Source organism: Zootoca vivipara, chromosome 4, assembly GCF_963506605.1.
Source record: "Zootoca vivipara chromosome 4, rZooViv1.1, whole genome shotgun sequence".
Lineage (NCBI taxonomy): Eukaryota > Metazoa > Chordata > Lepidosauria > Squamata > Lacertidae > Zootoca > Zootoca vivipara.
Genome location: NC_083279.1, coordinates 28,740,255 through 28,801,202, shown reverse-complemented (window position 1 = coordinate 28,801,202; position 60,948 = coordinate 28,740,255). Strand labels below are relative to the sequence as shown.

The 60,948-nt window shown below is 43.1% G+C and overlaps 3 protein-coding genes across 5 annotated transcripts; 1 reads left to right on the top strand and 2 right to left on the bottom strand.

Annotated features, from left to right (window-relative positions):
* Nucleotides 1–2,874: 2,874 nt before the first annotated feature.
* LOC118085519 (histone H2A, sperm-like) lies at nt 2,875–8,469 on the bottom strand. Of its 2 annotated transcripts, XM_035116261.1 has the most exons (2): nt 8,099–8,469; nt 2,875–2,884 (listed from the first exon to the last, which is right to left on the bottom strand). In XM_035116261.1, exons 1-2 carry the CDS (start codon nt 8,467–8,469, stop codon nt 2,875–2,877), a joined length of 381 nt encoding a protein of 126 aa, XP_034972152.1. The 2 variants fall into 2 exon arrangements, with proteins under 2 accessions (XP_034972152.1, XP_034972151.1); XM_035116260.1 differs by lacking the exon at nt 2,875–2,884 and having other exon boundaries at nt 8,056–8,469.
* A 5,791-nt stretch (nt 8,470–14,260) lies between these two features.
* LOC118085741 (histone H2A, sperm-like) lies at nt 14,261–14,683 on the bottom strand. The gene has a single exon (XM_035116700.1). It carries the CDS (start codon nt 14,681–14,683, stop codon nt 14,261–14,263), a length of 423 nt encoding a protein of 140 aa, XP_034972591.1.
* Nucleotides 14,684–18,282: 3,599 nt separating this feature from the next.
* On the top strand, nt 18,283–31,110 carry PDCL3 (phosducin like 3). 2 transcript variants are annotated; one of them, XM_035115404.1, is made up of 7 exons: nt 18,283–18,528; nt 21,102–21,234; nt 23,204–23,294; nt 26,126–26,269; nt 27,447–27,655; nt 29,022–29,208; nt 29,311–31,110. In XM_035115404.1, the coding sequence occupies exons 1-6, from the start codon at nt 18,523–18,525 to the stop codon at nt 29,165–29,167; spliced, it is 729 nt and encodes a 242-aa protein (XP_034971295.1). In that variant the 5' UTR covers nt 18,283–18,522; the 3' UTR covers nt 29,168–29,208; nt 29,311–31,110. The 2 variants fall into 2 exon arrangements, with proteins under 2 accessions (XP_034971295.1, XP_034971294.1); XM_035115403.1 differs by having other exon boundaries at nt 29,022–31,110.
* Nucleotides 31,111–60,948: the final 29,838 nt, after the last annotated feature.

Sequence of the window (60,948 nt, the reverse complement as noted above, 5' to 3'; positions counted from 1 at the left end):
TATGCTTAATGGGGGTCACAGTGTCATCTCTGTCTTCTCTTCTCCTTGTTCCTTTTTCTCTGTTGGTGGTTGCTATACTAAGGCTGCAGTCCTAACTTATCCACCACCACCCAGCTGGTGGGGCTTTTTTGGAATGGCAGGGCCACCACCAATGCATCGGAAGCCCTGCTGTGGAAGATGGAGTGCCAACTTGATTAAATTATTTGGGGGCGGGGCAAGTAAACCCTGCCCCGCATAATTGACCACACACAGGGCACAATTTGAATGGCAACACCCATCAACTTTGGGGAGCCTGGCCCCCTCAAATGTTTTATTGGGGGAGGGGAAAGGGACCTTGGCCTCCTAGGAGTTGGCTCCTATGTGCGGAAAGCAGAGGAGAGAATGAGATGCCCAGATCCATGCTCCAGGCTAGCGCACGAACTGGACCTGACCCTGTCACACAACAGCAGTGAGATCAGAGCTCAGGATCCAATGGATCGTGGACCAGCTCAACCCTGCCTCTTCCTTGCCCCAGCTCAACCCTGCCTCTTCCTTGCCCCAGAACACCTTGTTGTGGTGTTTTCCTGGCTACCACCCATCCAGAAATTCAGCAGGTGGAAGCGGGAGGCTAGAGCCGAGGGAATTATTCTTGTGTCACTTCCATTGGTAATGGGTGGCCGGCTTAGTCAGGAGAGCTGGGTGGAGGGATAAATCTACTCATTCCAACTGCCCTCCCCAGTCTAATTTAAATGGGGGGAGTTGGATTGCTTTGACCAGCTGCCTTCCTATGCATATTTACCCGGGAGCGACCCCCATTTTGAGTAGACATGCGTAAGATTGCACTTGAACCCCCTATATTGCTGGGAGGAAACTTCTGGCTTTGCTGGCTGCAGGATCTCCTGTGCATTTCACTGCCTCCATTGGGCCCTACTACACTGCAGTATTTCAGAACTCCAGACCTATGTCAAAGTGCACAATAGGTTTAGAAACATTTTGCCAAGTCTGCTTTATTTCTTTCCTTTTACAGGATGGCTTGGATACCTTGGGCCGACCCTTTTTCCTCTTCAGGGTATCTAATTTTATTTGTTCGCTATCAGAAAAAATAATAATTAAACCATACATAGTTTCCCTTCTTGGTATAAAAAATGAAAACGAAAACACCATTTATAAGGCCTGCAGCCCCAAACACACACCATTATGTCAGAGCTTTCCAAACTGTGTGTCGCAACACGTTAGTGTGTCAGCTGCCGTTTGTAGGTGTGTTGTGTGAACGCTGTCTGCCTTCCCCAGGGATGGAAAGGGGTTGGTTTAACCTTCGGTTTGCTAGTAAAACTGAATTCTGTGTTATGAAATGATGCACGTCTGAAAAGTGTGTCAGCAACATGAAAAGTTTGGAACGCTTGCATTATATGATACTAGCATGTTTTAAAATCTACAGTTCACCCTACACTGTAGATTGTATCAGGCTCCCTTGCCTCAATACAGGGCCGGCTCTACATAGACCCCCCGGTGGCGCAGTGCACCACGGGGGGGGGGGCTGGTAAGCTGGGCGCCGGCCTGGCAAGGAGGGCGGCGCGCGGCAAAGCTGCGCGGAAACCAATTACGCCCTGCAAGGGCGGGGCGGGCGGCGGAGCGATCTCCGCCCCTCAGCACCAGGGCGCGCGATCTGCTCAAGACGGACCTGCCTCAATACAATATATTTAGTGGTGTTATCAAGGCAGTGCCCCACTCAAAAGAATGAGCTGCAACTATCCCTCACTCCACAAATGCAACAGGACTGGGGAATAATATGTATTGTCTATATACAGAGTCATTCCCCATTGTAAGATCCAAAATCTAAAATTACTTAAGTGTACCACTGCATCTATTTCTTATCCCAAATAAACTAAATGCCCATAGAACATAAATAATTAAAAAGCCAGAGGAGCTACACAAACAAATACATTATTGTGATTGCTTTTTAGAATGTTTCAATTGTTTTAGACTGTTGTTGCTTCTGTGCAAGGACTTTCACTTGTACAGCAGGGCTTCTCCTCCCCTTGCATCCCCTCAAATTGGCTTATAAGGGTTTGAAGAACCCACAAAACAGCACACAGCGGGAGGAAATTGTTCCGCCTGGAAAGCTGGAACACTTGCGCAAATGGGACTTTCATAATAATGCAAATGCTTAATTCCACCCCAAATGTTTGGCACAGAATTGTCCTCCACCCACCCTTGCTGTGGCTTCAGTGGAACTTATACACTGCTTATATGGAGGAGTGCAAGCAGTAGAGGGCACCTGCCCATAGACCAGCATATATGAATGGGAGGCATGGAAAGATAACCACATGCCTGCATGCTGACAAAACATACTGGGAGCGCAGTTGTTCTAGTCAGCAAAGTGATGCTCTTTTGCAAATTCTCACATTTGAATGACCTTGAGCTGGAGATGAAGCACCTGGTGTGCCGACAAAGTCAAATCGTATTTTTCTGCTGTTCACTTTGTGGCAAAGCTGGCAATTATTTTCCTCAATGTCATTTCATGAATGACACTGCAGTGCGTTTAATTTATTTTTCTTTGCGTGTTAAATTTTCAGCCAAGGAATGGAAGGACAGTGGATAATAGAGGTGGATAGCCCAGTCAAAAGGTTGTGTATTTATTTACAACATTAATATTTGTTTGTGGCGGTAATGATGATATCTCAGTGGGGTGGATGTATCCTCTCCTATATTAATGAGCATGGAATGACATGGATATAGCCGGTGGTGGGGAGAATTTTTTTTATAAGCATGTTGACACCAGTGAAACAGATCACATGTATAGTGCTACTTCACACACTCTGACACAATTGCTCCCCAATACATGGTCTGTGTCACTGGCATTAGCAGCGCCACTAAGGCAGATGATGCTGGGTTTCACCCTGTTCTTCAGTCATGTGATCACCATCATCAAAAGTTGACTGGCGCTGCACATGGGTCTCATGCTACATGATCTGGAACACCATGTGCAGCTATAGCACACAGATTTATGCTCACAGCACCCCTGTGGAGCACATCTGCCAGGAGAGGGAGTCAGGAACAGGATGGCAATAGTTCACGTGGCATCACCAAATTTTATTATTTATTCAAGGGAACATGGCTGGCTCAGGAGACCAGGCCTAGTGAGCACAGCAACTCGTCCCAGTAGATCTTGCCTCTATGAGGCAGTTGTGGGGACTGAAGGTCCCCACCCTCCCACAGTTCCCTAAGTCTTCTCCTCCCCCAGGTGATTCCCAAGCCATCTGAGACTATACCGCCACAGCTATCTTTACTCCACCCTCTTCATGCTTCTTTTGGTTCTGGGAGACCAGGAGGAAGGGGAATTGGTCACAGCAGGGAGGGAAGACATCCTGGCTTCTTCACTAACCAGACTCATCTCTTCCTCTTGGCCCCCCTCATCTCCAGTCTCTGCTTCTGGACTGTTCTCTACCACAGACTCCCCCTGCTCACTAAACCCTGTTAGTGTCTCAGCTTCCAACACTTTTTCCCAGTGTGCTCATCTTACCACCACCAATCCCATGGCTCTGAGCCTTCTTCCCTTGGGAGTTCTCCAGCTGGTGCCTCCCACCATTCCTCTGCATCCAGCCAGTCCATGACACCATTTCATAATCCATTACCTTTTGCATGAATCAAGGCACCTTTGTAGAAACAGAATAGAACTTCTTGTGTCCAAATGGCTGGGAAGAGTCGGGATTAAAGGACTGTTTTTGCCATGAAGGTGTTTGGACAAATAGCTTTATGTTTTTAAATGGTTCCAATATATGAGATTGCTAATAAGATCCCTGCTGTGTTTTAAAATAATTTGGTGTTACTGCCAACAAGCAGTTTCCATGTAGGAACAAGAAAGGAGCTCTAGCTTTTAGAAGCAGACTCATTATGCCACATGTGATTAACAATCCAACTATAAGCCATTGTTCATACTGCTATGTATGCCAACTTCCTCAGAAGAAGTGCACTGACTAGGACTTCTACGCATCTGTGCTCTGCCTAGCAATGTCCTGTTGTGTTTCTTGGTCATCGGCAGAAAATTACAATCTTCTCTCTACCAAAAAGCTTATTGCTAACTACATGTTTTAGCCTTTTCGAATCCAAGTGAATCTTTTTTATTTTAACTACCAGCCAGTTCAGCTGAAGTACTGGAACTCATAGCTGCTACATACAGATCATATTATTTTGTAGCACTGGTTAGGCTTAAAGCTTTCAGAGTTGACACAACTGCCCTAAAAATGAAGTGTCCAATCCAGTAGAATCATAGAATTGTAGAGTTGGAAGGGACCACAAGGGTCATCTTGTCCAAGACCCTGCAATCTTTTGCCCAAAGTGGGGCTAAAACCCACGACCCTGAGATTAAGAGCCCTGCTCTACCGACTGAGCTACCCCAGTACCAAGCCTTTCTGGATCAGACCAAAGGCTCGACTAGTCCAGCATTCTCTATTCACAGTGGCCAACCAGATGCCCATGGCATGCCCGCAAGGAGGCTTGACTGCAACAGTGTTCTTGCAACTTGTATTGCCCAGCAACTGATATAAAGAGGCATACAGCCTTCTTGCAAGATCATCTTTGCATGGAGGACATCATCTGCATTAGGTGATGGAGAGGGAAGTCTTCAACAGTTGATTGGAGAATGCCTTAAGTACTTAAGATTCCTTCAAAGACTAACTGTAGTATTTTTCTTTCAGACTTCAAGGGAAGAGAAAACCCTAGGATCACTTGACTTCCTCACTCTATCGCTTTAAACTCTGAAAAGAAACACTTGGACTACTAGTCCTCTGCTAAGAGACATGCTCTTGAAGCCTGTGAAGTTACATGTAATAAATTTGCAGCCATAAATTATACCTGTATGGTTTCTCTGTGTGTTCATGCCCTCCCTTTATACCCCCAATCCCTTTATGTACCCAGCCGAATATTCATTTAGGTTTGCCATGTTCTCGTTTAGCAGAAACCCAAATGTGTTCTTTGTTAAAAAGAAATAATTATGATTCAGTGAATAGTTACTCAGATGTGTCTGCTTTATTTGTGGCATAAGTCATGATAAAGCGACAAGTTGTTGGGATGTGAATAGATGCTGGGGAAAGATATATTTATTAGATATTATCCTTCCTTCCTTACGTTTGTGAGTTCAGCAGAGTGACATCCCTTTGCAGCTTAAAAGGGAAGCTGTCCCCATCAGTACAAAATAGAGGCAGCCATTTTGTTGTACACGCAATGGCCCTCAGCACATAGAAGTACACATGAAGTAGCATGGTTCCTGAACCATTTTAAAAAGCATTTTTACCAGGCATGGCAGAAGTGCTGTGCTTTCAAGCTGCTCCAGGCCTCAGCTTTAAACTGCTAAAAGCAGCAGAAGTGGAGATGCAGAACTGCCCTTGGTACAACTCATAACTACTCATCACTTATTATTTTTTTAATTACTGTTTTTATCTCCAGATTTTTTTATTTTATTTTCCTGGAATCATCTTAAAAATCTCCCTGGGATATAATTTAAGATGTATGTGAACAAAGTCAGAACAGGAAGGACTAGTATGGATTCTGTCTGCCTCTGGGATAGATTTTGTCCATCAAGTGATTGACAGATTAATGGCCCCACAAACCTGTTAGAAATGACCCAAAAAGAGTGGGCCAGTTCTGGATTTGGCCCACCATTACACAATAATCCAAGAGTAGAGTAGGGTAAATCATTTTTATATAGGTCAAAAAGTCTTTAAAACTGTAAGAAAATTCAAACTATCTATCTGGACACCTAAAAGTAAACAGGTGTGGCACATTATTCCTACATAATTGTTTTAGAATTACCCACATTGTAGAAGATGGAAGCACTTCCTGTACCACGGGAAATGGTAGAAGTGACTATACAATTCTAGGGATTGGAAAGTGTCAGACCCTTGGTTCCAGAAGGAACATAATAAATATGTTGTTGCATGTCACTACAATCTCCAAGCAGTACAAGATTCCAGGTGCTTCCAGGGTTGGGTTTCCTCAGAATGAGGGACAGAGGAAACTGATATATGGTTTATTTATACACATACATGTATATGAATATTTCTTTTTTAAAAATTGAGTTTGAGTGGATCTAAGAATTAGAACAGGGTTCCGGCATATAGCCTATGCCCACTTAAACTTAACAGTATTTTCAACACACAGTAGACTTTAGTTGCAGAAGCCTCTTGCACACACAAGGTACTCATTAAAATGACAGCTTTCAAGTCCAAATTCAACTTCAGCTATGGGCAAATCCTCCTGTTCATTCCTGGGGAAGTGAATCACAGTCCAATTGCTAAAGGGAACAGAACAGAGGATGACAACACTTAAAAGGGGGGGGGGAAAGCTCTCTAATGGTCAAGCCCTGTTCCTTAATTGTCAAGGATTGGTGGAAGCCATCCTGTGGTTTTTCAGTTAACTTGGCGAGCAAAACACAATTTCATTTCCATCACGGGGCCACATGAAGCTGAACTAGTAATGTATATTAAAACCTAGCAGGAGGTTCCAAAACACCATCTTGGTTTTATCTCATAGGGATCTAGAAGATTTTTGAAGTTGTACATTTCAAACTCACATGCAGAAAACCTGAGACGTAAACACTTCGGTATGTTAATTTCAACATATCTTTCTTCTAATGAAAGCATTTTACATCAAATTAGAGGGTTGAATGCATGGGTGGTGGAGCTGCAAACTGAAACATATCACCTCCATCTGCCTCAGCCATAACCGTGCGAACTGTACACATTAAGGTTGTGGTCCTAAGTGTGCTTATTTGAAAGCAAATTCAACTGTTGTCAGCAAGAATGACTTGCAAGCAAATCTGGCTAGTTTTGCATTATGCAAGAAGCCGACTCACGTTGGCGCACACTCCTAACCGTGACATTACTTGGCTGCCTCCAAAGCTAGCTCAAGACATTTCTGCTAAAATGATTGGAAAGCTTGTTACAATCAAGCAGCAGATAATTTTGGTCAACTAAAACAAATTTTGAAACCTGAAGTGAAAGACAAGATGCTGTCCGGCCTGCTCCATTCTACATACTGAAGTCTAGTAGGCTGGCATTTTAATCTTACCTGATGAGATACTAGTACTCTCCACCTTGCCTGAGGGCAGCCAGCTAGCTTAGGGGGCACAGAGTAGGCTGCATGGAAAACACAAATAGCTCTGTACCCCAAAGTGGCTGTCTTTGTCTGATGCTAGGGGCCACCACCTCTAGCTACTCCACCATTATCAAGCATAAAAGGTAAAGGGGCCCCTGACCATCAGGTCCAGTCATGTCCGACTCTGCGGTTGCGGCGCTCATCTCACTCTATAGGCTGAGGGAGCCGGCGTTTGTCCGCAGACAGCTTCCGGGTCATGTGGCCAGCATGACAAAGCTGCTTCTGGCGAACCAGAGCAGTGCACAGAAAAGCTGTTTACCTTCCCGCCGGAGCGGTCCCTATTTATCTACTTGCACATTGATGTGCTTTCGAACTGCTAGGTGGGCAGGAGCTGGGACTGAGCAACGGGAGCTCACCCCGTTGCAGGGATTCGAACCGCCGACCTTCTGATCAGCAAGCCCTAGACTCTGTGGTTTAACCCACAGCATATCTGGGGCTTATTAGATAGATAACAGAGCACACAATACCTGCTGGGTGAGATCAGTCACAGCCCAAGGTCATTACAAGAATTGCACTACTGCAGGGTCAAGAAGGTGGTGAAGCAAGCAATCAAGCTGGCCAATGTGTAAGTTCATAGGTCAGTGGCTGGAAACCCATAGGTTTTAAAAATAACAGCTCAATTGCTTCACACAACAACTTGTATGGATCTGTAACGGAAGGTCATACAAGTAGGAAATATATTGTAGCTAGTTCACAGGTCATTAGACACAACCGGTAAGGCTAATTAAAAGCATACAACATTTCTCTGTACATTGTATAATTTGCCTTTATTTTAACATTTGGAAAACATTTAGTTTTGGGGTTGTTTTTTTACAACAGACCATGCTAATGATGAATGCCCCAAAGAGCTAAAGCTAAGTTTCTGACATACAACCTTTCTGGCACAGTCTGTTCTTACAAGATACTGAAATGCTGAAGGTTTTAGAATTCCTGGGACTGGGGGTGTCCTGTGGCTTCCTTATGCTGCAGAGTCTTCTTGGGAATAAGCTGGGTATGGATGTTGGGGAGAACTCCACCTTCAGCAATGGTCACATGTGCAAACAGCTTGTTAAACTCATCATCGCTTCTGATCGCCAACTGGATGTGGCGTGGCCCGATTCGTTGCTTCTTGTTTTCATGAGCGGCATTTCCTGCCAGCTCCAGTATCTCTGCAGTCAGATATTCCAACACGGCAGCCATGTACACCGAAGCTCCAACACCCACTCTTTCTGCATACCGGCCCCGTCTCAAAAGGCGTCCAATGCGGCCTACTGGGAAGTCCAAGCCAGCTCTTGCACTCCTGCTTTTAACAACCTTGATTGCAGGCTTTGCTGGCTTCTTGCCACGCCCAGACATTCTGGATCCTACAAATAAGAGAGAGCAGCAAATGGCTTTGTGAGGTGTCCAAAACCTAGTTTACCTCCCTGCAATCTGGGAGGAAGAGTATTTGGAGAACCAAACACCTAAGAATTTTCTGTAATAATGACCTAGGATGTGGCCTTAAGATTTACATTCTTCTAAGCAAGACTTGATTTCTGCTAAATCAAGTTCAGCCATTTGAGGACCAGGCCAGCCAAAGAGGAGCTCTACACCAGTTGCTGGACTCCAGTTCCCATCAGCCACAGCAACTATGACCCAGGCTGAAGGATTGTAGGTCAACAACATCTGCATACCATCCAACATTTCTCTGATGAACATAAGGACGTCTCAGTCCGTAATGATAATTTTACTATTTATACCCCACACATCTTACTGGGTTGCTCCGGGCACTCTGGGCAGCTTCCAATAGATATAAAAACATAATAATACCTTCCCTATACAGTACAGGATTAACTTCAGGTGGCTCGGGGGTTGGATAGCTCAATACCTTCCAACATTTCTCCAATGAAAATAAAGGTAAAGGTACCCCTGACTGTGGACGATTCTGGGGTTGTGCGCTCATCCCGCTCTGTAGGCCGAGGGAGCCGGTGTTTGTCTGCAGACAGCTTCCTGGTCATGTGGCCAGCATGACTAAGCTGCTTCTGGTGAACCAGAGCAGCGCACGGAAACGCCGTTTACCTTCCCGCCGGAGCGGTACCTATTTATCTACTTGCACTTTGACGTGCTTTCAAACTGCTAGGTTGGCAGGAGCTGGTCCCAGAGCAACGGGAGCTCACCCCGTCACAGGGATTCGAACCGCCGACCTTCCAATCAGCAAGCTCTAGCCTAGGCTCAGTGATTTAGACCACAGCCCCGCCCACATCCCATTCCCATGAAAATAGGGACATCCTAAGGAAAAATGGGACATTCCAGGATCAAGTCAGAAACTGGGATGGCTTCTCTAAACCAGGAACGTCCCTGGAACACAATAGAAACACTTTTATAGGGCCTGCATCTGAAAGGGCACCATGTTTGCTATCCCTTTTTAAAACAATGCCACCACTCCATATGGTGGCTAGAAAGCTAGAAAGAAGGAAGCTTGCTCTGCCACTGATAGCACAAAGTTTGTTCAGTCAGTAGCAAAAAGTGCTAGGATGAAAAGCTGCCAGAGAATTCTGCTTCATCAAAACAGATGGCAGTGTCATATACCCACTTAGTAATTCATATATATACCGGTGTATGTATGTGTGTGTGTGTGTGTGTGTAATTTTTATTCTCTAAAATACAGCTACATGGTGTTAAGTCAATGCACGAGCTATGCCTCTTTGTTGTTGTTGTTTAGTCGTTTAGTCGTGTCCGACTCTTCGTGACCCCGTGGACCACAGCACGCCAGGCACTCCTACGCCTCTTTATGGAATGCTATTGTACACGTCCAATAGTGGCTTGCTCCTCAGACCTTAGAAGGCCTTATGTCTCGCCATACAATTAAAAGTTTCATCTGCTATATTTCTTAAAAAACATGATTAGCCTACCATTAAAGGACAAGCGGGTATTCCCCCTCCTAAAAAGCTTTTAAAAATTAAAAAGGAAAGGAAAATCTAACAGCAATCAGTAGTACACATAATATACATGTGCTAATATATATTATTGTTAAGTATAATGTATTTATTATTCATAACAGATATTATCTTTAAGCATAAGATAGGTAATACTTACATGTATTACTCTTATATTATAAACTAATTAAACCACTTGTATTTTTTTCATTTCAAAAAACCCACTCACCTTCTTATTACAGCAGACAAAGACAAGAGTTTTCTCCTCCTTTGACATAACCCTCTTTTTAAACCAATCTGTTCAGAACAGCTGCATCCAATTTGTCAGTATTTCTGACTTTAAAGGATACCAATCTTTTTAATTTAAAGAAGTCCCATTGCGATCAATAGGGTTTGAGAGGGTATTTTACGACAATTATCACACTTTCAGAAAGCTAATTTTAATTCTCAAGGGAAGTAATAGAACCGCTCTATTCTGCCTTGGTTAGGCCACACCTGGAGTACTTTATCTGGTTGCGTGGCCATTTGGATGCTTCAGTTGAGATTCATGCATTACAGGGGGTTGGGGTAGATGACCCAACTATATACAATTCTATGATACTCTGAGGGAAGAAGCAGCACGTCTAACATTCAATATATTTTCCACCTACTAACAGCTGGATAACAGCTGGGTTTTATATGTTAAACAATGGAGTATAAACTATGACAGCCTGAAACCTGCACAGAACCTGGTGGAGCCTAATTTGAACATCTGCTATTTCCTCTCACGGCCCATTTTAAGATTATGGGCTCCTCCATACTTATATTGAGCATTTACTATGATTGGTTTGAATGTTAATGACAGCCATATAATATCAAAGCAGAGCAAACAGAAATGGACCTTGGTTTTAGAAGTTATCTTAAGAGCCCTACACACTTTCCTAGACTTTTTTGGGTTCGCTCCCCAACTGTAACAAGCTGATTAGCAATTTCCTTTCAGCTAAAGTTACTGAGGTAACTTGAGCCAATCTCCCTCCCTAGGGTACAGCAATTAGCAAAAATAGGCACATTCTGAAGGAGTCTCGGAATTCCCTAGCAAACAGCTTTGTATTGTAATAAATTAGTTAACTGCTGCTTAGTGAAATTTTAATGAAATGTTCCAGCCTGTCTGTTTAAACTGATTTGCTGGTATCTTGCAGAAGGCTCTGCATTCAAATAAAATATACATTTCTATTCTGAGATCATTTGGGTGGTGAGTCCTGGGGGACTCCTGGTAGGCCTCTACCACCTGGCCTGGGACGGCAGGGCCTTGAATGACTGACTGACTGCAGATTTGAAAGCTCAGGTGGCTAAATAGACCTTTGGGTTGGGGTATGCTGGTTTTGGATTTGTCATTATGGCCCCAATTGTTTACAATAATTTTAAACTGTTTTAAACTTACCATAGAACCACAGAATTGGAAATGACACCAAAGGTCATCTAATCCAAACCCCTTCAATACAGGAATCTCATGGCCGATGGCCATCCAACCTCTGCTTAAAAACCTCCAAGGAAGGAGTGTCTCCCAAGGGACTCCTTTCCACAGCTCTTACTGTCAGAAAGTTCTTCCTGATGTTTAGTCAGAATCTCCTCTCCAGTAACTTGAAGCCATTGGCTCGAGTCCTACCCTCCAGAGCAGAAGAAAACAAGCTTGCTCCATCTTTGAAGTGACTGTCCTTTAGATATTTGAAGATCTATCTTCTTCAATCTATCATATCTCTTTTCACTCTCCTCTTTTCCAGGCTAAACATACCCAGCTTCCTCAACTGTCGCTCATAAATAAAGCTTGCTTTGTACACTCTTGATCACCATGGTTGCCTTCCTCTACACACCTTCCAGCTTATCAATATCCTTCTCAAATTGTGGTGGAACTAGACACTGTATTCCAGGTGTGATCTGACCAAGGCACAGCTGGAATACAGTGTCTAGTTCTGGGCACCACAATTTAAGAAGGATATTGACTCTTACGTTTCTTATGTTGCAAACCGCCCTGAGATCTATGGATGAAGAGTGGCAAACAAATTTAATAAAGAAATATAAATAATGATGTTCTATGCACAAGATGCACCTCTTTATTCTGGCCTTTTAGAATTTATATGTATATTTTTGGACCCCACACTATTATTGTGATTTCAATTCGTTTTGAACTGCTTTTAATATTGCACCTTAGGGTAAAGGGCACATAGTAAATCAAATCAATCGCAACAAAAATAGCCTCATGGCTACAACGAAAATGCTTTCAGTACAGGGGCACAAAGGTGCAGGATATTTCGGTGTGCCCTGATGGGTCAGATCTAAGGCTCATCTAACCAGCATCCTGTTCTCATAGGGACCAAGCACATGCCTAGTGTCTTAAAACTCCAGTACTACTTTTAAAAGCATTGTGGGGCAGCCTTAGATGAAATCTGCAGAGACTCTCAGACACTTCCCCTGACTAGCCTGGTAGCCTCATTTCTCCAGTGGTACCTCTACTTACAAATGGAGCTCCGTCCGCCATCTTGGATGCGGTTTAGATAGGATAGGATTTAGATAGGATTTTTTCTACTTACGAATTTTTAGATAGGGTTGCTTCGACTTACGAATTTTTTCTCCCAATGCATTCCTATGGATTCGACTTACACATTTTTTTGACTTACAAATGTGTGTTCGGAACGCATTAAATTCGTAAGTAGAGGTACCACTGTATGCATGATTAAAAGCAAGCCAGAATAATCAGAGTCAATACTACCGGATAAATGGAAATGCACCTCTGCGTTCAGCAAGTATTCTCTTGTGAAGTGTTTTACATTCACTACTCCCTGTCCTGTTACTTAATGAATCCACCTGAGTCAGCTCTCCTTTAGCTTATATTAGGGTTGCCATACGTCTGGAATTTCCTCGACATAGCTGGAATGCTGCCAAAAGCGCAACAACTTTTGTGTCCGGGTTTATGAAATATGGCAGCCTTATGGCCAAATAATATATTTTATCCCCAGTTAATGCTGTCAGGGAGATGATGGGTTTGGGGGAAATCATAGAATTGCAACTATTAGAAGGGCAATGTAACACTATTGCATGGCTTGTGTACTTTTAAGGAGTAAGGAAGAAGATACTTTTCCAGAGCCCCAAGATCCAGTCCAAGGAACTACGCTACACTTATTTCTCTAACTTAGTCTTACTTCCCAGATTATGACTGTGTACACACATATCCTTTGCAAAGCAGAGAGATCTTCTTTTTCACACTCTACTGTTGTGCATGGGAGATGTACACGCCTTAATGAGATGATGTCATATAAAGCAGCAGCTACCATCCCTGTTGCCTCTACACACAGGTGGATATGTTTCAAAATTTCTGTATGCCATGTTCTGTACCATTCTCCTCTAAATGTTTCCATATATCTATTTTTCTTTTTCAAAAAAGCAGTCTTTGAAAAAGGCAGCCTAGAAACTGGTGTACTGAGGATATATATCAGCATACCCAGATGGCCAAGTTCCTGTGCCGATTTCTTTTTTGCCTATTTGATCAATAGGCATGTTAAACATGGCGAGGGGGGAGTGTGCAGGCCTGCAACATCAGTAGATCTGCCCCGGTCAGAGGTGACCTGAGAAAGTGCTCTCTGTGTACAAATGTATGCAGCAAGCACTCGAGAAGTGCACTCTTGGGAGAATGTGTGTTAAATTAACAGTGTGGGAAAGGGTGAACATGGGGGTGACCAAAATAGTGCCAGCATCAAGCACTGAATGCACATCATCGCACATCAATTGCACACCTTAGGTATGTGGAAAAAAATCACTTGACACTTGCTGTTCAGAGGCAGTTGTCACAAGCTTGTCGCTAATGTCCTCCCAGGAAGGTCAATTAAGATGACAATAGACCATAACCAGAGTTTATTCCCAGCATCATGTAGCCCGATTATGGCATCTAATTCCACTATCAGGCCTTGAATAATCAATCAGTGAAGAGTACAGCTTTATTGCACATACCATACCAAGAGGATGATCACGCCTGCAAAAGGCCTCTAGTTGCACAACGAGCTCCCATCCCAGTTTTTCTTTTAAAAAAAGTTTTGAATCCGTTCTTCGCTCACAAAGAAACCATGCCCAAGCTTTTTATTGCACAATTTATTGTCGTATTACAAAAATATTATTAAAACACATTAATATAGAGTTATTCCTAGCGAAAGTGCTACATGAAAAGGACAAGGAGCTTTTTCAGACAGTAAGAGACAGAAAAGTCACACGAGGTCAGGTCCCTTTGCTTCCTCCCGGGGAACAGGAAACTGTCCTTGTGCTGTTCTCTTTGGAAGAAGCAGAGCATTGATGTGGGGGAGAACTCCACCTTCAGCAATGGTCACATGTGCAAACAGCTTGTTCAACTCATCATCGCTTCTGATCGCCAACTGGATGTGGCGTGGCCCGATTCGTTGCCTCTTGTTTTCATGAGCAGCATTTCCTGCCAGCTCCAGTAGCTCTGCAGTCAGATATTCCAACACGGCAGCCATGTACACCGACGCTCCAACACCCACTCTTTCTGCATACCGACCGTGTCTCAAAAGGCGTCCAATGCGGCCCACTGGGAACTGCAAGCCAGCTCTTGCACTCTTGTTTTTTTGTTCCCTGGTTGCAGGCTTTGCCAGCTTCTTGCCACGCCCAGACATTCTGGATCCTACAAATAAGAGAGGAGAGCCCACCTTCGTTACACAATGCAAATAGTTTTGTCAGATGTCAAAAGCCCTAGTGGATTTCTCTAACAATATGGAAGGAAGGGAAATTGGAAAACCAAGCGCCTAAGATTTGCTGTAATAATGACCTGGGATGTGGCCTTAAGATTCTTATAAACAGACTGATTTTCTGCTAGTTCAGTCATTTTAGAACCAGGTCAGCCAAAGGGAAGCCCCACAGCAGTTACTGGACTCCAATTCCCATCAGCCACAGCAACTATGACCAGGCTGAAGGATGAAGTGGGCTGCAGGCCGAAAATATCCAAAGGGCACCAGTTTGGCTACCCCTGTTTCAAAATAACCCCACTACTCCATGGTAAGTGATAAAAAGCTAGGGAAATCGAAGAGTTTTGCCACCCTAATGACTCACCATACAATGAAAAGCTTCATCTACTGCATTTCTAAAACACATACTACTGATTAATCTACTGTTGGCAGGCCAGTATGAGTATTTTTGGCTTTATACATCACATTTTTCTAAAAGGCTTATGCAGGTCAAGGGAGGGATGGAATTCCAGTAGCCCTCAGCAGCATAACATAATATTTCTTATGAATCTTGTCTTATAATTAAACCACTAGCATGTTTTTAAAAATAAAAGCACTCACCTCCTTCAGTGAAACACTTGAGTTATGACTCTTCTCCAGACAATGAAAGAATTTTCTCCTTTTTGAACATGGCTCTCATTTTAAACTCCTCTGTTGATGCTAATGTGGGAGTTTGATCAGCTGTGTTTGACTGAAAGTTCCCTCAGCTGTGTCCACTTTCCCAGTAGTTCTGACTTTAACTGCATTGGTTTCAACTTGGCTATTTTGGTGGTAGATTTCAATTCTCTTACTTTAGAGAAGTTCCCTTGTGATCAGTAGGATGTTCAATAAAATGATGATCACACTTTCAGAAAGCTAATTTCAATTCTGAAGGAGGGTACAGCATGATTAACATTAAATATATTTTCCAGCTACCAAGGAAACTTTGATTTTTACTTAAAGATGGAAACAAACATGTCTAAGTCATTTTTTCATATTTTTAAATAAATGGAGGATGAACTATTCCTCCTGATTTACTTGTGTGTTTACATGTCTTGTTAATTATTCATTCCTCTCACACTTTTCAATTCATTTTCTGTCACTTTCCAAACTGCCAAAAGTCCATGCGTGGATTTGTTGTGTTATGGCAGCAGAGCATTTTAATCCACTTAAATTGCACAAACCAAAATTTCTGTTATGCGTTTGAGGGCCTCCTGTAATTTAGCAGCACCTTGTGACTAAATGCAGACTCTACAGCTGCAACAACAGCCAGTTGTGTGTGTTTTACTGTCCCTTGCCTTATTTACTACCAAGCCCCATTGATTTAAATGAGGCTTATTCCCAGGATTTAGGCTGTTAACAAATGCTGTCAGGACCATTCCAAAATCCACCATTGGGCACTACCTTTACTGGCACCAACCAAAATGTCACAGAGTAGCAACTATTTTTTGAGTTCTCCAGAACTCTTCATATGGCAAGATGTTCCACAAAGCACGTGGGTAGAAGGAAGAGGGTCAAAACAAAACAAAACTATATAAATTAGGTTGATGTCTACAAGCTGATCTCATAGCTCTTCATTTATTTCTTTGATCCAAACTTTACCGTATGTTTCCAAGGAGAGTTACAATAATGTAAAAATGCAAGATTAATATCATTTAATTATTTGCACTTTTTCTTCATACACAATGTTGCACAAAACAGGGGATGAGGGAAATGTGAGGGGGGGAATTGAAAATATAGATTGATGTCTACAAGCTCATCTCATGGTTACAACTTTTTTTTTTTGTACTCTCCGCCCCGCCCCCGCAACATGAAGAGCTATAGAAATAGAGAACTCAAATGCCAGTAGCCACACTTCTATGTCACTTTATTGGTCCTGCTGTTTAGTACATTGAATAAATTACCATTTGCTGCCATTTTATGACACCCAAAAATGAGCTGCCTGAGGTCGCAGCCTCACTCTATCCAATGGGAGGTCTGGTTTTGCTTAGGGAAAGCTTCTGGGAGTTTTGTGGCTTCTGGGAGTTTTGTATGCATGCGCCGTACGTAGCGCCGCTGCACATGTGCTGTATAGCAGTTTGCCTCTGGAGCTGCTCCAGTGCCGTACGGATGGTGCCGGAATCCTCTGCTCGCGGCTGCAGCTGCGAACCTAGGATCCTCCACATGCGGCTGCGGCAGCGTGAGCTTCTTGTCACCCCCGCAGACATGGAAACCGGGGAGCACTGCCCCCCCCGGTTGTGTCGCCACTGGCTGTGCAAGCTCTTATATAGACTTTTGGAATTGCCTCCCCTGTAGCTCAAGACCACCCCCTAAAACATCATACATACACCACAGGGGGGCAGTCTACAGCAGAAAACCTGTCTGTCAGGATACCCAATAATATAAGGTTACCAGACGTTCCCGTTTCGCGGGGACAGTCCCCGGATTTACAAATCAGTCCCTTGACAAAATCCATTGAAGTTGAAAAGTGTCCCCGGATTCATTGAAAAAAATCTGGTAAGCTTACAATAATGGAAATGGTCAATCATTGCTCAACCTGGGCAGCCTGACCATTTTTTGTGATGGTAAATACTTTAGTTCCTGAATCTCTTACATATATTGATAGTTTGCTCAGCTTAGCAGATACTTGCCAGACTAATTTTGTAAAGGGAGGTGTAAGCCCCTGCAGTCCAAAGACAACTGGAAAGCCTTTCCCATTTCCTTCCTCCTTGCAGAGAAATATTTGAGGTCACTTTGGGAGTGTCAAAGTCAGGGGTCAGCAACGTGCGGCCCATGGGCCAAATGCGGCCCACGAAGACCATTTTACCTGCCCACAAGCTGCCCCTGAACCAAGCTGCCCGCTCGGCAAGTCCCCCCCCCCCCGCTGCGCTAAAACGGCACAGCACAGTGCGGGGACTTGCCGAGCGGCACAGAATGCACAGATACTGGAAATTGCACCTGCGCGTGTCCAGATGCTGAAAAGTGCTTCTGCAATCTGCACAGGCGCGATTTTCGGCGTCTGGGCATGCGCAGATGCAATTTCTGGCACCACAGACATGAGCAGACACGATTTCCGGCAGCGTGCTGCGCCAGTCCAGCCCACGATCTTCGTGGGAGTGATCCGGCCCATGGCTGGTAAACCTTGCCGACCCCTGGTCAAAATGGCTCCAGGATTGCTCTCCTGCACTGTACTGTTTCAGACACTATACTTATGCATGTGTGTTTGCCTTGTACATTTATGAACATTTTTTCGCTATATATACGTATATAAGACCTTAGAATTCCTATAACCCTATTCAAATGTCCATGGTGATACTATTATAACAGATCTCCTTTTAAAAAAGCATATTATTATTATTATTATTATTATTATTATTATTATTATTATTATTATTATTATTATTACAAGCGCAACCAGCAAATGTGGTGACAACAAAAAAACACGCGCTGAGTTTCCAGAGCCCAAGGAAACGTGGGCGTTCCCTTGCTACTGATTTCCTTCCCGTCACCCATCATTCTCGGCACCCCGCCTCCTCCGAGAGCCTTTCGCTGCTCCTTCCTCCGACCAGCAGGAGAAAGTGCCCGGATCAGTCCTAATACGGGCAACTCGGGAAGGGGGCAGACGCGTCAGCTGGGCGTGTAACACGAGCTTGTGCGCTTTTGGAGGCGGCCGACTCAGCGACCCCCGGGATCCACGTGGAGCGCCTAAGGAGGACCTGCCTCAATTAGCAACAGCACCAGCAGCAAAAGTTGGGACACCCCGCTCCCCAGACATGCAGGTGAGCTACTCTGAGCTGTATCCTCCCTTCGGTAGGGGAAGGGAACGCACACAGGCGCGCACCTGCCGGGAGACCCCACTGCGTAATATGGGATCGCTTTATCTGGAGAAGGGGAAACGGGGCTGGGGACGCGAGTGGTCTGGGCAGGTCCAGGAAAGATCCCTGCCCACGGTAGCTGAAACCCGGAAGATCAGCTCGCTTTCTGCTTCCCATGTGTTCGGTTGCAAAGATGACACGCAGTGGTTCTTCCTGTCGGGGAAGGAAAGGCCTCCGTGTCCGGTCCGCCCCCCCTCCCCGATCCCTTCGGCTTTCTTCTTTTCGCGAGCATGCGCTCCAGGCTGCCTTGCATTTGCTGGTTGCAGGAGAAGAAACGGAGGGGGGCGGGGCGGGTGTTCTTTCAAACACAGGAGGTGGGGAAGCTGGAATTGCTTCTGAGTTCTTAAAAAATAAAAAATTCTCCGCAAATGACTAACTGCACTTAGCACTGAAAAAATAAACTGTCATGTTGTATGGGATAGGGGAGAGTAAAGTTGGCAGGCTGCTAGCCACTGTGACTGCTAATTGAGCGTGAGCGATGTGTAGCAGCCCTGCTTTCCAGTGGTAGGATAACCGTGACATCACTTACACGTTCTTTGTGAATGGCCACTGTTAATATAATGGTCACAGTTGGTACATTTCATTTCCCTCTGCCCTCACTGTTTACAACACACACCAATCCCATGTCTATTTATACAAGCAACTCCGGATATTGCTTCATGTGCCTGATGATGTCGATTTTAGTCCACAAACTGCTTATGCCATAATAGGTTTTTTTTAATGGCATAATGCTCTTTGTTCTTTTCCGTTTTTGTTTCAACAGACTAATCCCTCTGGACACTAGTTTTTTTTTGTAGTCCTGCATACGTGTATGAAATCCAAAACTTTACTTGCTTTTTCCAGTATGTATTTGTTTTATTTAAGGAGCTCGGGCCTTTTTTTTCTACTGGAAAGTAGAACTGAGATGAATCATAAATGTTTACTCAGAAAAAAAGGCCACTGATTTCAGTGATACTTCTTCCCACATATATACACATTGGATTGAAGCCTGCAAACTTATGTAGAATACGTTTTGTATACTGTTTGTTGGAATCCTAAAAGAAAGCCAGTGACCAGCATGGCCCCAGATGTTGTGGACCAGGGGTTCCCAACAAAATTTTCTCGAGGACCCCTCATCGAGCCGCTATTGTGACAAGGACCCCCATTAATTCCTAATCCTAAAATTAAAAAGTGAGAGCCAAATTAAGAGTCTTTTTATATTTTATATTTATACATTTTTTACAGTTACAACAGAGTACTCCATCAGTATACAGTTAGTTTTAATTTTCAGTTCTTAATGAGATAAGTTAAATCTGTCCTTTGAGTCCATTATTTCTGAAATATTAGGTTCCAAACTTGAAACTTTCACTCTGAAATCCGACCGCATGTCGAGCCGATTCCTATATTTGTTTTTCATGAAACACATGGAAGAAAATGCTTGCTTTGTTTACAAACACTACTGTTTTGCAAAGAGGCAGCGCACGCCAGGGAGGAGGGAGGGGAATGGAGAAGACAGGGTACCTGCGCAGTAGCGCACAAATGAAGCCGACGCGCGCAAAGCATCTTGGGGAGGTGAGCGTTAGTAGAATGCGCGCGCTGCCTCTTTGCAAAACAGTAGTGTTTGTAAAGCGCCACCTAACGGCATGCAGCAGAACTACTGCCTCTATCTAATTCTAGTTTTGCGCTAGACTCTGCTCATGCAGGAAGCGGCCAAAACAAAAAATCTGTTATCATACGAAATATATTTAATATATTTTTTATTCTAATAGCATCTTGCGGACCCCTCTGGCATAGCTCGCGGACCCCTGGGGGTCCCCGGACCACCTGTTGGGAACCACTGTTGTGGACTATAACTCCCTAACCATTGGCCGTGCTGGCTAGGACTGGTGAGAGTTGCAGTCCAGAACAACTGAAGGGTTAAGTTTGTTCAGTGCCAAACTTAGGTTTCGATAGTCAAGGTGTTTGAGGTATGAATGACAGTTGTAAGCAGTGCTTTTGGGGGGTAAAGAATGAGGGGCTGGCATTCATATCTTGATAAAACAATTGTGGATACCAACACAAGATGGCTGCAACGGGCAGCAAAAAAAAAAAGATGTGACAGTACTCCAAACAGGTTGGTAGGCCTGGCCAATATCTAGTTTTCAACATTGCAATAGATTACCAGCTAAACATTGTGATATACTGATATGTCACAATGTCTGAAATAAGGATGGCTGTGTAAAGGCTGGCTGCTTCACACGTTGGCTTTGCCACATTGTGATTTTCTCATAGCTCGCATGCGCGCGCACACTCCACGATTCAAATTATATTGCCAGGTCTAAAACTATGAAACCAATATCACAATATGGACTTCAAACCAGTTTGGGGCAATATATTAATATATTGCTCAGCCCTACTGGTGGGCTGCTACTCACATGAGTTTACAACAACTGGTGGGTGCCAGCACAAAAAACCCCACTGGTTGTAAGTTTGGGCTCTGACAATTTTATGTGCTTTAGGATCCTAATGCGGACACAGAGTGGAATGACATCTTGCGTAAAAAAGGCATCCTTCCTCCGAAAGAAAAGCTGAAAGAGCAAGAACAAGCTGAAGAGGAAAGGGAGCTGCAGATAATCCAGCAAAAATCTGTTGGTAAGCCCTTTAGTTGATTTAATGTGATGCTTCTGTAATCCACCTTGCCTTGTCACCAGAATGTATCAACCTATACAGAGCAGACAAAGGCCTCATTGTGCATTCATTGCATTTTGAGGTATGGGTAGCCTTCGAGAAAGTAGTTTGGTGCTTCCTCGCCCCCTCTGTGACCTTGAAAAATATTGAGATTAGTCCTTACAAGAGCATCATATTGAGCTATGAGGACACTCAAAGAGACATATAGAACCTCCAGGGCTTCTGGGAAATCATAAAGGTTGCTTTGGGGGACTCCCAGGTGAAATCCTTACAACCCCGGTGGGCATTAGGTTTTTAATCCCACAGGGAAGGACAATTGAAACAGTGTCTGGATCCAGATTTCTTGTTCATTGATCGACTACGACCCTAGCAGAGGTAGAAAGTGAATTGTTCGTGCGCTTTTTGTTGCACTTTTGTATCATTGTAAATCAGTTTAAATTATTGTAAATTACAGCTTTTTTATTTTTTCAGCACAGTCAGAAGTATATTTTTCTGCAGGACCCACCAATGATCACTGTGGGATGCAACGTGTGCAAACTGGGATAGAATCTTGAATAGAGACTTAAAAATATAGATGGATAAATTTCTCTTGACAACTCTAATGGGGTGATCTAAAACTGGACCTGCATTGCAATGCTTCACATCAGGGGCACAGAACCTAAGACCTAGGGGGCAGATGTAAACCTTCATATCTCTCTGCCCAGCCTTTCAGAATCTCCTTCAAGCCCTGCCTTCTCAGGCCATGCTCTCTCTTCCAGGGCCGGCTCTTCGTAGACCCCCGGTGGCGCAGTGCACCATGGCGGGGGGCTGGTAAGCTGGGCGCCGGCCTGGCAAGGAGGGCGCCGCGCGGCAAACAATTGCGCCCTGCGAGGGCGGGGCGGGCGGCGGAGCGATCTCCGCCCCTCAGCACCAGGGCGCGTGATCTGCTCAAGACGGCCCTGCTCTCTTCGCAGGCCACAACCCTCATTGGATCTGATTCACCCCCTCCTCAAGTGCTTTTGGGATGAATCCTTGAACTGCCTAGATGTGTATATGGGGGGGATGTAGAAACTGCATGGCAGGGATGTATTCTGCTGCTCACCTATTTTTGTTGATGATGATTTGATGATTTTATTACATATACCCCGTCCAGCTGGCTGGGTTCACAATGCTGTTCTATAAGGAATGCAACCCCCTCATTCTCTGGAAGGTTCCCCCCCCCCCCGCCACATCATCTTATGCGCCTGCAGGATTGTTTGTGGGAATTAGCGTGATAGCTCTGAAGTGCCTTGGTAAAGAAAATGCTTTTCTTTGGAGAGATTTCTTTGACCCTGTGGGGTGCTCTTTTGATAGTTAGAAAATATTTCATTGGACAAGAGTGCATCCCTTGGTTTGGACTAATTGCCTTCCATATTTCACGTCATTTAGAAAGCGAACTGATGATAGCTGCCTAAAATAAGAGCTTACTCAGCGGGAGTGGAAGCCTTGTAACAAATGATAACTCCCAGGATGTAAGTTATGGAAGCAGAGTTGCTGAGATAGTGTAGTGCCTGGAATCCTGGATTTCGCGAGGACCTGGATTTAAGATGGAATTCACTTCTCTTTTGTAGCATCTAGCAAATTTATACCTTGGTTTTATTGTGCAGAATGTTTATCTCGGCATATATGATGTACATACTCCTTGCCATATACAGTAATACTTTAATTGGTTCTTAATTCCCAAAATCTCTCATTTGGAAATTAATTATTTGCATGTTTAAAGAGATTCTGTTGTTGTTATTTATTAAATTTATATTGCCCAGGGCAGCAAACACAATGATAAAGTAGGTAAACAACAAAAACATATAAAAACATTTCTAAGACTGTTACCAACCTTCTTTACCCATTCAAAGCTCCAATAATGGTTGGCTTTTATTTTGTGCCATACTGATGATCTTGCATTTCTTACAAACAGTGAAAACATATGAAGACATGACCCTGGAAGAACTTGAAGAAAATGAAGATGAATTCAGTGAGGAAGATGAACGTGCTATGGAAATGTACAGGTTAGAGCAAGACCCACAAACATGTTTGCCAGCTAAGCACTGGTGTGTACATTTTTTTTTGTTCCAGTGAGAACAGGTAGTTGGGGAGAACCCCAAGCCTGGAGCATTATGAGAACTCTCCCTGATGCCATGCTGACTTGAGGAGAATAGGAGACACTGCATTGAACCTCTAAGACACTTGAAAAGCCATGTGACATTTTGCTGTTTTCTTCAGGTCTGTGGCTCAGCAGAATGGGTGGGAGCCCCCATCTCTCTCCCTGCAATGGCTCATCCTCCTCCCCAGTTGAAAAAGATGGGCAAAAACAGGTTGAGCTGGCCAGGAAGGCCAGCTAGGATGTATTGACCCCTGCAATAGATAAGAGAATTAATGAAATCTACAAGACCCACCCCCTGGTTTTCCTCCAGTTTTAGCCAAATCAGGCCGCCTCTTGGTAGCCCTCTAAAAAACAGTAACTGAAAGGGTTATCACAAAAAATAAGAGGACGCAAATTCTGCCTGGAGGATCAAAGGTTAAAAGTTTAGACAGCATATTCACAGTGGCAATAGGATTTGTTTAATAACTTCTCATCTCTCTGTATTTAGGGTTATCTTAGAACTCAGGTGTTGGGGGATCTCTGTATAGGGAGCCTCCTTCCCTCTTGCTGACTAGCACTTCGCCCAGGGAGAGCAGCAGCAGTGGGTCAGGTGAGGGGAATCAGGAAGTGAGCGGGACGGAGGTGTCAGGGCTCAGATATGTAGGAGAGCCCTTGCGCCGCCAGGACCAAGAGGTGGAGGGGAACAGACAGCCCCTTCCGGCGCCTGAATTAAGGCGCACCACCAAACATAAGGTCGGGAGGAGGCGTTTTGGGGTGCCCAAACTCTTATGCTGGTCCCGTAGCCGGAAACGTCCACTCCCAGATTCTGCGAGTGACTGAGAGGTCATGTTTTCTGCTATCTCCGCACTGTAAATACTATGCACAATAAAACTTTTAAAGACAGAGCAGACTTGGGCGTCTTTACTCAGGAGTAGCCGCAACAACACCCTCACATTCAGGTTATTAGTGTTTACTGTGTTAAATGCTGCTTCTAAAATGTATTCTTTAAAACATCTGACCTTGCAAATTCAGTTCTAAAGATCATTATGTACACCTCTAGCAATCAACATCTGCAAAACTAATATTGTGCTTAGTTAGAAATGATAAGTGCCCAGTTTTTAGCAACTGCTTAGTGTTGTAGGTTTGTCAATACTGTTGTGGTTTCTCTGCTCTCTCTCACCTGCTTTTTCAGTCTGTAAATCAATAGAACAGTGTAATATTGACATTCAATGATGATCCCACTAACTCCACTAATCCTTCCTCTATTCATCAGGAGCTTGGAAACTGGATTTCATAATTTGCAACTGAGATGTGATCCTTTATAGAAATAAAAAAAAAAAGTTTTGGCACTGCAGTCTTATGCTTCATTGGATGCAAGTTTCATTCAGTGGGATTTGCTTACAAGTCAGTGTTATTAAGACAGCAGCCGGGCAGGTGAATTCCTAAATCTTTTGGCTCCACCAGCATAGATTCCAGCCTGGGCTCTGCAACTAAGGCTGCAATGCTATGTATACTTAACTTTGGAGTCTGTCCCATTGAACAAGACCAGGCATCCCCAAACTTCGGCCCTCCAGATGTTTTGGACTACAATTCCCATCTTCCCTGACCGCTGGTCCTGCTAGCTAGGGATCATGGGAGTTGTAGGCCAAAACATCTGGAGGGCCACAGTTTGGGGATGCCTGAACAAGAGGTATTAACACTGCTCAAGGACACATGTCAACCAGAATATAAAAGAACAAAGCCGTCTTTATAAATTTATGGAAGGTCATATAATTATTTAACTCTTTGACATCTGACGGGAGGGCGTTCCACAGGGCGGGTGCCACTACTGAGAAGGCCCTCTGCCTGGTTCCCTGTAACCTCACTTCTCTCAATGAGGGAACCACCTGAAGGCCCTTGGAGCTCGACCTCAGTATCTGGGCTGAATGATGGGGATGGAAATGCTCCTTCAGGTATATAGGGCCAATGCCATTTAGGGCTTGAAAGGTCAGCACCAATGCTTTGAATTGTGCTCGGAAACATACTGGGAGCCAGTGTAGGTCTTTTAGGACTGGGGAGAGTCTTGAGGGCCAGATACAGGTGTTTGGAGGGCTACATGTAGCCCAAGAGTATGAAGTTCCCCGTTCCTAGAGTAGACAGTACTGAGTTAATATGGTACAGTGCCACTTCCTGTGCTCTTACATTTACAGCAATGGTTTTCCAAACAGCTGTGGTCTCTGGGTTGCTGGGGATCAGCATTGGTGACAGTGTGGGTGTAGTTACAGTATAATCCTATGTTAGTGTGTGAAAGAGAGACAGCTGCATGGGAGCTAAGAGATTTGTTGTGCCTCCAGCACAAAACTGCCAGTTGGGTTTTCCACCTCAGCCCCTTTGAAGGTTCTTTTTTCACCAATTACAACTGTCCTTGCTACTTACTTTTTGGCTCATTTCAAAACCAGTCACCAAGCCCTTTTTTGTGTCAACTTCTCACCTCCTTCCCTTTTGATGGAGTGGGGGGGGGAACCTCACACAGCATAGTGGTTGTAGTGAGACATGAGTTGTGAAACTAGGACCTGACGCTAGTTCTGTCTTCTGTAATGGAGGAGCTGTGCAGGAAGCCTTAGGCATTCCTTTATCTTGTGTGGGATAGGGGAGGATAAAAGTAAACCATGGTTTACTGAGATAACAATTGTGAAGTGCCTTAAACACTCAGTGCTATATCTCTGGTCTCAAATCCATCTGTATGTTTCCTTTTCTCATTTTCCCCCCATGGTGTAGGCAGCAAAGGCTAGCTGAATTGAAAGCCTTGCAAGCAAAGAATAAATTTGGACACGTTTTAGAGATCTCGGGACAGGATTACGTCCAAGAAATTACCAAAGCTGGCAAGGATATATGGGTGATACTACACTTGTACAAGCAAGGGTAAGCAAGCATTTCAAGATGACTGCTGTTTGCACAGTTTTTTTCTGTAGCAGCTTTGGTCTTATGAAACTGCCCCCAAACTGGTGATCTTGCATTTTGTGTTTTAGCCAACGAAATATGCTGCAGCAGACGAGCGCTTTCAGAACCCTGACATTGATATCTGTTGTGCAAATGAAAGGAATTTTTAAAACACAAAGTCACCCAACTACAGTTCAGTGACATCATCAGGAATTGATTTGCTTCATTGTTCTAGCAATTTAATCAGGAAGGAGGGTAGTTGTGTACAACCATTTTGCAAGCGTTCAAAGCACATGCCCATGGCTGCAAACCAAGAAGTGGCAGGAAAAGGGAGCATTGCAGGGCAGGGCCGTAATGGACATGTATTTTCCGCTGTCACGTGCGATGACCCGGAACGCAACCACCAAGCAAATTGGGGGTGCCTGTATTGGAATGGGAAAACATTTTAAAGGTTGTGGGAAATCTCTCTTTGCAATGGTAGGCATAGATCTGAGAACCAGTATGGCGTAGTGGTGTAGTGATTGGAGACATGAATTGAAATCCCCACTCAGCCAAGAAGATCACTAGGTGACCTTGGGCCAGTAATTCTCTCTCAATATAACCTACCACTCTGGGTTGTGGTGAGGATAAACTAGGAGAGTGGAAAGCGTGGATACAAACCTGACTTCCTTGGAGAAATGATGACATAAAAATACAATAAAAATTTACAGTGGTACCTCTACTTACGAATAACTCTACTTACGAATGGAGCTCTGTCCGCCATCTTGGATGCGGTTCAGATAGGATTTTTTCTACTTACGAATTTTTAGATAGGGTTGCTTCTACTTGCGAATTTTTTCTCCCAATGCATTCCTATGGGATTTGACTTACAAATATTTTCGACTTACGAATGTGCTTTCGGAACGCATTAAATTCATAAGTAGAGGTACCACTGTATGTGTCACAGCAGCCTCCGTTTTAAAAGATGCATTCGCTCCTTTGTGTGAGAGAACACATTTGCAAGGCTAAATATCGTATGTTCCTATCAGGTTACTTATTCTAGAAATGGGCATTTTTATTTGGTTTTTTGCAGCGTAAGTGCTAAGAAAACAAATAAAAGGGGAAAAAAACCATGGCTCTTTAATGGATTTCTTCCCCTTTTCCTTTTTTAAAAATAAAGTATTCCCCTTTGTGCCTTGATAAATCAACACTTAAACGGACTTGCAAGGAAGTTCCCAGACGTCAAGTTCGTCAAAGCCATTTCGACAACCTGCATACCCAACTATCCAGATAGAAACCTCCCCACAATCTTCGTCTACCTTGAAGGGGACATCAAGGCCCAATTTATTGGACCCCTGGTGTTTGGAGGCATGAACCTGACAAGTGATGGTAAGTAGCTTCCTCTAAAGTAAAGGTAAAGGGACCCCTGACCATTAGGTCCAATCGTGACTGACTCTGGGGTTGCGGCGCTCATCTCGCATTATTGGCTGAGGGAGCCGGCGTACAGCTTCCAAGTCATGTGGCCAGCATGACAAAGCTGCTTCTGGCGAACCAGAGCAGCACATGGAAACGCCGTTTACCTTCCCGCTGTAGCGGTTTCTATTTATCTCTTTGCATTTTGACGTGCTTTCGAACTGATAGGTTGGTAGGAGCTGGGACCAAGCAATGGGAGCTCACCCCGTCGCAGGGATTCGAACCGCCGACCTTCTGATCAGCAAGCCCTAGGCTCAGTGGTTTAACCCACAGCGCCACCTGGGTCCCTTAGACCTTGACAAAGGGCCCAAATGGAAGCAACCCATGTAACTGTCGCATTGATTGGCAGCTGATCCTTTTTATGTGTTTAACACATTAATAGGTTGCTTTTTGGTACTAAATTGATGCTCGAAGCACTTTGCAAAGTATGTAGAAAAACTATTAAGAATACAAAGGCAGCAAAGACGACTCATAAGATAAAAGATTTATCCTATGTACCCAGCTATAATTGTAACCTTCCATGGGGCCTTATGGTAAAAGTGGGTAAGACATCCTATAAAGAAATACAATAAAAACATATCTGATTGAGACACCGCTGAACATTGTCCACTAAAATTTGGTTCTATCTCCGCCTCACAACCAAGCTCTGCAAGCCACAGTCTCTGTGGATTCTTGTCCCTGACTCTGTGGAACAAGTCAACTTGCGTAACAGAATCACATTAATTTCCTCCCCACTCCCCTTCCTTTTTGTTCTTTCTGCCTAACATAATTGAGGCTGGCTTGTTAGATTGCCATCACAGTTAACAGTGAGACATCTGATTAACTTGAAGTATTGACTTTCTTCCAACTTCTGGGGTTTAAGCCAATTTGAGCCCATGTAATAAAGGCCTGCTGATAGGTGGGAAGTGTTTCTGGGTTTGGGTAGTAAAGAAAACAAGCAGGAAGTAATGGGGAGCAGTATGTATGCATTCTTGCTTTTTGTTTCTTAAATCTCTCTTTAAAACAGCAGAAGAAACATTAACAGCTGCTTCTGTCTCTCCTGACAACAGTTATAAAGATGACCTTGCTTTTGTCTGTCGGAGAACATGCTGGAGTTTTGAGGCAATTAATGTATTTCCATTTTCTTCATAGAGCTCGTGTGGAACTTAGCATTGTAGTAAAAGCAAATTTGAAAACAGCAGATGGGAAGCGTACGTCCCGAAGAGCAGGAACACAGCGACGCTTTTCTTTGTTCCAGCTTATAAGTCACTGCCGTGTGTCATTCTTCCCTCTTGCGTTTTAGAATTGGAGTGGAAGATTTCTGAGTCGGGTGCCATCAAGACAGACCTGGAGGAGAACCCCAGGAAGCAGATCCAGGACCAGCTGATGACTTCCATCAAGTGCTCTGTTCCAGCAAGGAGGGAAGAAAGTGACCCAGAAGATGACTAGGGCCTCGTGTGAAGCTCAGTTCTATGCCTGAGTACTCTGAAGTTAGTCTGACTGCATTCAGTGGGACTTGACTTCCATGTAAAGAGTGCATGTGATTGCAGCCCCATAAATACCACTGACGGGTTTTTGCTTTTGCTTTTTAGATTTTACTAAAGAAGTCGTGGTTATGTGGAGGCTTGCCGAGCAGTAAATTGGAGGAAATTGAAAAGGCTTCCTGATGAATCAGGCGCTTGTTGTGGACATTCCCTACTGTGGACATAACTACCAACAGTACATTTGCCCTCTGGGTGTTTGCTTGCTCTTTCCTCTGTTGGGTGACAACTCTCTCCTCTGTACCAGAGTCATTTTAAGCACAGAGAGTGCTTGGTCATTTCTATGCTTTTGACAAAGGCCAACAACTCCATTATTGTTGGGGAACGGCTATAATGCAATTCTTGATTCTCAAATAAAAATACATGATTAATTTTTAAAGGGCAGTGTGGAACATTGTGCATATTTTATTCTACCGTGGAAGGCTAATATTGCTGCCAAGATCTCAGAATTACAGTGAGAATATTTGTATATTTACTTAAAATCTTTAAAAACTCTGAAAGTTTTTTTGACTGTCTCATGGAGATGCAGTGTGTTCTATTCTGTTCTTGAAATGTAACAGAAGGACACTTTTAAACAGTTCAATTTGTCCCGCACCCAATGTTCTCGATTTTGGTAAAACTACGGTAGTGCAATTGCATATCTGTTTTCTCAGAGGCAAGTCCCCCCTCCATGCTCAGTAGAACTTACTCCCAAGTAAATGTGTACAGTATATACTGCATCTTTAGTGGCTGAGCATCTTTCTACCACCCCCTGCCCCTCCATGAAGAAGTGCTATTCAGTCTTGTATTGAAAGTAGGTAAATGACGGCCGCTATAAATATTTTTTGTTGCCCATAAAAGTTGTAATAAAAACGATGCAGTAGAATGCAGTCAATCTTCAGGCTTCTGGATATTTTATTGAGTAAATATCCAATCCGAACATGCAGAAAGACCATTTGGACTGTGCCATTTTAGACTGGAAGTGGGGAATCGGCATAGAATCATAGTTTTAGAGATTGCAGGGGACTCTGGAGGTCATCTGGTCCAACATGTTTCCTATTGCAAAATTGCTTGACATTTAAAACAAGAAACTGCTCATAGAAAGATAAAACACCCTCTTTCCTGACATGCTAGCTTTCCATGTGCAGGAAAGCTTTTCTCATGTGAGGGAGTATTCACCTATAGCCTGACATACCGGTACTATAATACTGTACTATACTATACTACTACTCTAATAAAGAGCTCTGCAAAATGTTATGTCAAATTATTTGAGCCTTCCTCAACTCTTTTAAGAGTGACTTTTCACGTAACATTTTGAAATTGGATATATACACACTGCCATAGGTACGTACATGTTGAAATAGCTAGTTTTTATCTGCAAATATGTATAGAAGGATTGAGCCCTCATGTCATACCGGTAGAACCATTTGGTTGGAGGAAGTCTTGTAGACCATCTTGCCCAACTCCCTGTAGGAAACTTTGAACATCCTTATCAGATTGTTCTTCTGCCTATGCTTGAAGAGGCCCAGGAAGGGCAAACTCGCCACCTTCCCCAGGCAATCGATTCCATTGTACAACTGTTCTCCCTATCAATAAATTCTTATGCTCAACCAGATTTTTTCTTCCTGTAATTTAAGCCCATTGGATCCTGACCTCTGACAGCTGGAGGAGGTGTTGGGGACGCATTACAGTGACCATTTAAATTCATGTGCACTTTTCAACAAGTAGTGGCATTTAAAAAACACACAACACTTTGGTACCATTTCTCCTGTATTCCATGCAATTGTGTATAATATTAAATTTGGGCCTTCACATAATTATTTTGCATGTGCAAGTATTTTACATCACTGAATAAAGCATTTTTAAAATTGATTTCCTGTCATTTCCTGTCTCAGATGAACTTAATATTTCTTAATAGTACTGTATTAAACACTGACCAATAACAATGTTCTCCGGGTGGCTTATAATAAAAACATAAAAATATCATCATCAACCATAAGGATATAACATGACTGTGGAGAACAAAGATGAACTATTTGGTTTAAGAAGCCTAGGAGAGGTTGCATTCTGAAAGGAGCCTATGTGAGAAGCCATAGAAATGGGCAGTTAGAGAAGGCTGGAATACATATCTCTTCTTCCTGCTTCTTTACTCCTACACCCGTGCAAGAGCAATTTCCTGTCTTGCGCTCCATTTCTCTCATGCTAATCAAAGGCTTTTAGTAAAAATGAGATATCTGCAGGACGCGGCTAATGAGAGATCATTTTAACGTCATGGCACAGTGGAAGCTTTAGAAGCACACAAAGGAAAAACTTGCTTGTTGGGTTTGTGTGTGTGTTTTAATGAGTCCTTGCAAATCAATATGGTTCACATTTGTTACCAGGTGGAAATGTCTTATAACAAAAGTAGGGAAACCTTTGCAGCCCGTGGGCCGCATTCCCTTCTGGGAAGCCACCTAGGGGCAACATAGTGGCAGACTGGGCTAGAACTGAGCAGAGCAACTAATGTACCATAAATTTTAGCATTGTGTTGTAGAGTAGTTTCTATACATACACCAATCGAGACAAGCAAGAGGTATCATCGGAGTTTGAGGATACATTCCAGCCAGGCAAAAAAAAACTCAAGGAGGTGGGTGCAAAGTACAGTCAGTAATAGCTGTGTCCTGGGGAGGGTCTGGAGGGCCAGTAGAGAAGGCTGGGGTGTGTGTCACATTTTGCCCCCAGGCTTCAGGCTCCCCATCACTGTCCTGTAACATTAGAAATGTGAATCTACCACAAGCTTACCTTTACAGTGATGCAGTGCAATATGTAGGGTTGCCAGACTCAATAGAGGACAGGACTTCTGTGCCTTTAATTGCCCTGCTCTCTTTTGAGTTTGGAAACCTTAAAGAGAAACCAGCAGACCCTTTGCTTGGAAATTAAACAAAGGGTCTGCTGGTTTCTCTTTAAGGTTTCCAGGCTCAAAAGAGAGCGGGGCAATTAAAGGCACAGAAGTCCTGTCCTCTATTGAGTCTGGCAACCCTAGCAATATGGGTGCTGGTGAGAGCCATATTTTATGGGACATTCTGAGGAAAATGCTTCTCCACACAATGCCTAGTTATTTTTTATAATTCACTGTCACAAATTTGCAGTGATGGCAGGGATTAAGGCAAATCTATGAAGAAGAGTCCCCTCAATGGCTTGGTTATGATTAGCAAAATGTTCAGAGCCTCAGTATAGCCCCTGAATACCAGATTGGGGGCACAGCAGGGTTACTGCTTTCATGTCCTTTTTTTGATGTTCTGGAAGCTGCTGACTAGCCTTTGCATGAAGCAGGGTGCTGACTTGATAGACCTTTATGTCTGAACTAGCAGGGCTGTTTTTAATGCCGGGTGTCAATGAGATAATTGGGACGCAAAACCCACATTAAGGATCTTTGAGAGTCCTGATCAGGCATCCCCAAACTGCGGCCCTCCAGATGTTTTGGCCTACAACTCCCATGATCCCTAGCTAACAGGACCAGTGGTCAGGGATGATGGGAATTGTAGTCCAAAACATCTGGCGGGCCGATGTTTGGGGATGCCTGCTCCTGATATTAATGAAGACAGGTGAATAATAGGCTTATACCATCTTCCACTGAAAGGGATGGAACCAGTGCTATTTTTCTAGAAAAAGAGGTGCTGGGGCTCACCATGAACTTCCCCCTTGTTCTCTTAGAATGGCAATGACACCTACTGTACCTGAGAGGTGTCGGAGCTGAGCTATAAAAAAAAAGCCCTGGATGGAACTTAACTTTGATTTGCTGTCATCAATGACCTCTTCAAAGTTACATTGCCTGAGTCAATGGGTACAAAATGAAAAAGAGGGGATTTTGATTGAACACCTTTGTCAGCCTGAGCTGTTTAACAGTGGAACAGTCTGCCTCAGAAGTTGGTGAACTCTCCTTCATTGGAGGTGTTTAACTAGAGGTTGGTTAGATATCTGTCAGGGCTGCCACTGTAGTTTATTTCCTGCAGTGGGTTGAACTGTGTGACCTTTACGGTCCTGACCAACTCCCATGGCCCCATCTGCAACTAAAGCAGCATTATACCACTTTAAACAGTCATGGCTTCCTGCAAAGAATTGTGGGAACTGTAGTTTGTTAAGGGTGCTGAGAGTTAGGAGGCCTCCATTTCCCTCACAGAGCTACAATTTCCAGAGTTCCCTGGGAACTAAAACCACTCTTGGCAACTCTCAGCACCCTTAACAAACTGCAGATTCCAGGATACTTTGTGGGATGAATCCTGATACTGCCTTAAATGTACAGTATAGATGGGGGGGCGCCCTATGATTCTACTTAAAAGGCTCGCTGCTTATAAACATCATGTGAACAAGGGGGTGAAGACATCATCCCTCGGCCAAAAATCAAGACGAAATACAAATCAGTAAATACTTCGGGACAAATGGTGAGTTAACTGTAATTGACGACACTGATAATCTCTTTTTTTAATATTCAATTAAAAGCTCCCTGGAGATCTAGGCAGGTTAAAACAATGAAGCCAAATTGAAATCCCTCACAGTATGTTTAGGTGCAAATACCACTGGACAAAGGAAAGCCTCTTGCAATATGATATTGTGGTGGTAAAAAGCAGCATATGCTATGAGCATATGCTACTTTTAACTGCTGATTAATGCAGGGAATTCACTGCAACAGGATGACCACATTAAAAAAAAAAAGAATATATTCATGGAAGAGGATTCTGGCCATTTCTATTTTCCTTCACTTTTTCAGGCAGGGCAATTTTGTAAATACATTTTATAAATCAGTCAGTTGAAGAATGCTAGTTGTATTATTATTACTGTTATTATTTAAATCTGTATACAGTACTGCCCTTCATCTGAAGTTCACAGCATAAAAATACAAAAACACAAAATACATAATAAAAACAAGAACAAAACAAACCAATAACCGCCCCCTTCTACAAACACAAAGGACATGTGCCTATATTTGTTATAAAAGCATAATTTAAATGCTAATTGTGTCAGGGGTTAATTATTTCCTTCATGTAAGTTCAAAAAATCACAAGGATAAAAAGCAGCCATTGACAGAGCCAGGCTCAAGACATTTTGCTGTCTGAAGCAGATATGGATTTTAAAACAGATAAACTGGATTCCTTTTTCTTTGTTTAAGTTTTATTATTATTTTTTAAAAAATTAAATCTCAGCAACCAGGTGCCCAAGAAATGAATCTAACTTTTGGGGGGTGTATCTGGAGCTCCCAAGTTGCTAACCGTTTATTTATTTTAAAACATTTATATACCTTACAACTTTGTATTAAAGAGCAGCATATAAAATGGAAACACACAGCCCTCCCCAATAAATCAGTATAAAACAATAAAACAGCAATATATAAATCATGTTATCTATGCTTATTAATGAGCAAGTATGAAGTTACTTGCTAGTCTCATTTAAAATGCTGTTTACATTTTAACAACTTAATTTACCCTCATATCCAGTTTCCGTTTCATAATGGGAAAATGCCCGGGCAGCTTTTCCTTAAAATTGTGTGTATTTGTGAAAAGACACATTAAAATGTTCTCCTATCCCGCATAAGCATTGCTATGAACATTGCACGTATGTGTCTCATGCCTTCATCAATGCAACACACAAACACAGCAGAGTTTAGTTATACCCAGAAGATGTCACTGTTGCCCACAGAGCCCACTGTTATTACTGGATGTTTACATCTGTGCAATATGAGTTATCTTAAGCTGTGTGTCTGGTTTTCCAGTTGTTGCTTCTTCAGTATAGAAGATGGTGGAGTGGAACAATTTTGTCTCCTTCATGATGCACGTTGTAGTTGTTGGGGCTTTAGAGAACACTGATATTTGTCGTGACATTGCCCCTTGCAGTGTCAGCAAACTACTGGGTAGATAGGTTAGTGGATTTGCAAGGTAGACAGCTTGCGTCTCAGTATCTGAATGGCAAATCAGTGGGGGGAATATTGCTGCAACATTTCAGACAGATGCAGCAGCAGGGTACTTTTAAATTATCAGGGCTTCAGCATCGTAGGCATAATATAGTAGCTAAGCAACAGCGAAGAGCCAAAAGGATCCCAGTTCAAGTGTTACCCTTTCCCAGGCCCTGAAGCTGTTATTTGCTTTGGTGGAGCAAGGAGAGGCAGTCATAGAAGCTGTACTACCAGCACCCAGCTAATAGCAGCTTCAGGATTTATTTACATCTGGGAAGGGCAATGGAGGACAGGCTTAAGCACTTGTTCCAGAACACCCAGCTCAACCCCGGTGGACTCCTAATTAGCAAAACAAAAGCCATAGGAGATCCTAATCACAAATCACGCACATCACATCTAGCTTGCCTTGGAATATAGGTCAGAAAGCAGGATTTGAGTGGCACTGGAAATCAAAGGTCATGATATATAACAGGATAGTGTTTAGGGTCCATGTATCCTTCAAACCTAAGCCCTTCAACTGTCAAAAGTTTTTTTTTTGTCCCTGACAACTTACTGGGGGATTACAGATGATAAATAATTATGAGTTGATCTCAAATGTTTCAGTTTCAAGGGTTATTTGAGGGAAGTCATGATAGTGAAACTGGCTTGAATAGCATAGGTGGTTTTCAGATACGACATTAAAAAAGGGCTCTTAAGACGCCTTTCCTATGCAATTTGTGCCGTTTTTAGAATGCTTGAAAATGTTTCATTGTTTTATTTATAATTTAATTTAATGAAATTTATATGCCAGGTGATTGTAGAAAAGCATGAAAGTGGCTTTCAAAAAAGATGAAACTCTCTTATTATCACTTAAAAAATGACAACTGTAATTTAAAAGATACAGAATGATGTTTATTATAGAAATGTTTGCCACCATGGGCTGCTTTCAGAGGAAGGGTGGGATACCAAAATTTAATAAATAATAAACCATAATAATAATAACAACTTGTGCCCTATGTGCTTTTGTTGATGTGGGGCAGGGTCCAAGTTATATATATTCTTAACAAGTGCATTTGCTGCATTTAAATTATAGATCCTAGGAATTAAGCAGCCCATCTTTGGTGAAAAGGCACTCTGAGATACATATGCTATTCACCAGGGGAATTGCTCATTTAGGTCTTGACAATGTGGACTTACTGTAATATATTGTGCTCCTTACAGTGTATTGCAGAGCTCCCCTTTGGATTTTCTTAGTCAGCATAACACTGGTGGATTAACTAAAAAAAAACCTCTGGCAATGCTATTTTGATTCTACGGCAAATGTGGTTAAGTGTCTTAAACATTGGGCTTATGAGTGTGGAAATGTGGATACAGATTTCCGTTTGGACAGTAACGAGGTTTACTAGATGACTTTGATAAGTAATTCTCTGTCAGCCTAACTTACTTTGCAAGGTTCATAAAGTTTTCGTGAAGACAACGGGAGGGGCAACCATTTATGCCACTTTCAGTTCCTTGGTGGAAGGACAGATATTTTTTTTAAAAAAAAGTATGAATAAATATGTTTCAACCATCTTCATAAGTTACTGAATGGAACATACTACCAGTATGTATGATACATGTATAGGCTGATCAGGCCTGAGAGACAGGGTGTCTAAGCTGCTCCAAACCTGTCTTTCTCAGCTATGCCTGTGAGGGCTGCTTCCAAGTCCTCTGAGAAGAATTAGAAACCATCTACAAAAGGCTGGTGGGAGCTTAAGAACCCCTGGAGTATGGCAGCTTAAGGAACATAGGCTTTCAGGAATGTGGTGAAATGTAACCTACATGAGAGGTGGCCCTTGTCTCATTGACTGCTTCGATGCAAGGTGTACAGCACCATAACCTACCTGCATAAAATACATCTTCAGTGTGACGTTTCGAGATAAGGATGCCGATAGCTTATATGAGGTGTAGGTTGTGTGCAAGCACTAACCTCAATAGGAAACATTAAGTGCTAATGATAAAAAGGATGCCCAAGCTTTAATAGCTACAGGATCAAAATTATATAGCAACCCCCACACTCTATGCTTCATTACTAAAATGCCATTGAAATCTTCAGTATGTGACACGGTAGCCTAGCCTTCAAATAATTCTGCACTTCCTTTTTCAATGAACTTACTCATGCTCTTTGAACTTCAAGGTAGAAAAATCAAAGGCAGCGACAATGTCTCCCTGGAGTTCCTGACCTACTTTGTAGAAATATGTTCTTGTCTTCAGCAGAAATGTGGAAACTATGTCAGAAGGATTTACTCAATATGTTGTTAAGAATTTATTTCTCCTTTGAACATCGGGCAATCCAAGAGAAGTAATTTAACAGACATTCACACTGAACAAAAAGAGAAGAAGAAGAAACTTTGCTTGAAGAATGGTACCTGTATGAAATGAAGAAGCTGTCAAATGGGTTACCTAATGCTCTGTGAACTGTGGAATGCAGGCAGCTAAACAGAACTGTTCACAAAATGAATCCTGTCGGTTATGCATGGAACTCAAGACTGTGTATATGTCAGCTACCTATAGCAACTTCTTACGGTATATTAAATGGCAAATGCCCACATCACTCTGGTGTTTTATGCAATGGGGAAACACAGTGGTTACTTCCTATACTTATCTTGTCAACTCCAGGGAAAGGGCATTGCTGGCATAGGAAGCAGTTGCTTCATAAGCTCCTCTCAGATGTAACAATTCCCAGAGTAGCAGCCATGTTTGACTACCACCACAGCAAAAACATGCATCTGATGAAGTGGAACTCTGCCCACAAAGCCTTAAAAGGTAAAGGGACCCCTGACTATTAGGTCCAGTCGTGACCAACTCTGGGGTTGCGGCGCTCATCTCGCGTTATTGGCCGAGGGAGCCGGCGTACAGCTTCCAGGTCATGTGGCCAGCATGACAAAGCCGCTTCTGGCGAACCAGAGCAGCACACGGAAATGCCGTTTACCTTCCCGCTGTAGCGGTACCTGTTTATCTACTTGCACTTTGATGTGCTTTCGAACTGCTAGGTTGGCAGGAGCTGGGACCAAGCAACAGGAGTTCACCCCATCGCAGGGATTCGAACCGCCGACCTTCTGATCAGCAAGCCCTAGGCTCTGTGGTTTAACCCACAGCGCCACCCACATCCCTTTCCACAAAGCCTTAGGCCCTAATAAATTTGTTACCCTTTAAGGTGCAACAATACTTTTTTTTGTTCCCCCCCATGGTGTTCCAATTACATATGGTACCAGAGCGGACTGGAAAACAGCTGTGCCAAAACATCACCCACGTCATTGCTGAGGTCATGAAATAACCTGATCTCATGATCATACAAAAGAAGCAGACAAGAAATGTCTTGATTCTACCTTACATTTTCTGAGTTCTTTCAACACGGATGCTTCAGTCTGAATTCTCAGCTGCATGCAGTCATGCATAGCTCTGTAAATGTTCTTTTATGGCCACTTTGTTCTAATGTTGCACTGAACTATAATTGACTATGTTCTGACTTCCTTCTTTTTTAGTATCCAAGGAACAGTAAACTAATTTACACCTCATATTATCTGCACTGACATATTTCACTAGACAGGCAGATGGTGTCTCAATTTTCATATGCCTCATAAACTTTTAGAAAGCTCCTTTAGAATCTTCTTGTACTGACTTTACTATGTTTATATATCATAGAAGGGGCCACGGGGGTCATCTTTTCCAAAACCTTGCAGTGCAGGATTTTCCCCCCTCAAAGGGGCTTGAACCCATGACCCTGGGGTTAAGAGTCTCATGCTGTCCTGACTGAGCTATACTGCTATGCTAGAACTCTCAGGGCAGTGCACAGAAGCAGGCTGTATTCAATGAAGTCATTGTATGAGTGCAACAGGACGTCCACTCTGTCTCCTTCCCTGTGCACCCCACCAAATCTGCTCTGGGGATTCTCCTAACCCTCCATTTGTTGCGATTAGGTTCAAGACTTGTAGCAAAGCATACAGAGAAGTGGCCGAAAAATAAAAAAACTTTTGAAACTAATCTCCCATAATTATAAAATCAGTTTGATTTTGCCTTTGTTTTTTTCCTTTAGCAAATCTCAATTATTTTTTAGAGTTACATGAGCAGGCCCAGGCTACTCCTAGCTTTTGAGGCCAATTGGTGCCCACTAGAACTGGCAGGGCTACTAGATCATGGGGGGAGGTGGCAGCCAATTTTTAGTGTGGGTTTCATGCAATGATAACCATAAATTACTCAGAAGTAAGCTCCACGGGGATTGCTCCCTGAATAAAGCTGGTACAGGACTGTAGCTGAATTGGTTAGCTTTGAAGGTGCCATGGAAGACTGCTAACAAGGGACACCATAAACCTCCAGACCTATGAGTCAGATTGTAAGAAATGGATAGCGTTGTAAGAAAAACAACTAATTGGGGAAAGGAGAGGAAACATGAGCACTGAAAACAGGATTGCTTTATATATATTTTTCAGTGGGTAAGCAGTTTGCGCACTAAGGAATGAACACATTATCTAGGTGCACATTTATTTCAGTGGGAGTTCTCTCTCCTTGACATGTAGCTTAATTTATTTCAAATGCCGTTTGAGAAGCCAGTCACAGATGTTTCCTTGTTAGAAGAAACAAAAGTACAAAACAGATTCTCTCTGTGCTGAGAAGCATCTTGTACACTACAGATATCTGAGCACTATAATGAGCCTTAAATTCAACTTTCCCCCTTGGTTTTATGCCCAGGATTGAGTGGTTTGCCTTTACTTTGGTCTGATGATTGATTTGGAATAGAGGGTATTGTTACATGCCCCACCCCAATCTCCACAGCAGTGCAAAATTCCAGGGGTTACAGGTGCTTACCCAGGATTTGTGTTTCCTTTTGGAAATGAGGCACAGTGGAGACTGTGGTGCCTTTTTGATATACGGTTTACAGTATAGACAGTACAACCTGAGTCTACAGTGGAGAGGTTCCCAGCATTATACTCCAAGAGAGTCTCTTGCTTCTCCCATAGACCCAATGGCCTTAGATCCAAAACAGAAACCAGCCATGCTCTCTGTCTCCTTTTTCCAGCCTGTCACAGTTTTGCTAGCACATCACTGCCAACCGTCCCCCTAAAAAAACTAGCACTGGCCTTTTGTCTTGCTAACTAAAAACCAGGGCCCGGGGTAGGGCTTCACCCATCATTTGGCTGTTTGGCACTGAATCTCCCAATGGCCCACCTGCCTACCTTTTGTTAGATCAACAACTCAGCCATTATCAAGTGATTACCTCATGAGGAAGCTGCCCTGTGTTATTTCCAACCCTTGCTAGATCCAAGGATTTGGGGGAATCTGAGTGCCTCCCAATAACAGCACGTTTAAGACATAGATTGGAAAATTAGGGATCAGCAGCGGCGCGGCACCAGAAGTCGCTTCTGCGCATGTCCAAACATGCGCAGAAGCGACTTCCGGTGCCGGCTCTGCCCGATTTCCAGTGCCCAGACACCGGAAGTCACTTCTGCGCAGAGGTGATTTTCGGCCGGGAGGAGCTGCTTCCTTATAAATCTTGGGGAATTACGGGATATTTTGCCATTCGGGATAACAGCGGGAAACGGATTTAAATACGGGGGTTTCCCGCGAAAAATGGGAGACTTGACAGCTATGGTTTAAGATGCTACCGGCAAAGTGCTCATGAAGGCCACGACTAGATAAGAATGTGTCTTCGTATTTAACAAGTGGCTACAAGGATGGTAGCAAGTGGAGAGAAGTACCACTTTGCTCCTCATTTGGATGTGCCTAGGCAATAGATTCCTCTCTATTTCTTCTACATAAACACACACAGAGAGAAAGGCTAGCTGTGCTGGGGATACTGGGTTACACAAGGGGGTACGTGGCAGAAGAGGCATTGTCCTTCCTCCAACTTGGTTCAAGGGAGATGGAGGCCAGACTGTGCTATGCTTGAAGGAGAAGACAAACACTTTCTCCGGGCATGGCCCATGTACATATGGCTTTCTTCTGAGGAGGCATGAAGGAAATGGGTTCAATAGGAGTTAGAAACTTTCCAATTATACATCTCTGACCTTTGTTCGACCTAGACCCTCGACTTGCTGCTTTCCACCCCCAAGGGGCAAAAGTGTATATTCCTGTCATTCCTTAGCCTTTGTTTCACCCAGACCCCAGCCTACCTACCTTCCTGAGGGACAAGAGTGTGTCTTGCTATGATTGCTTGACCTTTGTTTTACCTCTGCCTTATCTGCCAACTCAGGTAACTGCCATTGTGTCAGATTTGAGAGGCACCTCCGCGTAATATAAATGCCATGCAGTTTTAGGTGTTCATGCACAAGCTCCACACCCAGTGCCTTCATGCTCTCCCCACACAGCCACTCCCTGATCTTTCAGTGTTGTACAGGGAAAGTCTACTTGTGATATAGCATGGAGGATTCTTGCTATTCCCTTTTAAGAGTAGCAGCAGCTACACTGATTCCTTTCTGCATTTTCTTCCAGTATTCCTCCTGTAAAACAGTGACAGTCTGGCAATTCTCCTGATTGTAGTTTTGGTGTTTTCCATTGAATTGGCATGAAATTTTCCAACATGGACTAGCAAGAAATTGAGGAAAATGAGATTGGGAGTCCCTATTATATAAGCAAGTTTACAAGCTGTACAGACACAGCCCAACAGCTATCTAAATTAAATAAATATTTCCAGTCTGTCCATTTCACTGCCGAGCCTCTCTTCCCCTTACTTGTGACCTGTCTATACACTGTATTTCAGATTATATATCACCTGCAGAATTGTGCCTCCAGTGCAAAGCAACTGAAAAAGAATTAAAACTAATGGCAGAAATAAAACGCATAGGATTTAATTATATTTTCGAGACAAACAACGGATGACCTCAAAGTTTTGTTATAAAACAAAAACAAATCACATTACTATCTTATGCTATCACTGTGCAACAGTTGTCAGGATTGGGACAACCACACACCCCAAGACACATGCCACATTTTAGTTATAGACAGCCACTTACTTGCAACCAGAAAGTGCTTTCAGAAGGCGTTTAATCAATTGTCAGTCTTTATGTAGAAATTCAGAAAGGAAGAATGACTTTTGCAGATGTCATCAGCTGTTCTTTTGTACATATTCTGGCTCTTTAAATACTTGGTTTTTTATGTGATTGGCTCGCTCTGCTTCTTATGTTGGTGAACTCTGATTTCTAAAGATCTCCTGCAGTGTAACTTTGAGGGAGAAGAATTAAGTCTTCAGTCAGCTCCCATTGCTATGGATGTATAAATATATTCTGCAGCTGGGACATTTACAGCACTTTGATAACATTGTTTGTTCTGTAGGTCGTTCTCGAACTCCTGTCCTGTCCCCCCTTCTCTAGCGAACAGTTTCAACAGCTCTGTAGCATGGATGATTTAAGACAAGGAGAAGATTGCTCTCCCTTCACTGATCCATTATGTCTGCTTTCCCCTTACTCCCAGCATGTCTCTGACAGTGAAGCAAAGCTTCCACCTCTATCATACAGTATTTCTCACTTCAGGCTGATGGAAAGCAATCTTACCCAGATCGCAATAACGTAAAAGCCGAGAATTGTGATGGGCAACACTTTGGCAATTAAATAGAAATATACTTAGAGCACCAACTGCTACAGTTGATTCCCCCCCTCCAACAAAATGCCATTCTCCTAATGCTTTCTGTCACTAAATCTAAATGTAACCAATTCATGGATGAAATGAAACCTCAATTTTTCAGGGAAACTGACTAGTAGCGGTCAGCTCCTGAAAAGTAGGTCAGTAGGTCACTAACATAAACCTGAAGTGAAAGAACATTCCTGACCTGCTGTATTGGGCAGGGGGTGGGAAGGAAGATGGATATTCAGAGCGATCTTAAAATACAGTATGCGCTTTGAAATTCCATGGCATTTTTATCTCCAAGTGTAAGTAATAAAAGATTAAAAAAACCCAATTCCTGAGTAGAATATTTTAGGGGCTGAAATATCTTTACTTAACAGTCATGAGGGAAAACTTACTTCCGAATTGATTTCATGCTACTGTGGTTACCATAGCAGCAGAAAGCATTTAATTAAAGGGGGGGGGGTTCACTGCCAAAATGTTACAGAAGTTCCTGGGCCCTCTTGCCTTCTGTACAATCAAGAGCATAATTACCTCCATTTTTTTTCTTATTTAATGGATGCTGTTCCCATTTTCACAGCATGGACTCACACATATATGGGTACCTATCATGCCTTTCTCTTGGAGAATTTGGAGGATTTTGTTTTTGTTAAGTTTTGTTGTTTTACATTTTCAGTGTACCTATTTTTATGTTCTTGGTGTAGATTTGGTTTTAGCATACATGTGGCCTGTTGTTTATACTGAAACTGACTGTCCTGATTACCAGTAATCTAGCTGATTCAAGTCTATCCAAAGCGTTTAATGTCACAAGTGGTCAGCAGATGCCATGGTAGTCCCTTCCATAATTCCAGATTTGCTATAAGTTTTGGTGACTTGTTCAGTGCTAAGGGAAAGCCAGTTTTCATCTGCTCAGAAAACAGTTCCTTTACCATTGCTTCATGTGTTATTGGCTGCAGTCCTATGCATACATACTTTCAAGTGTCTGATTGAGCACATCTGCTAAACGAAGCAAATGTCAGAGGCTAGTAGCTAGTTCCAGTTTTCCTTTTCCCAACATTTTATTTAATTTTTGTGACATACAAAAACAGGGAGACACACACACAAAAACAGATAAGTAGCAAGTAAGTTTTTGTTGGTTCAGATTAAACCTTGACTGTATTCTTACGCAAGAACTGAATTTTGCAACTTTGCAACTTTGCTTGCATCCTAAAACTCTTAAAAGGATGGATCTTGTGACTCAGTGCAATAATTAGGCCCAAATAGTGTCACTGTGCTTTGCCCATTTTTCAAGGTTCAACAATGTCGCCTATCTTGATGCAAAACCAGGGCAAATTGAAGCCCAATGTGTTGTGGGCATACCTAAAACATTTATTGTAGTGTTACTATGAAGAGACGGTAGAGAAATTACCGGTAAGCCAAGCCTCTACTTCTGGTGCTTCTCTTTAAAATAATACTATTATAAAGATTTCCTTAGTTATTGTTAACATAGTTCATTTTTCTTAATAAACGTATCTAATTATTTCTAGCTGGGCATGGAGTATTCTAGCAAATACAAGCCAACACAATCTATTTATATATTAGTGGATGACAGAAATAGGAGATTATCACTATTTCATAGTTTTTTTTCTTGGCGATTCTTAATGAACACTAGGCTTTCAGCATTCACTAGTCTATGTCAACAATACTTAATTGTTTATAATTACACTAATATAGTTGGTCTAGACAGATCATTCATTCACCAATTTAGGGTAAGCAAGCTAACTTCTAACTTTGTGTTTTGATTCCAGGTTTTCCACCCTGTAAATTATAGCTTAGAGCAGGCATCCCCAAACTGCGGCCCTCCAGATGTTTTGGCCTACAACTCCCATGATCCCTAGCTAACAGTGGTCGGGGAAGATGGGAATTGTAGTCCAAAACATCTGGAGGGCCGAAGTTTGGGGATGGCTGGCTTAGAGACTAACTACAGTTCTAGGTTCACACCTTAATTCTCCCCCCCCATCACCACCATTAGCATTGTGTCCAAGCCCAGCCATACAAAACTCAATGCAGAAGCTCACTTGCTAACACTCAGAACATGATCCCAAACCACCGAACACCTTTAGCTTTGCTTGGTCTGGAATGAACAGGTGTTCTTGCAACTACAACGGGAAGTAAGCACTGGTTCACACTCAGAACCCCCCATGGGATTCAGAGGAGTACAGGCTCTTGATGTATCCAATGCCTAATTATGGACCTCTACCATTTGCTAGTGTTAATACTAGCATATGCCTCTATTTAGTCATTCATTAGACTTGGCATGTACAAAGTTGTCTTAATCAACTTGCCTTTTGAATTTACTGGGAATAAACCACCTCTTTCAGCTGCCACAGGAAATCCATCAGACTGTTCAACCATACCTGCATTGCGGTTCGAGGACCCGCCCCCTGCGATAAATAAAGACACAGTGACACATGGTATTAGGGTTAATGGGTAGTATAAGGCCACAACTTTATTGGTTAAAGCAAGTGAGAGGTATTGGCTTAGGCATTGGACTCGCTAGCAAGCGTGACTCCACCCCGCTCGGCGGGGGGGTCATATCAGGTTAACACCCCAAGGGAGGAGCCTGTTGATGCAAATACAACTGAAAGCTCACCCTGGTACCACCGGGGTCGTGCCATGGCCCTAGCCACCAGCAGGGCGTAGGACGGGATCCACGACCGCCGGATCCCTTTAAGGGGATACCCCTATAAGAGGAGGGTTGGATGATGGCCACAACCAGTCCTCAAACACACCAGACAACTCCATATTCCAATGCCTACCGCCAAATACCGAAGAAGTTGTGACGAATTGCTACGAGGTAGGCGAAAAAAACAAGAGGCCGGTGCCAATTAGCCAATTGGATAAAAAACTCCTACCAGGACCCTTTGGGCAACCAAAGGCGACCAACCGAAGTCCATAGCAAGGTCAAAGTGAACATCCTAACTAAGGGAAGACCTAAAGGGCGGGTGGGAGGGAGATCCGATGAGGTGCAGGGGCGAAAAGGGGCGACCTGGAGCCTGCCGCGCTTTTTAAAAGACCTGTTAGCCCCGCCCCCCAGCTGGCCCTATTGGCCAGCCCTGAGCGCGGCAGGTAAAGGTGGAGCAGGGGGCCGGACCTGCCCCCTGCTCGCTGCGTAGAGCGGGTCCCGCCCGCAAATTCCCCCCTCTCTGAAGAGGAGGGATCTTGCTCTACTTGTCCTGACTCAGTACCTGTTCCTATTGTCATTCAATGTCTCTTCTTTCTGGCTTTATCCCCCATGCAATCCTCTTTTGTATGGGGTTCCTCTGAGAAACCATTTTGTTCAGCCTATTGAGTTGTTTTCCAGGAGGCTGCTTGATGCTTCTCTCAAGTCTGCGAAACCTCAATAGATGCCCATGGCAGTGGACCTCTCCAAACTTAGCTACCGGTAGCTTGCCTTCCTTGCTTCGGAATTCCTGCCTATTATTTTGCATCTTAGCCATGTTTGTTATTTCCCGCAGAATAACCATGAGGCGTGAGTTGTGTCTGTTCTCTTAAGGAGAAGGGTTTTCTTCTATTTTTGAACCATATAAGCAGAGTTCTAAGGAATCCGGGTTGTTGCTTGTTGCAACGCACATGATTGCAGGACTCGAGGGTAACCTACAAAGGTGTGCCAATCTTCAGCCACCTCATCATGGCCTTTCTGTTGGATGCTTATAGGCACCTCACTATCGGACATTAAGGGAGACTGCCCTCCAAAGTATTCATGCTCGGCTATTGCTATAACTCCACAATACAGTTACAATCCCAAACTCTCAAGTCATGGCAAAAACTTAGGGAACCACCACCTCCTCTTCTTCTTTCATTGTGGATAACCATTAGCACTTTATTTTATACTTTTCCCTCTGTCCTCTCAAGCTCCTAAATCTCATTATCATTCTGCTCTCATATGGTCCAAATATCTGGTGTGTCTAGTCTAGGCCTCCACTGTAGCCCTCCCTTTTCCTTGTGCAGCAAGGACCTTCTGCTTTTGTCTGTCTACCTCAGGCATCCCCAAACTTCGGCCCTCCAGATGTTTTGAACTACAATTCCCATCTTCCCCGACCACTGGTCCTGTTAGCTAGGGATCATGGGAGTTGTAGGCCAAAACATCTGGAGGGCCGCAGTTTGGGGATGCCTGGTCTACCTACTATATCTTTTTGAAAGTGGTTTGTCCATTTCTTCTTGAAGGGCTCTTGATATACCAAAAACAAACTTGGCATGAGGTGAGAGCAGCCAAACTAGACACAAGGGTTTCCGAGATAGGGGTGGCAGTCTTTGTCAATCAAGACGATGGACTAAAATGTGACTTTGGTACAAACTCACAAATTACACTGTCCTTTTAAAAATAAAAATATGTTTGGGTTTCCAAAAATTATTGACCAGCGCCAGGCGCGTCTCACTAACACCTGTGATAAAGACAAAGACTATTGGTACAAGCAGCATGGGTACCTTCCTGTGGCACAATGGGTCAGTGTGTCTGGCTGTTAACCAGATGGTTGGGGGTTTGAGCCCATCCAGGGACAGTTGTGGGCTGGCTTCCTGCATTGCAGGGGGTTGGACTAGATGACCCTTGGGGTCCCCTCCAACTTTATGGTTCTATGAGTAATCTGTGTATAAGCTTGCATTAGCAGGCTCTCTTGTTATTGCATAACATTTCAATTCCTGCTTGAAGTGGCAGAGCCATTTTACTTGCTGACAACCAATTTGGCACTGCGAACAAACAAGCAAACAATAAATATTATATTTATTTAGCCCAACTTGGGACTTGCATGTCTTTTGCTAATTCAAGTAGCTGTGCATAGGTACAGTACAAGAGCTGCTGTGGTGGGCAATTATCTCCTGATTTAAAATGCCCCGCAAATCCATGTTTCTGCGGGGTTATGAGCATGTGTAAAAAGGGACATAGAAGACCTGTTAATATCCCTCACTTCTATTTAGGGACACTTGGTTTAGTGTACATAGAGCCTGATGGAATGCACAGCATGGAATCTTTCCCCCCCCCCCCCCCGGATTAGAATTATAAAACAATATGTTTAACATATGAAAGGCTAGAAATCTGAAATGAAGGTTTTGCCATGTGGGGCATCGATTTTTAAGTTGGCAGTGACAGCTTTCATCCTACAGAAACATTTTTTTTTAAAAAAAAACATTTTAATCCCATGAAAAGTTGAAAATAGCTTCGTACAATACTTGTGTGCGTCTCGCTAAGATGGAGCTTTTCATCCTTGACCTACTTCTGCTTCCTGCACAATATACCTAATGAGTAATAATGACTTCAGAAAGGGCAGCTCTAGAGAAAAAAGCTGAAGTAATGCCTTAAGATGGTGCCTATGAAAACATCAAACAGCATATTTTAAGTGAGCCAAATAAAAGAATCTGGTTGGGGTTTTTTTAACGTTTAATATTACAAAAGCACTGGAGTGGTAACATCGAAACTTCAGTTTGCAATAGTTAATGGAGGCTGCTGTTACCATTTTTGTTAGATACTAGGGAAATTGCCAGTTTCTTGTTAATTTTGGATTGGATTGATTGCGTTGCTGTCCCACCTTTTTCTCCAAGGAACCCAAGGTGACGCACATTTGACTCCCACAACAACCCTGCGAGGTGGGTTAGCCTGAGGGACACTCAGTGAGCTTCATGATCGAGGGGGAGATTTGAACCCTAGTCCAACACTCCAACCATGACTACATCACACTGGCTCTCAAATGAAGAACTGTTTTATTTATTTGGTATATTTATATCCTTCCTTTCTTTAACAGACTTTAGGGTAACATAGGGGTCCAGGAAGTCTCCCATCTGGGCACTGGCCAGCTTAGCTCCCTCTCTCTCATTTTAACCCTTCCCTTCTCCCCCTTTATTGCAGTTCATCCACCTTATTACTTTTTGCTCTTGAGCTCCTCTTCCCATATGCGGTGATTATGGATAAGAATAGGGATACTCCTCACCCAGTTCTCCTTTCTTACATTTTGATCTCTTCCTTCCATTCCAGAGAGAAGGAAAGAAGAGGAACAAATGTATCTGGAAGAGAGAATGGTGATTTTCCTGATTCCTTCGAAACAGTAAGTTTTAATTCCCCACCCCCCTCCCTGAACGTTTCTAAGGAGAAATAATCACCTCAGAAGACATTTGAAGTATGCTTCCATTATTTCATGGGCAAGGGTTGTTGTTTTAAAACATGTGAAGGTCCTCACTAGATGCTTGCAAGAAAACATGTTTCCTCATTACATTTAAATGTGTTGCTGTTCAAAGGGGAGGGGGGAGAATTAATGAGCAACACGGGAAAAACTGACAAAATCCCGCATAGAAGTGGAGCTTTCCCGAGTCTCCAGAATGCATGCCTGCACCTTTCATAGATGCCTAATCTCCTAATTACAGAAAGCCTCCCTAGTATTTCATGTGCATACAATAGTTCTGACTCACATATCCAAGAATAAAATTAACACCCTTGCTTGTTGTTCATAAGACATCATGATTATTAATAAACCATCCGTTCTATGGCAACTGTAACTGTACCTCATCATTTGAAAAAGAGGCCTCATTAAAAGTCATATAGAGCTAGAGCAGGAGGAGTAGCCAGGGTGGTGCCCTCCTCCGGATATAGCTGGACTCCAGTTCCCATTAGCCCTAGATAGCATAGTCAATGATCAGGGATGATCGGAGCTGTAGGACCCAGCTACATTAGCAAAGAAAAAGTGCTTTATATGTGTTGTATATGCATTATAACACTGTGACACCAGGTGGCACTGTGGAGTTCTGTTTTTGCCAACCCAATTTCTCATGCAACGTTTAAAGGGTAAAGATAAAGGGACCCCTGACCGTAAGGTCCAGTCGCGGACAACTGGGGTTGCAGTGCTCATCTCGCTCTATAGGCCGAGGAGCCGGCGTTTCTCCACAGACAGCTTCTGGGTCACGTGGCCAGCATGACTAAGACACTTCTGGCGAACCAGGGCAGCACACGGAAATGCCGTTTACCTTCCTGCCAGAGTGGGACCTATTTATCTACTTTCACTTTTGACGTGCTTTCGAACTGCTAGGTTGGCAGGAGCAGGGACTGAACAACCGGAGGTCACCCCATCATGGGGATTTGAACCGCCAACCTTCTGATCGGCAAGCCCTAGGCTCTGTGGTTTAGACCACAGCGCCACCCGCGTCCCATGCAACATTTACAATGCGTTTAACTGAAACACTTCTTTGATGTGTCTAGATCCAGCTTCATAGACTACCCTTCACCCCAAGGTCCCAGCATGCAAATACATAAAATCAGAACCAAAACTGAACAAGAATATTAAAGCAAGCCAATGTTCATTCCAGTTTCTTAGATTAGAACCCATCTGCTTTATTTATCTGACTGACTTGGCGGAAAGTTGTGATCTTAAACCCATACCCTCTTAATTGTGATTTAACTGAGGCATTCTCAGTGCTTTCTGAAAATGCATTTATTTTCTGAGGCCCCTGCTGGCTGTTTTTACCAGTTGGCTTGTTTTTAACTGTTGATCTAGCAGCTGCAGTTTTATTCTGAATTATAAGGTCGTTGTGCTTATGTTGTTGTGCACTGTCTTGTTGCTGTGCTTGAAAGGCAGCAGAGAACTATTTTTAATTAGCCTGCAAATTTTGCAGCAAAGCCCAAGCTAGAATTTCTCAGCTCGGTTCCCTTTCTATAGTACTAGCTTTGCTTGCAGCTGGCTTGGAAACGCTTTAATCTGTGCAGACTTAAAATGGTCAAAGATGACTACGTGCATCACACAGTACAACAAAGTAAGGCTGCACTGCAAGGGAACTTGCCTCTAGGCTGTGTCTCCAGAAGGCACGGAGACAGTAGGGTGGAAATGAATTCCCTGAACCGAGTATTAAAATAGATGCATTTGCACTGGGGACACCTTTCAAATTCAGAGCCACAGACAAATTTCAAAGCACATAGATGAGACTCTGCAAAGCCAATTCTAAGTATTTAGACACCTGGAAAAAGAGCAGGAATCACTGCCCCTGCTAATGTCTGGGCCTGCCATTTAGTGCTAGCCCTACACCTGTACCATTTATTAAGACACTCTTCTTCCAAAGCAAAGGAAGCAATCTGCATCATGCACATTCACGTCAGAGGATATAAGCATTAAAAAGAAGATTAATCTTCTTTTCAGGATCAAGCAGAGGAGAATGCTAGTGATATTTCTTCTTTATGACAAATATATCTTCTGTAATAGCCCAGGGAATACTTCTAAGCTGTTGGAAAATAAATTGCTTCTCATCTAAAGTTTCCTTTCATTTAATATATCTCAGTGTGAAAATCCCTTTGATTCCAATTGGCGTCACTTGGGGTGAGCTGTAGAGAGAATGGAGCCCTTTCAGAATTAAAAAGAGCAGGGCTTTTGACTTCCATTAGCAAACAGATTATTTTCTTCAGGATCTTGTGTTGGTGAGTTGCTGCCAATCAGAGCATGTATGCATTTCCTTAGAAAGCTTTATGGGCTGCTGAATCGGAAGACTCGCTAATAGAACTATCAATATGTCACAGATAAAATCAGCAAAAATGTATAAAAAACAACAACCCAAGTATACATAAAATGATTATCAATAAAACTCAGTAAAACTTTTTGAAACCATCATGGATAATAAAATTTCATGACTGGGTTGGGTTTGTGAAATAAAAATTGTATCTAAAACATAGGCTCCATCTTTGTTTTCCTGGGTTCCCAATCCTCATGGCAGGTAGAACATGCAAGGTATCCCATTCTTAAAGGTAAAGGTAAAGGGACCCCTGACCATTAGGTCCAGTTGTGACCGACTCTGGGGTTGCGCGCTCATCTCGCATTATTGGCTGAGGGAGCCGGCGTATAGCTTCCAGGTCATGTGGCCAGCATGACAAAGCCGCTTCTGGCAAACCAGAGCAGCACATGGAAACGCCGTTTACCTTCCCGCTGTAGCGGTTCCTATTTATCTACTTGCATTTTGACATGCTTTCGAACTGCTAGGTTGGCAGGAGCTGGGACCAAGCAACGGGAGCTCACCCCGTCACAGGGATTCGAACCGCCGACCTTGTGGTCAGCAAGCCCTAGGCTCAGTGGTTTAACCACAGCGCCACCTGGGTCCCGCATCCCATTCTTACTCAACAGGTAACCCTCAGAAAGAAGTGTGAGACTACACATCTCCCACTTAGGAGCTTGTCCCGTTTCCACTTGTCCCACCACTTTCTCCTGGGGAAACCTGCTTTTTATTGCTGAAACGGTCAATTGGGTTTTCTGCAGATTTGACATTTGCTCCGATTCAGTTGTGCAGCACTGGAGTCCACGGCATCCTGTATCCCAGCTCTGTGCCATGCTAAGAGGGTTCTGCCTGGAGTTCTGGCTCCATTCTTCTGCTTCCCAAAGACCCTTATCGGGGGAAAAACCAAGCCTCATAGGGCAGGAAAACAGCCTGCCCCCTCCACTGTTTTCCTGTGTCATAGAAGCTGAAATACTAAACCTCCCCCCCAATGGTAACCATGGGAACTCCTCGCTTGGTCCACTGGAAGAGAATCTCTTGCCCTGATGATGTTTTTTATTGATAGGTTAATGACTTGCTTCCAGAAACTTTTTCCATTATTTACGACTTCTGGCCTGGCATCTTCCCTTCTTCAATACTCCAAATATTATCTAAATTCTACAGTTTATTCATTTCTAACATTCACTAACTCTAGCAGTTATAGGTCCCCTTGCACCCCCAAACTCAATTACCTCAGATCTGTAACATTATATTCATAATATTTGTGGACATCTCCTAATTCAGCATATCCTATTTACTGTAATTCACAAAGAGGGAGACAATTAGCTCAGTTCCATGCACTACTGGACCACGAGAAGCTAATTTCTATAATCTCTGCATGGGCATGCTTTGCGTAAAAATTAGCAAGGAAGTAGACTGCGGAAAACCATAGTCCGTGGGTTCCTGCTGTTTTAATGCGGAATTTGCTTTTATATGAAAAGAAGTCGGCATGTGTTACCATAAATAAAATAAAGTCGGATACAAGTATTTGTGGGTTAAAATAAGCAATGCTGTGGGACTGTGGCATCTGCTCAGTTATATTCTGTGAATTTGTAATCCCCTTAAACAAGGAAGATCCCTTCTGAAGCCACAGTGCACATGAACAAATTATATGAATTAAGATTGTGCTCCTAAGCACTTCCTGTAGAGGGTAAGCTGAGCTGGACACAACGCTGCCTGCACTGAACTCATTAATGTACGTGCACAGGAATGTGCTCCCAAATGCTTTTGTTCTCAAGTTAATTTAAACCAAGGCTGATTGCTTCCAACGTTACATGTGTGGAGCAACTAGCAAAGTATGATTTTAGTCCACCCCACTAAAAGAGCATAAGAAATACTTTGGGGCAGTCTGTTGAGTATGTATAGCATTGCATCTGACAAGTGGGTTAATTGAAATGAAGGCAAATGTGACCCTCCTCTACAATTGGTCCTTCGGGCATCAAGTTTAATGTTACTATTACTGTGTTCAGAAACGTTCTGTGGGAAAGCATAGTGACGAGCTAAACTTAGTTCTTCACCGCAGAAACACAGAATGATGTGGATTAAACATGACTCAAACTCGCCGCGAGAAACCTCTGCTCGGAAATTCTTGTAGCTCTTGCAAATATTTCTGAAGGATTATAACAACATAAACTTTCCGGCATAGAGAAACGTGAAAGTACCACAACACAACACTTCAATGTGCACAATCAAATCACATGCATTAGGGTCAACCTGCCACTAGTGTTGCCGTAGGGCAGAATCTTGCAGACCATATTTTATGTTGCAGAGCGAATTCTGCAGACGCTTTACGGTGCAGATTCTAGAGCTGATTGCCAGTGGTTGCAAAGCGCAGCTACGTCTCTAACCAGTCGGTCCCATGCTTGATACGCAACATCAGGTGTGGGGCAGGTGAGCGTGGCTTGGTTTGGCCGAAGCTGCCTTACAAACTTAATGGAGAGATCTGGTACAGAACCAAGGTAGGGATTGCTATGTTCTACCTTCACTGCCAGAGGCAGCATGCCTCTCAGTACCAGTTGCAGGAAATTGCAAGTGGACAGGTATTACGGTATGTCCTGTTTGAAGGCTTCCTAGAAGCGTTCAGCTGGCTACTGTGAGAACAGGATGCTGAATTAGATGTGCCATTGTACTCATGTAGCAGGGCTCTTATTTCTTAGGAGAACTTGAAGCATCTGATCTTTGTGAATTCTGTGCTGATCCACGCCTCCCAGACTGCATGTATTTTATACAGAGCAACCATGTCACCAGTAAGAAAAAAAAGGAAGTCTGGCGATCAGACCTGATCAGAGTCCTGTAGTTTAGTTGTTGCTACTACTCCTTTACCTCTGCAATATCCTCTAGGTTACATGCTCACCAGGCCTGTAACACTCAAGCTAAGAAACTAGCTGCACTAATGATTTAATCCAGTCATAAAACAGTAAATGCTCTGTGCCCTAGCAAAGAACTACTGAATGCCTTAAAAGAAATGCCCTTTCCCCCACCTTATTCTTTGCAATTCTACATCACGGCAGTTCCACCAAGTGAGCTAAGCTGATATAGCTCCTTGATATGCACTCTACGGATGGAAACACATTTGAGTTTTGCTATGGATGGAAAAGCTGTACTTCCTTCCTTCTGGAATTCATAATAGGAAAGATCAGATGAGAAGTACTGTGTAAAATGCACTCTCATTAGTTTTAAAAACATACCGGTACATTCCACATTAAAAAAAAAAGATCTCAAGGAATCTTGCAAGAGTAAAATGCTCAAATAACCTCTTTGAGGTTTCGGTGATTAAACCAGCAGTATATAAATCCTGTTGAATAAAATAAAATGTACCTCACAACGTTTTCAGGCATTTTACAACAATAAAACATCCAAATTAGCTGCTATGGGGTTATTGCTGCTTTTGATTAAGCAGTTTACAAAGGCTGTTAAATAAATGCAGCCAAATAAAAAAACATAAATCAGTAACAAAAAGCATAACTTACTAAGATATAAAACATAAACATAAAACAGCATCATGTAAAACAGCAGAAATAAATAATAGGGGGGGAAAACAGTCATTCAGAAAGCGATGATCTAACTTTTACTATGATTCTCACCTCCTGGATGCTGTTCGGCTGAGCTATAGCTCTTGCCCTAATAAATAACTGCCTGCTTTGATTGTACTAGCTGCCTATTCTTGTCATACTAGAAATGCCGTTGATGATTCCTGGATCAGCCAGCTTGTTGATACCAAGAGAGTGGGCACATTTTCAGTTTTTATTTTTATTTTAAGGTTGATGCATATGTAATACAATCATATATGCTGCATCTGCGTATGATGCAAGTTATGGTTGTTTCCATAGAAACCATGCAACTAAGTCCTACTGGGGAGAAAGTATTATAGACCTTATAATATAGACGCTGGAGGAACACATCTATTCCCAAAGCACTATTCTCATGAAAGGCCTTTCTGTACAATATTTTCTTCTGCCCAATAAATACCTTTGGTCAAATCACTGGGAAAGCAACTCTCAATAAACAGCCAGTGTGTCTGACAACGCTATGTGAAACATGTTCTCCCAAAAGATTATTGGCTTTAAGAAAAATAAATTTGATCTGGGCTTTCTTGGTCTATTCGAGTGCACATGTCATCAAAACGCTGGGCCTATTTTGAACAATGTGACCCTTTCTTGGATAAATAAAATCTGAGTCTAGTGGCTTGGTGTTCATGTAATCATGATGTCTTTGCCAGCAAGGGTTTTTATTTATTTTTTTAGATGGAGTATGTTATAACAACTAAATGGGTTCTGCATTATGATAAAGTAGGTCAAGCAGCAGTGGATTTTTTTTTTAATAAAAAAAACCATGCTAAGGTTAACAAGTCGCATGTAACATTTGCCTCAGGAGGACAATAGCATGGCCTTGGTGTACATGATACCACAGCGGGATATCAATAGCTTCGGGTTCCAGTTAAATGGCATCATGGTGTGTTCTTTCAGGCAAAAAATATGTATCTACAATTGTTTGAAGATGATCTCCCTAGCGTACGCGATGGAACCTGACAGTTTAAAGAGTCCCACGCATATATTGATGGAAGCCTTTGCAACCTTGTCCCACCCACCTATCTTTTTTCTTTTTTTAAGCATAAAGCAAAGAGCAAGTAGAAGTAACAGCAGCAACTGAAACTAATAGCTGTGATGGCTTCTGCTCCTCTGAACAGAACCATATCTACCTTTACACTTCAGCTCTTTAAAAAAGCAATTACCCCAAAAGATCCCAAAAGTCAATGATAGAGAATTCTGAAAATTTCAGACCCCATTTTAAGAGGAATGGGCATTATACCACAAGTACAATAAACAATACTTAATCAAAGGCAAATGGTCGTTAGCATGTTCCATTGAGTAGTGTCACTTTTTGCTATTATTTCAGTAAACTTTGCTATACAGTACAAATTAAAAAGCAAGAAGTATAATTTTTTCAATAAGAACACCTGATTTCCAGGTTTTGGATTTTCTATATTGAAAAGGGAGGACAGGGGTCAAGACTGTACCTTTTCAACTCTTAATTCCCCTTGCTCCCACCCGTTACAAAATTTACCATCCTGCTTCCAGGAATATGAAGTCTATTTGCAGTTCTAACTATATGTTCTCCAAGTCTTTGACTATTTATTCCTCATCCCAGAGCAGCAGCTCAATTAGAAAGAACCATATGTAGCACTTTAAGACTGCAATTGCCATCACAGAATCATAGAATTGTTGAGTTGGAAGGTACCCCAGGTGTAATCTAGTCCTGCAATGTAGAAATATCAAATAAAAACATCCATGACAGATTTTACCATCCAACCTCTGCTTAAAAACACCAAGGAATGAGAGTCTACCACCGCCCTTGGCAGTCCTTTTCACTGTCAAACAGCTATTACTGTCAGAAGTACTTCCTGATGTTAAGTCAGAATCTCATTTCTTGTAACCTGAAGTCATTGGTTTGAGCCCTGTCCTCCAGAAAAGGTGGTCACCTTTTTGAAGATGGGGACAACAATTGCCTGCCTCCTGTCTGACCTGTTCTCTACAAATTCTCAAAGGTTATAGATAGAGGCTCTGCAATTACACCCGCAAGCTCCTCTAGTATCCTTGGGTGCAGCTCATCAGGCCCTGGAGATTTGAATTCATTTAAAGTAGCTAAGTGTTCCCTTGCTTCCAGTACATACTGTCATTTACTAATTATATACTACTCTGGGCAGGGAACGGAGTCATTGATCTGATTATGGATGAGGCGGCCGATCTGGTCGGTATCACTAAGACCTGGGTGGGTGAGCAGGGCGGAGTTGGTCTTACCCAGTTGTGCCCACCTGTGTACTCAGGGCAGCATCAGGGCAGACTTGAGGGTTGGGGAGGGGGAGTTGCAATGGTCTGTGGATATATTCTCTCTCTCTCTCTCTCTCTCTCTCTCTCTCTCTCTCTCTCTCTCTCTCTCTCTCTCTCTCTCTCTCTCTCTCTCTCTCTCTCTCCAGGCTCTCTTGTCCAGTTGTGGGGGGGGTATCTCGAGTGTATGTTTGGCATTGGGCAATCGGGACAGATTAGATTTTCTGCTGGTTTACCACCTTGCTGTCCAGCAGCCTCCCTGCCTGAGCTAATAGAGCTGGTCTCAGAGGTGGTGTTGAGGACTTCCAGACTGCTGGTTTTGGCAGAGTTCAACATCCATGCCAAAGCAGCTGGCTCTGGGGTGGCTCAGGAATTAATGGCTGCCATGACAGCTGTGGGGTCTCCCAACATGTCACTGCTCCAAAGCATGTGTCAGGCCACACCAGGCACCCCCAATCTGTGGCCCTCCAGATGTTTTGGCCTACAACTCCCATGATCCCTAGCTAAGAGGACCAGTAGTCAGGGATGATGGGAACTGTAGTCCAAAACATCTGGAGGGCTGAAGGTTGGAAATGCCTGGGCCACACTCTGGACCTTGTTGTCTCAAAGTGAAATGTACTAACGAGGGCGAAAGTATTCTTTGATTCAGTTCAGACTGAATGCTCATTTAGTAGCCAATGGTGATCTCCAATATCCCTGCAAACAAATGAGGATAAATGCTCAATGTAAAGGTCGTCAGGATGTGCTCCAAAATATTAAAGTGAAATCCTGATTCCACTGAGGAGGCTATTATTTATTTTAGTTTTTTTAAATTTGTTAATAATAATAATAATAATAATAATAATAATAATAATAATTTATTTATTTATACCCCGCCCATCTGGCTGGGTTTCCCCAGCCACTCTGGGCGGCTTTCAACAGAAAAATGAAATAAAATAATCTATTAAACATTAAAAGCCTCCCTAAACAGGGCTGCCTTCAGATGTCTTCTAAAAATCTGGTAGCTGTTTTTCTCTTTGACATCTGATGGGAGGGCATTCCACAGGGCGGGCGCCACCACCGAGAAGGCCCTCTGCCTGGTTCCCTGCAACTTGGCTTCTCGCAATGAGGGAACCGCCATAAGGCCCTCGGCACTGGACCTCAGTGTCTGGGCAGAATGATGGGGGTGGAGACTCTCCTTCAGGTATACTGGACCGAGGCCACTTAGGGCTTTAAAGGTCAGCACCAACACTTTGAACTGTGCTTGGAAACGTACTGGGAGCCAATGTAGGTCTTCAAGACCGGTGTTATGTGGTCTTGGCGGCCGCTCCCAGTCACCAGTCTAGCTGCTGCATTCTGGATTAGTTGTAGTTTCCAGGTCACCTTCAAAGGTAGCCCCACGTAGAGCGCATTGCAGTAGTCCAAGCAGGAGATAACTAGAGCATGCACCACTCTGGCGAGACAGTCACTTTATCTTCCCCAAAGCAACCCAAAGCAGCTTATAAACAAACAAAAACATAGATAAATTAAAACCAATGGGCGTGGGTTTTACATTTGAAACATTCCACCTACTAATAGCTAATGTTAGCTGTGGATATACACTTTTTTTTACTCCTCTCATCAGATGGGATGCATTTGATTTCCTCACTGCTGCAACTTGGCTGCAATACTGGCATCATGTCATGTCAGCTGCATCCTTTATTTCAAGTACTTAAGAACTGCTTTCCTAGTGTCCAGCAGCTGGCATTAGGCAGAGTGATGAGGGGTTAAACCGTCTCCCAAATAATTTTGGGTGCAATCAAATCATTCCTGGATTTTACAAACTTAATTCTTTCTGTACTGGCCTTTTAAAGACTATACAGATTAAGACTATTTCAGCCTGTCCATCTGTTCCCCTGAGCCCGGAGTTTTTTATTTATATAAATATATCAAGAAAAGCACTAAATAGATCCAGGGCAACACTTTGTTTTAAAAGAGCACAGGAAGTAGGCATCATGTGTACACATTTATCTTATTTCCAAAATCAAAACTGGTCTGAACAAAAGACTGGTAGAAGCCAGAGTTGGCCTAGAGTCAGAATTTGAACGGTTTCATGCACCCTGTCTTCATTTTCATCATAGATTAAATCCAATCAGATTCCAAAAACAACAGTGAATTTGTATGTCATACTAATTATATAGAAACACTATTGCAAGCATTTGCTACTAATTTCTGAAACATCTCAGAGCAGGGTGCCATCTTGGGAGAGCAAACAAGAGACATTGTGACTCATTGTGACTGATCCCTTGGCTCAATTCTGGATTGAAACCCGGAAGTAATGCAAATATATAACAGCCTTAGGTAATAACATTTGTGGCAACGGCACTGAAGTTTCTGTTAACAATTGGCTGAGCTGCTCTGACGTAAGAAAGGAGTAGCAGAAGAATCTAGGACTGCTCTGGGCTTAAGGGCCTCTGGCTGCCATTGACCAAATTCCTCTTATCCAATTTAGCAGAGGACTTGAAAAGTAGGCGAAGCAAAGGCCCAATAAAACGGGAGCTTGGGGAAGTTACAGGTCAAAGAAGGGTTTTTGGAAACTGGACTTGGGGTTTGGGAGAGGGAACTGTCCAGAGGAATGAGGGGAAATGGCCAGAAGTCAAATCCAATAAGAAAAAGAAAATGGGCTAAGGAAAGAGCCCAGAGAAAATTACAGAGGTAAGAAATCATGATTGTATTCAGAGAACTAGCTAAATATTTGGCTGTAGGGCTGAAGTATGAAGAAATACAAGCCTGGTGTGAGTGAGGAAAAGAACACTGGGATGTTGTTTTTTGTTTGGGTGTGTGTGGATAATTAATTGAAGAGGATCTGGAGAGGAATGAATGTTGTGGAAGATCTGAGGAGGGAAGTAATTGGGAGGAATCTGGGACAACCAGAACTCAATGAAAACTCAATGCAAGACATAAATTTTAAAAAGCTAAATCATAAACTAAAAAAGTGTGCCTACTTGCTGAAGAAACCCTATCTGTCTTTTTTTTTTTTTTACCAAAGTCAGAAAAATGAATGGTATGGAATATAAACAAAAACATTGTAATGAGGAGTAATAGAAAGTACCGGTAAGTGGTTTGGTTTTCCAGATTGTTGTTGAACTTAATAAGGCCTTTTCAGGTTGTCACTGTTGTTCTAAGGGCAGCTGCAAATAGGTAATAAACAAATGAAACCCTGCATGCCTGTATGACAGGGGTCAAGCAACCTTTTTCAGCCGTGGGCCGGTCCGTCCATCAGACCATGTGGTGGGCCGGACTATTTTTTTGGGGGGGGGGGGAAATGAACGAATTCCTATGCCCCACAAATAAGCTAGAGATGCATTTTAAATAAAAGCACACATTCTACTCATGAAAAAACACCAGGCAGGCCCCACAAATAACCCAGAGATGAATTTAAATACTGTAAAAGGACACATTCTACTCATGTAAAAACCCGCTGGTTCCCGGACTGTCCACGGGCCGGATTTAGAAGGCGATTGGGCCGCATCCGGCCCACGGGCTTTAGGTTGCCTACCCCTGCTGTATGACAATCAACACAGGCAAAATAAGCAAAGGCTTTTCTGAGATCCTCTTGGAACAAACTCCTGTGATGTGCCTCTCATAATCTTAAAATGCGTGCCTTTGCTTTTCATGGTCCTATGAACGCTTGACTAAGTCCGATACACTTTCATACACTCCTTGTTGGTGGGTGACAATTGATATGTTCTGATTAATTCCATTTCACACATTACACAATGTTGATGATGATGATGATAAAAAGGCAAACCTGTGTTACCACTGAGTATATACTCAACAAGGAGCTGACACACTTGATAGAGGAGCTCATACACAGCTCAGTTCCTTGTGCAT

Coding starts and splice junctions, on each gene's coding strand:
- LOC118085519 (XM_035116260.1), bottom strand. CDS start 8,469: ATGTCTGGGCGTGGCAAGAAGCCAGCAAAGCCTGCAATCAAGGTTGTT.
- LOC118085741 (XM_035116700.1), bottom strand. CDS start 14,683: ATGTCTGGGCGTGGCAAGAAGCTGGCAAAGCCTGCAACCAGGGAACAA.
- PDCL3 (XM_035115404.1), top strand. Junction 21,235..23,203: donor AATCCAGCAAAAATCTGTTG/GTAAGCCCTTTA, acceptor TCTTACAAACAG/TGAAAACATATGAAGACATG. Junction 27,656..29,021: donor CATGAACCTGACAAGTGATG/GTAAGTAGCTTC, acceptor CTTGCGTTTTAG/AATTGGAGTGGAAGATTTCT.